At 40.5% G+C, this 72,089-nt stretch overlaps 4 protein-coding genes and 1 pseudogene across 5 annotated transcripts in view; 3 read left to right on the forward strand and 2 right to left on the reverse strand.

Annotated features, from left to right (window-relative positions):
* The first annotated feature begins 4,582 nt into the window (after window positions 1–4,582).
* LOC111581544 (hyaluronidase-4) lies at window positions 4,583–29,212 on the forward strand. Of its 2 annotated transcripts, XM_023289755.3 has the most exons (4): window positions 4,583–4,720; window positions 16,639–17,628; window positions 21,511–21,600; window positions 24,662–29,212. In XM_023289755.3, exons 2-4 carry the CDS (start codon window positions 16,672–16,674, stop codon window positions 25,160–25,162), a joined length of 1,548 nt encoding a protein of 515 aa, XP_023145523.1. In that variant the 5' UTR covers window positions 4,583–4,720; window positions 16,639–16,671; the 3' UTR covers window positions 25,163–29,212. The 2 variants fall into 2 exon arrangements, with proteins under 2 accessions (XP_023145523.1, XP_035812929.1); XM_035957036.2 differs by lacking the exon at window positions 21,511–21,600.
* A 4,655-nt stretch (window positions 29,213–33,867) lies between these two features.
* Window positions 33,868–40,143, forward strand: LOC111581541 (hyaluronidase-1-like). Its single transcript, XM_023289754.3, has 4 exons — window positions 33,868–33,912; window positions 36,096–37,038; window positions 37,638–37,727; window positions 39,621–40,143. The coding sequence occupies exons 2-4, from the start codon at window positions 36,124–36,126 to the stop codon at window positions 39,948–39,950; spliced, it is 1,335 nt and encodes a 444-aa protein (XP_023145522.2). The 5' UTR covers window positions 33,868–33,912; window positions 36,096–36,123; the 3' UTR covers window positions 39,951–40,143.
* Window positions 40,144–44,439: 4,296 nt separating this feature from the next.
* On the forward strand, window positions 44,440–49,186 carry LOC111581547 (hyaluronidase-5-like). Its single transcript, XM_035957038.2, has 4 exons — window positions 44,440–44,543; window positions 46,913–47,876; window positions 48,366–48,455; window positions 48,538–49,186. Exons 1-4 carry the CDS (start codon window positions 44,524–44,526, stop codon window positions 48,946–48,948), a joined length of 1,485 nt encoding a protein of 494 aa, XP_035812931.2. The 5' UTR covers window positions 44,440–44,523; the 3' UTR covers window positions 48,949–49,186.
* Window positions 49,187–50,731: 1,545 nt separating this feature from the next.
* Window positions 50,732–56,351, reverse strand: LOC129348246 (uncharacterized; annotated as a pseudogene).
* A 13,464-nt stretch (window positions 56,352–69,815) lies between these two features.
* The window catches only part of gpr37a (G protein-coupled receptor 37a), a 9,245-nt gene continuing 6,971 nt past the window's right edge, over window positions 69,816–72,089 (reverse strand). The window contains exon 2 of the mRNA XM_023289756.3: window positions 69,816–71,504. Within this exon, the coding sequence (XP_023145524.2) occupies window positions 70,671–71,504 (834 nt within the window). The 3' untranslated portion in view covers window positions 69,816–70,670. The remainder of the gene's footprint in view (window positions 71,505–72,089) is intronic.

Below are 72,089 nucleotides of genomic sequence, written 5' to 3' on the forward strand. Positions count from 1 at the left end.
TATCCTGGAAATACAATTAAGCTTAAGCATGTCAAATAGGACATAAAGTATTATGTATTCATTGCATTCTTCAGATAATGTACGTTTAGTGGTACCAGACATTGAAATGAACAAGAAATTGATGGTGGTCAAATATTTTTTTCCATGACTGTAGGAGTAGTTTTTATGGTCAAAAAGCACATTGAAGATCATCAGGCTCATTGCTTTCTGTATAATAATTGTGTTAAATCTGTAAACCTCTATTAAGTCTTTATACACTGCAGGAACTTGCAGGCTGTTTCAGGGCAGCCCAAACCTTAGACTGTGCTCCAACCCAAGAAATCTAACCAATAGGATTTCTTTTTCATTGCTGGTTTCAGGGAAGAATTAAGTACCTATTGCAGGCTCGGTGTTACTGCTGTGCAGGGCTCACTGCTGATTGGTAAACTCTTGGTGCCCTCATTGAGTAGCAGGCTTCTCTTCCAAAACAGCAGTCAGCAATATAGAATTCACCATGCAGGCTAAATTGACAAACGCTCCATTGTTCTATTTCTTACATAGAGCTGGACTTGTGTTAAGTAGCTGCTATTTCTTATTGTTTGGTGCACTCTGAGGTAATGCCACTGTTGAAACTCTTGCATCTTACAACACAATTGAAACAGTAAAGCCTGTTTTATGTTTACCGCGTTCGCGAGGTCCGTGCGGCTCCGTGCGGAAAAATTACGTCATTTTTGCACCCACGCCCCCTCCAGCGGCCTTTCCGTGCGGAAAATTTCCGCTCCGCGCACCTCCACATTTTTCTAACCAACGCGGACGGAGCTGCACGGAAAAACATGGCGGAGGGCCAGGACCTACTCGTAGCTGAAGTCTAGAAATACGTGAACTTATACGATTCATCACACAGAGATCACCGTGGTAACCGAGTTATGAACTATTCATGGTGTGAAATTAAAACTAACTGCTGAAATGCTTTTATTCGGTAAAATGCCATGTTGTAAGTGGTGTATACCATGGCAAACTTCTTCTTCTCTAGTTTAGTACCAGAGTAGACCAGGTAGACGTGTGCTTGAGCTACACTGCCCCCTGCAGTTTGGAAGCAGACTTCCTCTTCTCTAGTTTATTAATAGAGTAGACCAGGTAGACGTGTGTTTGGGATACACTGCCCCCTGCAGTTTGGGAGCAGATGCGCACGGAGTATAAAGCTTGTTTTATGCTTACCGCGTCCGCGAGGTCCGTGCGGCTCCATGCAGAAAAATTACGTCATTTTCGCACCCACGCCACCTCCAGCGGCCTTTCCATGTGGAAAATTTCCGCTCCGCGCACCTCCACATTTTTCTAACCAACGCGGACGGAGCCGCACGGAAAAACATGGCGGAGGGCCAGGACCTACTCGTAGCTGAAGTCTAGAAATACGTGAACTTATATGATTCATCACACAGAGATCACCGTGGTAACCGGGTTATGAAGTATTCATGGTGTGAAATAAAACTAACTGCTAAAATGCTTTTATTTGGTTTTTACCAAATGTGGTGTTGTAAGTGGTGTAAACCATGGCAAACTTCTTCTTCTCTAGTTTAGTACCAGAGTAGACCAGGTAGACGTGTGTTTGAGCCACACTGCCCCCTGCAGTTTGGAAGCAGACTTCTTCTTCTCTAGTTTATTACTAGAGTAGACCAGGTAGACGTGTGTTTGAGATGCACTGCCCCCTGCAGTTTGGGAGCAGACGCGCACGGAGTATAATGCACACACGTTCTCTCGCACGGATTTCCGTGCGGCTGATTTCCGCGCGGCTTGTTCGTGCGGAAAGTATATTCCAGCCTTAAAGGCTGTAAACAATGGCAGCCTTAAAGGCTGGAATATACTTTCCCCACGAACGAGCCGAACGAGCATTTCAGCAGTTAGTTTTATTTCACACCATGAATAGTTCATAACCCGGTTACCACGGTGATCTCTGTGTGATGAATAGTATAAGTGCACGTATTTCTAGACTTCAGCTATGAGTAGGTCCTGGCCCTCCGCCATATTTTCCCGTGCGGCTCCGTCTGCGTTGGTTAGAAAAATGTGGAGGTGCGCGGAGCGGAAATTTTCCGCACGGAAAGGCCGCTGGAGGGGGCGTGGGTGCGAAAATGATGTAATTTTTCCGCACGGAGCCGCACGGACCTCACGGATGCGGTAAGCATAAAACAAGCTTAAGGCTTAAAGGCTCTATTACAAGGCCATTCTTGTAACAATGCCACCTAGCGCTTCCCCCAAGTTACTGCAGTGGAAAACCACCTTTTGTTTCCATTAACAATTATCAGCTTGCACTCATCTTCTTTCTTGATTTTTGCTGGGCAATAAAACATGTCTTGGCATGTTGGTACCACTTCCAGACAAACACAATGATCTGAAACAGACAGGAATGTGCATTGCGCCACAGTGGAGGACATAAAACGTCTACACCAAACATGACTCAGTGAAAACCTACCCAAACATGATGAGCATATGTTAATTTTAAAACAGATTTAAACAGATAAGGCCATAATAATAGACCTCATCTAAAGTGTGACCAACCGCAAGAGACATGAACAGAGAAAGAGGACACAAGCACCGACAGCAGCACATCCATCCATTAATTTGATCAGTTACCAAAAAGTCACACTGATTTTTGCTAGTGGTGGGACGTAATAAAAAAAATCAAATTAATTTGAGGCGTTGTAATTAATTAATCACAATTAATCACATTTTTGTCAAATAGCAATATTTGACACAATAAGCAAAGTTTATCAATTCAAATAAACTTTGGTTGACAACTAAATCAATAAACAGACATATGCATGAACTAAAACAACAAAAATGTTCGTTTCATTTATATTTATCTGTGCATTTTTCATCTGTCTACTACATTCACAGATTACTGCAAACTCAAAGTGCAATTATAGTGATATTCAACATTTTAAGACTTTTTGTTAACTCAAGCACTTTCAGTGTCTTGAAAAGTGGTCTATTATGGCATGGCTTACTGGCGTACCAGGACTGTCCTGTGTCCACAGGAGGTCAGTTTCTCACATCCCATTCCCTATGTCAAACATACCGCATCGCATGCTGGTTGCATTGCGCCGTGTTTCAAGTTGCATTCCGGTTTGTCGCCCCATGTTGGTCCACCAGACCATTAAGCTCAATGCGGTCTCGTCTTACTGTTTACTAAACTTTCTTGTGCGCTGACATCATGTCCTGTGCATCTTCTTCACAGCTGGACAACAGACTTTAAGTGCATTACCGCTACCTACTGGGCTGAAGTGTGCATCAATGTTACCGGTGTGCCAGAAATGAGGGAACTGAGAAAGGTGTGATTAAATGCGTTATTTGTTTAAGGTGTTATTTTTTCTGTAATGAATTAATCAAAATTATCACATTAAATTCCCGGCCATAATTTTTGCATAATCCATTAAAGAGTGTGCCATCAAGTCAGACTGAAAATAAACAGAAATTATCCACCTGGAAGGGCCATTTTTCTCCACCAAAACACTTCTCATGATGCTATTTTGCAGGGGAACCATTGCTGCAACCTGGGCTTAACACATCTCAAGATGACTGATGGAGATAAAATAATTAGTTCAGGAGCAAGGCCAGACCTCAAGACACTCCCTCCCTGTCATATGTCCATAAATGTTAGCCTGTTCTGCACACCCATTTGTTTTTGTTTGCTGTGCCCCTCCCTCAGTCTTCTTCTGCCTCTCTTAGGTAGGGACTCTCAACTCAAGAGCCACCACTGATCCTCAATAAAGCCTTCCCCACACAGCCTTCCTCACATCTAATCAACATTCCACTTATTCTCAGTTCGTAGACAACTGTGTACATCTCATTGATGGTGTGATCCTTGCTAGTAAATAATTTGTTTAAAGAGATAGAAAAAAGCACATTTTTCTCTGTAGCAGAATGATAGTGAGGTTGCAGCTGGACTACTCTCAAGCACCGAGACAGTGCTGTGGAAATAGGTTGACCTAATCCTTTAACGTACACTTTAGGAGTTTTAAGGTTCTTAAAATCATCTTGTCAGCTGACAGACTTGAGTTTGTTAATTAAGCTATATAATGACAGCAAATTAGATTTTTTTTTTTTTTTGCTGCACAGCATACTGTACAGTTGGAATCACAGACATCAATTCAAGTTCATGAAATAAAAAGTTACAGTGCACATGGATACATCTGTCATATGTCCAGTGGTGTGCAAACTGATTGAATTGTAGATCTAGAGATCTGTAAAATTGCACTTCATTATACATTCAGTTCATGGTTGGTTAAAATGTACATTGAATATCTATTTTTAATTTAAAAATACTTACACATGCACACGCACACACACAAACACATACACACTATGTTCACAGAGGCAGTTGTCGAGGTCTGTGTGCGTACGTCTGTGTATAAGAATGATTGAAGTGGATGAGCCCAGACTTTTCTTCCAGAGAGGATCAGACCTCAGAGGAGCTCAGAAAACTCACAGGGATTTAAAACCTCTCTCTCTCTCTTTACTTTGTTTCTATGCCTCTCATCCCCCCTCCCTCTCTTTTGCTCTCTAATCGCTGTGTTGTGGTGGTGACGCTTTCTCCTCCCTCTCCTCTCCCCTCTGGTCTATATATAAGAGTGGATGGCTGCCTTGTGTTTCACACTGACAGAGGGAATGAATGCAGGTTGTACCATGCACAGGGCCACCATGACCCCTGCTGTGATCCCCAAAGAAGAGACCCCAGCATCTACAGGTGAGCTCTTAAACTGTGGCACCAGCCAACTATTTTTATCAAGCTGTAAGATCAGGTCCAACTTTCCTGCAGCTTTTGTTTTGCTGCACAAAGCGGAAGATGAAGTGTATTTTTAACCGAGGGAGGCAGCAACCCTGGTGTTAAAGCATGGCTTGAGTGTTTTGGGTGATACAGGAAGGAGGAGGAGGAAGGGGTGCCCTGCCATGCAAGGAATGTTGGCTCACAAACCTCGCAATGGAGAAACTTTTCTCATTTAGAAATCAAATGTACAGCAATGGATTTTTGAAGGTGTTTTTACCCACCAGGGAAATCTGTGCATCGGTTGTAACGGGGACATTAAAGGTCCAATTTAGGTGGTGTTTCAGTCATTTAGCAGATGACTCTGACTCATAACCACTTACAATAAATAGTCAGAAAAGCTGACAACATGGGAGGTCACGGTTTTTGAGGAATGTCCGTGTGAACAGCTGGATTTAAGTTCATCACAGCCGCCTATAAAAAGTTCTTTTCTGTTTATGGGAGCATGTTGTTTTTCAGTCTGCCCTTCACAGAGAGACAGGGGCTCAAAGTGTCTGGGGTTAAAGATCAAAAGCTCGAGCTGGGAGTCTTGATCGGGTAACAGGATTTCAGGATTTTGTGCATTAAGCTGTGCAGAGAAACAAGATTATTAAAGATTGTCATGTGCAGACAACTCTGACTTCAGGTTTTCACTGAGGAATTCTGGTGGCTGAGGATAACCAGAGAGACAGCTTCCACTAAAAAAATCCATTTATTGTTATAATTATATACAGTTTATTGACATTTTATGAAATGCATTGCTATAAAAAATCACATGCCAGGTTATATAGAAGATCACTGCGTTGCATGAAAGGAGAAGACAGACTGGGATGCAGGTTGTTTAAGTTGCATTTTGCTCATCTTGCAAGTTACAGTAGCAGAAGCAATATTAGACTTTTTTTATATATATGATGTATAAAGTACTTTAAGTTTTTTCTTTGGGGTCGGGAGTGGGGATGGGGGGTTGGGGGGAGGAGAGGACTTTTGTGTATTTCAGAGAAATCCAAACTGTATTAGTGGTAATAAATAAAAAAGAAACATATCGTGATTGTCGGGAGTTATTAGTAAATACGTGCACTGTACATTGTGTAGGTTTAGTTCCTTAATGGGTACATTAACATCAGCAAGGCCATTAAAATTGAATTGAATTGAAAAACACCTGGGAGGGTATGCAAAGCTAAAATCTATAGTATAATAATAAATGGCAATATATAAATCAGTCCAATGTTTATTATTTAATAACCAAAATAACATGCCACTACAACTATGAAATAAATATGTGGAGTTTAAAAATGCCATATTTCCCACTGAAACAGAGTAATCTGTTGATTACATAGTCAGCACATGGAAATGCCAAATAATAATAATACTTCAGAACTGACCTTAAGTATAATATTTGAGAATAAGCACATACATTCCATTACTTTTTGCTGCATGTATGTTGCCCAATTTGTAACAAGCTATTAGAAACGATACCAACTGTATATCACCAATGGCTAATCAATACATGTGTTCTTTTAGAAATTTATTGAAAACAACTGTGTCTATGCAAGAGAACATGCTATTTTACATAATTTCTAGCTTGAAGGTATTGATATTGTTATCTGACAGTATCGCTCTGGTTCTAATTTAACGCTGGATGTACTGCATGTGTTACCTACAGTAGGTATGTGCCAAAATGAAAATTTACTGGCTAAAATTTTTATAAAGCCTTTCCACCCTGGAAGTCCCTGTGGTGGGACAAGGCCATATTTGGCAATGCATCCCACTGCCATTTTTAGAAGACTGCCAAGTATGGCATATTCACACCTGAAGACACTTCCTAGTGCTACAAGGTCTAAATGGACGTAGCATTTGTGTGTTGTGTGTTGCATCAAATCTGGTAGCGCTGCAGTTGAGAATCTTTTTAGAACAAATGTAAACAAACATCACTACTCTGATAAGACTGCTATTTACTTTCTCATTTGTAGTTTTGTTTAGTTGAAAGTAGAATGGCAGTTTTTGATAAAGTTTCATTAAGGCTTCACAATTGTGATGCTGTTACTGACTAAATTTAGTGCTCTTTAGTCAGATGGAAATTAAAAAATAACAAAAACAAATTAAACCTGCAGTGTGGATTTTCTGTCTCCCCCTTGAGGCAGCGAGAGTAATCACCCAAACACAGTGGATATCTGCTGATGACATGTACCTTACTGTCATCTGCTTTCTTTTCGGACTGTAGCCCTTCAAAATAAAACTTCTGTGTTGTATGGAGGATTTTGAACTTTTCTTGCTAGGTATTTCCACTCTCCTCCTAGCTCCTGTAGCCAACTCTATCTTTATGGTTACTCTAGCTCTAGCAAACCAATCTTTGCTGGTAAATGTAAAAAGCAATATTACAGGTGCCCCAAATGTGAATGTCGCGACAGGAAGCATATTTAAATCTCTGGTAGACTGCAACTCACAGAGAGATTTACCTGGTGCTGATAGGCATTGTGTGAACTTGTTGGGTTGTATGTAACACATGTTCATTTAGATGTAAAAGTTCTGCACTCCAGCTTGAATATTATTGGTATTTTGAAGCCAGCTCATCCTATATATTAATGTGTGCCTGAACATTCATTAAAATGCTCCAATAAAAACATATTTTGTTAAAAAAAAAAAAAACAGAAAAGGTTTTTACAATCTTTTACTTTCAGCCAACAGTAAGTTGCGATGAATCTATAGAGATCTCATACTGAGACAGATAGAAAAGAATTTTCCTGCCTCCCGTTCTCTATTTTCATCTCCATTTTTTCACTAAATGTTTTGGTCCTTTCATTTCCTCTGAGATCATCCATCTGTTTTTACCATCTGACAAATCAACCCCAAACCCAAGCTTACCAAGTGTCTTCGTCTTGGAAGAGTGATTTCTGGAGTGTCAGTGCTTACCAGTCGCTCTGATTAGTTTTGGCTCTATTATGTGGAAAGTGTGCAGTCTTGGTGGTTCCTGTTCTCCGGCTTTTGTTTTCAGACTTTCATGAGAAATATGAATCATGACCCCACCAGGAACATTTGGTAAAATGCTTTACCCTGTGCTCTGGTTAACATGGTTCAACCGGCTTCTTGTGTGACTCATGGAAAGTCCTGATGCAGAGTCACGTTACAGAGTGTTACAAGTTACAGTTCATTTTGGAGAGTTTTCATGATTCATTTTCAGTTTGACTCCTTTGCGTGTTGCGGCAAAATGAATCAGCTGGACAAACATTTTACAGTGAAACACCATCATTAGGGTGAAGACAAAGCTCTTTCTAAAAAGTCAAATCGTAGCTAGCTAGGCTGTTTTCATTGTATGAAGATGGAGAGCTGCAGCTCAGGCAGCCATTATCTGACTAAGTTTCCACTGAAGCAACATTTATATGAAAAAATCCCATTTTTGTGAATGTTTCTTTCAATTCTGATAAAGGTATGTCAGCCAGTTTGTTCAGTCAACACAGGGGAAACATATCAGTGCATATGCTGGCCATACTTAGATTAAATTTTAAATGAATGCTTTTGGTGTCCAAAGGATGTATTGTAATGATTTTTATGATCATTTGACCTTCCAGTGTGACAGATATCTGCTATGTTGAGTAGTAATATATGTCATTATTTAATACCCATACCAAAAAATGTATCTATGAAATGTATCAATTTGATATATGTTGCGGCGTTGCCTGTAAGCACTGCCATAGAACAAACTTAAAAGGAGAAGATTAAATACAGGCGGTTGATGTTCGTTGTGGGCTCCATGAACTCAGGACTCAGGACAGGACAAGGAATTCAGACATTAGAATGCAGCTGAGCACCAGCAGAGGTGGTTCAGCTATCTGACCTGGATGACACTTGGAGACCTTCTGAGTGAGGTATTCAGGGCATGCACTCCCTGGAGAAGACCATGAGGGAGACCCACATTAGGCACATTAGACCCACATATCCCTTCTGGTCTGGGAACACTTTTTGAATCCCTCAAAATAAGCAGGAGGAAGTGGCTAGGGATACCTTGGTTACTGATACTGGTTCTTTGGTGACAGATAATGACCTGAGATTTCCTCTAAGCAAGAAAAGTCTAAGTCTTTTGGTATGTTTGTAAATGTCCTCAACTCTATGAAAAGCAAAATCATCAGTATGTTGTTTGTTATGTCCAGAATGTCTGTATTGCAGCTGTAGAAATCTCTTCAACTTTTAGGGGACATTGGCTGGACTTTAGACTGTTAATGGACACCACAGATTGTATACAAAGATGGATGAAAGCTGACGTCACCTGTAGGTGAAGCTCAGCCTGTTGGCTCCAGTTGTAGCAGTTGTTGGCAGTACCTTCCCTCCTCCTAACCCTCAGCTAATCCAAACAGACAAACAAACAAACAAACAAACAAACAAACAAACAAAAAAAAAACAAAGAGGAGGAGCATGAGTGGAACTGAGGGAGGACATGCAAATGTCTCTGGACCATGGACTGTTCTGTGACAGCACACACCTGTCAATCAAAGTAGTCACACCCTTAATTTTCAGAATTTAAGTCAAATTCACCAAAATCGTTTTTATGCTATTCTGTATACATATTTATTTTTGCTATAAGTTGGACATTTTAACATGGGGGTCTATGGGAATTGACTCATTTTGAAGCCAGAAGGTTTCTGCTTGATGGAAAGGCGCAACAGTTGAATTTGCTGAACAGTGATTTCCAACCTTTTTTGGCAAGTCAGCCCTTGAAACGTGTCTATGAGTTGTAAGAAGTTCAGTTCCATCTCAAACTATTTTATTGAAATATTTTGTAGGTACCTCAATAGATACATTTTGATGACCAAAAAGCCTTGGTGCTGTGACACAGTGGTTAGCACTGTCACCTCATAGCTAGAAGGTCCTGGGTTTGAAGCTATTGGTTGGCTGGCGTTCTTTGTTGTGGAGTTTCCTCTCACAGTCCAAAGACATGCATAGTGTGTAAACTGGTGATTCTAAATTGGCTGTAGGAGTGAGAGGGAGTGTGCTTGGTTGTCTGTGTAACCCTGTGATGGACTAATGACCTGTGCAGGATGTCGCCTACCTTTTGCCCAATATTAGCTGAGATCAGCACCAGCCCCCTGTGACCCCCTATAGGATGAAAAAGGTACAGCTGGATGGATGATGGATAGATAAAGCCTTGGTTAGAACATTTCTTAAAAATCTTTAATTTAAAGCAGAAGAAGTAAATATTTCAACGTTCATATCGAGTTAATGATCTTGTGACTCCTCAGACTTAACTTAGGAAACACAGTGTTCAAACAACTCTATCACATCAGGCTGGCTGCACCTTGACTACTTCTTCTATTTATGATGTGTACTACTGACATCATTTGACTTGATTTTTTTAAAACTATTTTTATTGCTGTAAACTGAATTGCTTGTCAGACAAAACAAGACAATTGAAAACATTACCATGATTCTGGGCCCTTGTGATGAACCTTTGTCACTGTTTTCTGACATTTATGGACTAATCAATGAGCCAGTTGGTTGAAAATGAATCTGCAGACCTGCTTTCTAGATAATTACGTGCAGTGGTAGATCTTTTACCTATCATGTGTTATACATGCTCTATATGAACGCTAAGGGCAGCTTGTTTAACATGCATGCACTGGCCTGAGTCCGTTTGCTTTATGCAATAATGTAGGCGAAGAGTGCTTTCTTTAGGCAACAAATTAATTGGACATACATTCAAAAACAGCTGAGTTCTGCTATCAGCTGCAGCTATAACAAACAGCTTAAGTAAAGCATGACTTGTCAAATCCCCTCTGAATGCAACTCTGAATAGCATTGTGACTTGGTGATGTCCAGTCGGTGTTGGGACATATTTATATGACAGATGGCATATGTGAGGGAATCTGTTATTCTGGCTTCCATCCCTCTGCCCGTCATCAGGGGTTCGGCTCGAGTCCCACATTTCAAACCCAGGACATCCTTCTCCCTCTCCTGGCATATCTGAGTGTTCTGAGTGTTCTCCTCTTTTCATTCTCTTGAAAAACCTCCATCAAACTGTCAGTTGCATTTATTCCAAAGGACAGAGGACAGAATGCTTTCTTTGGGTTTGATATCCCCCTATGCTCCAGGAGTAACTGGCATAAAATGAACTCCTTCAAGATTGCTGAGGCTTGTTCAAGTTGTACAGCAACCCTTTGAGCCAAACACCAAAGACAAAAATGGGATTTCCTCCAACCTTTGTGAACATGCAGAGATCTTAAAATGATCTGTTACCAACTGTGCAGACTTCCAGAGGACTGCATGGTGGTAGGCAAACATTCTTGCCATTGAACCCCCTCAACTTCAGACGCTGGCAACTGTCCTTCAAATTCACCCCAATTTTCCAACAGAGACACGGAAAATTAGATGGTTTCTCTCATTCTTGTATTTGTTGAAAGAATGGACCCAATCCACAAGAACCACAGACATCAACAAACTCTTATCTAAATCAATGCCAGACCAACCCACGGCTCCAAGCTACTTTGGATAAATAATTCATGTTGACACGAAGAGCCAAACTTTAATATGAACACTGTGTTTAATCTGAGGCTGCTCTTTCCTTCTTTTATTGTGACAAGAACAACTGAATCAAGCTCATGAAGGCTCAGGCTTCATGATTTAATCAAACTTATAATGAAAATGATCATGTCCAATGAATGTGGCAAGATTAACCTTGTAGTCAAAGTAGAATAACTAGAAAGAGCAAAACATGGGATTTTTGACCTCTTCTTTTAGCCTAGCAATAGTTTAACCACAACGTATACATTTTGCCAGTCATAACCAGTTAGTTGTAGTCAGTAGTGGAATAAGTAAGAAACATGACACTGTTAAAATATTTCACTACAAGCAAAAGCCCTGCATTCAAACCTTACTTAAGTAAATATGTGTGTATGCATTATAAGCAAAATGTGCTTGAAGTATCAAAAGTAAAAAAAAAACTTACTCTGCAGAAAAGTGGCGCCTGTCGATGTTTACTATTAAACCTGAAATTTTGAAGTTAATATTGCTGCAACACAAAGTGTATGTTGCATTTTACTGCTACATATGTTGAACTTTGAGTTAATCTTATTTACTTTACACTACCGTTTAGAAGTTGTCACCCAGACGATTTCATTTTTTCCATGAAAACTCACACTTTTATTCATGTGCTAACATAACTGCATAAAGGTTTTCTAATCATCAATTAGCCTTTCAACACCATTAGCTAACACGATGTACCATTAGAACACAGGAGTGATGGTTGCTGGAAATGTTCCTCTGTACCCCTATGTAGATATTCCATTAAAAATCAGTCGTTTCCAGCTAGAATAGTCATTTACCACATTAGACTGTATTTCTGATCAATGTAATGTTATCTTCATTGAAAAAAATGTATTTTTAAAAAAAAAAAAAATAAGGACATTTCTGAGTGACCCCAAATTTTTAATGGCAGTACATATACTGATGTGTAGTTTAATCTACAGCAGTACATCATATTCTGTAAGAACATCATGTGTTTGTTGCATCACTGTCCTGTGAGAACCATGCATCTCTAGAAGTTCAGTTTGTTGTGAGCTCTGGAAAACAGCCTTGATTTCAGTCTTGTGACAATACATTTTTCAGGTAATCCAAGGTAAGATTAAAAAGAGTTCATATGTCTGATCATAGGAAGTTTTCTCAACCCATGGTACTCTAAAAAATTCTAATTTGGTCACCAGATTTAGAGATGTGTGGTTTCCACTGGATGGAAAGTGTATGAAAATTGTGATCTGAAAGTACCCAAAGCTGTCAGTGAGACCATGCAGCAGAGTAGAGAGTACAAGATTTGCCTGATCTAGTCAGGTAGAGGTGTAAACTAAGAGCTGTATCCGTCATATGAGTGGTTTGATGAGACACTGACAAGCAAGTTCACAAAAAGGCAACCTCATTAACACCTATATGAATCAGTTTTATCAGTAACCTAAAAACTTTCTGCTTGTTGAATTCTGGCCAGAGCTGAGAACTTGGAGAAACATGCAGTCACTCTTTTCAGATTCTTGGCAATGCAGCTCAGAGAGCTTTATTTCCAACAGGAAGCCTACAAAGAGAAAAATCACATTCTTCTGGTCAGATCATGTCTGCTCTGCTCCCTACCAGGCTTCACATGGAAGTGATTTCAGCCTTAAACTGAAATTCAGCCATATATTTACTGTAATGCTGCAGTACAGTCTGCTTTGAAAAATGATCTGCTCTCACTAAGTGCAGCAGGAATATTAATTGCAAACATACAAGGAGAGACTGGCAAGAACACAAAGAAAGGAAAATACTTTCACTCCAAACCGACATCGCTCAGACAGAAAAAAACACACAGGCCATAAAACTATAAGAACAAAATGAAGTGGTTTATTCCTAGTATTCAAGAACCTTACTTGTCAATATCATGTTTAAATGAACAGGGAAATGTGGCTTTCTGAATAATAAATGTCACATTTTTATTTAATTACAGATCATACCACAACTATTTTCACATTGCATGTTTAACATAAGATATGATGAACACAATATGGTCTATGCTGACTTGGTTTAAGCAGAAGACTGTTACTAGGTGAGTTCTGTTACTTTTTAAAATGGTTCAATTTTAAATTAGCATCAGTCTACAGTCTACATAATAACTGTAACTGACAAAAAGATTTTGTCTGCAGGCCACACTAACATCTCTGGGCCATGGACTGTCCTGTTACAGCACCCAATGGTCACAAAAATAGCCACGCCTTTATTTATGCATAACTTAACCTTCATATATGGTTGAGTTATATCCAAATTCACCTCCTGTATAGTTGTCATGAATGGGGAAATTAGCTGTAAAGACTAAAATCATTTCTTACACCAGGATGTTAATGTTTACTTTTGCAATGTTGTAATGTTGGGCATATTACTATGAGGGTCTATGGGGATTGAGTTGGTTTTTCAACAAGCTTTAAGTGAGTACTGATCAGAAATGTCAGACGTACAGAATTGAGACATGTGATTGCAGTTGTTGTCTGCACCCTGACTGGTTGTTTGCTTCAAAAAGCTGTATGTGGGAGCAGAGACACTGCAAACAGTTATCTGCCCTGAGATATTTGGCAATGAGGCCTGTCATTATGGCCTAAGGCTTCAGCTCTGATCAGAGGACGAGATGTGGGCAGGAAAGCTGTGGTCTGTCCAGCTCAAGTCCTCGTTCCAATCCCTGGGTGTCAACTGACTTCCTTTCAGTGACCTCTGACCCTTGGGTGCCATGGAAATTAACCACGAACTATTTATGTCTTAGAGGACACAAATGATCAGGATGAGATAAAAATCTAATGTTTGAACTCATGGAAGTTACAATGTAAAAGTTTAATGAGACTTTTTTATGAAAAGAACAAGGATAAGTAAGTAAAAAACACAGTGGCAGAAATTATACATTAAAATCTGATAAGTACTGGTTGATTAACTGATTGGTCAATCAAAAGAGAACAAGCTGCCAATTATGCAGTGTCACCTTGCAGCTACAGGTCTGCGTCGCGGCCTTCCGGGGATCTTTCTGCATGGAGTTTCCATGTTCTCCCTATGCGTACGTGGGTTTTTGCCCTGGTACTCCGGCTTCCTCCCCCAGTCCAAAAAAATGCTGAGGTTAATTGATAATTCTGAATTGGCCATAGGTGTGAATGTGATTGTTTACCTCTATATGTAGCCCTGTGATAGAATTAATCATTCAACAAATCATTTTAGCTCTGCAAATGTCATGAATGCTGCTAGAAGGTATGATGACCCTTTACCTGAAGTAGTACAATTTCACAGTCAAATATTCACATTCACTGAATGGAAATTGTCTGCTTAAACAGACAGATTTACCCAAAATTTAGCATTGTATCTATTGTATTGCCATCTATTGACTCTTAGAAATCCCTGGGGGTTTTACATAAAACTGAAACAGCTGCAGAATAAATGATGATTTTGTTTTTCATAATAAGTGCTTGAGCAGAATGTCAGCATTGAATACATCTATGATGCTTTCACAGATTCATAGATGGGCTCAAAAAATCATGTATAAAATGAAATGCTGGGGGGGTGTCCGGGTGTGCCAGCGCCTCATGGCCTGCAAATCCTCCCTGTGTGGATGGCCCCAGTGGTGGCATTTTCCACAATCTTCAGTGCCATGCATGTCTACCTGCTGTCAGTGGTGAGAGTGTGTGTGCATGTGTGTGTGTGCATATGGAGGGAGGGAGGGATGGGTCTTCTTGCTTTTAATGTTTTTAAATGTTGTAAAGCACTTTGTGTTGCATTTTAATTGTATGAAAAGTGCTATGAAAATAAAGTTTGATTTATTGATTGATTGAAGGGTTTTCTAATCATCCATTAACCTTTCAACACCATTAGTTAACACAATGTACCATTAGAACACAAGAATGATGGTTGCTGGAAATGTTCCTCTGTACCCCTATGTAGATATTCCATTAAAAATCAGCCGTTTCCAGCCAGAATAGTCATTTACCAAATTAACAATGGCTAGACTGTATTTCTGATTCATTTAATGTCATCTTCATTGAGAAAACAAATTTTCTTTCAAAAATAAGGACATTTCTAAGTTACCCCAAACTTTTGAATGGTAATGTATATGGATGACTTCTGGGAAGAATTCTCCATATACACTTGCATATTGCATTTTTGTTCTGAGGCCACCTAAATGGGAGCTTTAACCCTTGCCTGAATTTATTTAGAATTAAATAAAAAACTTTTTTGGATGTTTTTGCTTTTCAGCTGATGCTAAAATAAGTGGAGATTGTTAATTTATCTATTACATATAGAACAGATATATAACAATAATAATAACAGATATATAATAATTAGGTCCCACTTCGACCGGTCCTACGAGAAACCAGTGCTTGCAAGAGGTTCCAAAGTACGTATTGAATATGCACAAACCGGCATTGGGGGAATGGATGCACTATCTCGGCCGCAGTCTGAATGAAATATTGCGAATTCGCGACAATAGGTGTCAAGATGTTAAATCCACAACAAAATATCACAATTTTTAACATTACAAAAGTTGGAATTCTGAAAAAGCTATTGAAATAGATTTTTGAAATATCCCCCAGTGTTATTAAGGGTAAGGGTAATGTCATATTTGTGTGATCAACTTCCTAAAAACATCAAAATTGTAGGAATCAACAAGTCATACTTTCATGTTAAAGTACAATAGAAAAATTACCTTGTATTTTTTATTTGTCACTCAGTCAAATCCTCTTGACACCTTCTGAGAAAGCCAAGAAAGAAACAATTTTTACTCTTTATTTTTCCAATGAAGACATCCTTGGGTTGGATTATCCTCAAGTTCGACCCGGTATAGGCATATCGATTTACTTTGCCACAGTATTCAGATTTTTTTTGGTTTATTTTTGAGGTAAACAGGAAAGTAGGGGAGAAGAATGGGGGGAAGACCTGCAGCAAAGGGTCGTGAACTGGAATGTAACCCAGGCCGCTGCATTGGGGACTGTAGCCCCTGTTTATGGGTCACCTGCTCAACCAGTTGAGCTATCTGGGCATCCACAGTATTTGGATTTTTTCTTTTATCAATTATAGAAATTTGTTTAAAATATGTGCAACATGTCAACTGCAAATTCTGTGATGCACACCTGGACCAAATCTGGGTGCATTTGATATTAAGTATATAATTTTGGATATTATACGCAAAAGTGTGTTGCTTGCACGGCTCATCTGAATGATCCAAAACGCATTTCTGATCCTAATCCAAATTTTTCATGCAACATTTTAGCAAATGCTTCCTATGGTTCAATAAATTACAGATCAGGAGAGATAGAAAGCTTTGATTTTGAGAATCTTGAAATGTACAAATTTTTTCTTCTCTGTCACTCTCCCTTGCTGTTCAGGATGATTGACAGCTGGTCCTCCTGAACCCCAGAATGCCTGCGGTGCCAGTGGGTGGGGCATCCTCCTCCCACCCCGTTGTACCTGTTGCCCTCACCTGCTCCTGGCTGCTCCTGCTCTTCCATGCTGCCTTCGGTCAGAAACCTGCCAAGCTGCCTCTGATTGGCCGGAAGCCCTTTATCGCTGCCTGGAATGCCCCACTGGATGTGTGCACTATCAAGTACAACATTACCGCCAACCTTGAACGCCTCTTCCATATCCATGGGAGCCCACGTGCTGATTGGACAGGGCAGAATGTCACAATCTTCTACGCCAATCGGCTAGGATACTACCCCTACTACACTGCACAGGGCAGTGCCATGCACGGTGGTCTGCCACAGAACTGCAGCCTGGACCTACACCTGCTCAAAGCTTACCAGGACATCAACCACTTCATCCCTGCAGAGGATTTCCGGGGCCTCGCCGTCATCGACTGGGAGTTCTGGCGGCCTCAGTGGAGCCGTAACTGGCACAAGAAAGATATCTACCGTCGTAAGTCAAGGGAGCTGACCATGAAGGCATACATTAATGTGACTGCAGCACAGGTGGAGGAGCTGGCACGGCGGCGGTTTGAGAAGAGTGCCAAGGCATTCATGCAGAGGACTATCCAGCTGGGGACACGCCTTCGCCCCAGTGCCCTCTGGGGTTTCTACCTCTACCCCGACTGCCACAACTACAACCTGCATGAGCAGAACTACACAGGCTTTTGCCCCCTGCTGGAGAGGCTGAGGAATGATGAGCTGATGTGGCTTTGGAACAGCAGCACAGCACTATTTCCGTCTGTGGCCATCAGGAAAAGTCACACCGACAGCATCAGCAACCTCCACTTCTCCCAGCACAGGATTCGAGAGTCACTCCGCATCGCCTCGCTGACCTCAAAGGAATATGACCTTCCCACCTATGTGTACTTGAGGCTGGGCTACCGAGACGAGGCCCTGGCCTTCCTCACCACAGTAAGAACAAAGTTCATCACAACAGTGTAGTTATTTTACTGTGAGTTCACTATGAAGCACATCATTTCTGTACTTTATCCTGTACTATAGGCACAAAATGAAATAGTTAATCTACCCTGTCATTCCACATTTTATTCAGATATGCACTACCATTCAAAAGTTTGGGGTCACTCAGGCAATTTCATGCTTTCCATGAAAACTCACACTTTTATTCATGTGCTGACATTATTGCAGAAGGATTTTTTTTTTCAAAAATAAGGACATTTCTATGTGACCCCAAACTTTTGAACGGTAGTGTAAAGCTTGTCACATACTCGATAATACTTTAACTTCCACTTGGTGTGACTTGAAATGTTGTTTCAGCTGTCTGCACAAAGACAAAAAGGAAGGAAATAAATACTTGGACTGACCAGAATTCTGTGGGAATGCAAAACTGTGGTTCCCATTTGTACCCAGATTTGACAGTTTACATGAAATCTTTGTTAGTAGTGCAAGGAAGTTAGAATGTTGTGAATGTTATAGAATGTGGGGTCAGTTCCTTTTTTGACTTCACGCAGTCGATTAATCAGTGGGTGTGAATGTAGGATCATCATTCTGAATGTGCATGAAGAGTATTGAAGAGCCCAAGCTGAAGATATTTATCAGCATTTGAGCTGCAGTTTGGCATGTATGGAAAAGACTGCAAACAGCAAGCACGAGCATAAACTACTATCAGCAAGTTGAGGCTGAGACAAGCATACAGGTCTGCTGAACAGTACTGGCAGCTAGAGCAGCAAAGCAAAAGGAAGTCTGAAGGAAAACACGTCAGTCAGTCACAGAGCAATTACCTAAACGACAATTTAAGGCTGTGATGTTTTATATTCAATCACTTGCAGTTAGTTTGCGGATTTGCTGATAAGTCCAGTTCTGGTCCGTACCAGACTTGAAGTATCAAGTGAAAAGTGTGGCTGTGACTCAGGTGTTGGAGCCGGTTGTCCACTAATTGCAAGTTTGCTGATTCAATCCCCCTCAGCATGTTGAGGCATTCTGGAACACTGAATCCAAAATTGCTCCCAATGGCAAGCATCACCTTACAGGGCAGCTCTACGGTGTGTGAATGCGCATGTGAATGGGTGAATGAATAAGATGTGTAAAGCTTTTTGAGTACCAATAAGGTAGATAAAGGTAGCACAAAGTGCAAATCATTTCCCAAAAGACTTGTTTGCTCACTGCCAGCAATGACGAGCTGAAGTCTTTGTACGGAGTGCTGGAGAAAGCTGTGGGCAGATTTGCTGGAAACGGCTGCAACAGTCCAGAATGAAGCTCCAACTGGACAGGAGAAATCAGAGTCCACAGAGAGTGTCCTGGTTCTCTCTCACCAGTTAGGACTAAATCAACCAGAAGCTCAGGTTTTAAGGTGATATTCATTTTAGCTGAAAGACACTAACATTTACAACTTTTTCTTCTCAACAATGCTCATGTTTCATTTACTGAATGCCAGGATGGTCAGATTTTACTTGCCTATGCCATCTAGTGGACATCCACAAAAAATCAAATGCAGTAGATGATGAGCTAATTCACTAAGAATTTATTACAGTTTTTCTCAGTCGCTTTGGTACATTTCTTGGATCATCCTCGATATTTGCAAAACAGTAAATGCATTTCTCAAAACAATTTGTACAAATAGCAAAACACCATGGATTACCTGCAAAAGCCAGTCTCTTGCTCAAAATCCTTAGTTCATCTCTCCAAAGCAGATATCTGTGTCAATGAACATGTCAGGGCCATCAGAATGACAAGTCCTTGTGTCATTGTGTGTGGATAAGACAGTCAAATTGCTTGGTCATGTTGGCATTATAACAGTGTACTCTGGAGGGATGTTCTGATGTAAACTATGGCTAAAGTTTGGATGACAGTTATTGTAAATTGTAGGTTACACCTTAGTGTATGTGGGAGATTGATTGCAAGAGACTGGACAAGATCAGCATTTATGCTTTTACTGTTTGTATTGTAATTTGTTGACAGATCACGTCATTGTGATACAGAAAGGAAAACAGTGCTGCATAGCACAAAGAAAAACAAAAAAACAAAAGTAGAAATGTGAACATAGGACAATCTCCTTAGGAAAAACTTTACATGCAGTGTTGTAGGAATTACAGTGCAGTCTTCCTACACCTCCTGATGTTCCTGTCTGTTGGGACACAAATTCTCATCCACAGGAATATCTGCGAACTACAGTTTTTCTCTTAATTTAAATCCATCTTTTCATTTTGTGTTTTTGTTTTTATTATTACAAAGCTTTTATATATATTTTGTATTTTGCACTGTATGGCCTGCACCTTACCTTTCATTGCACTTGTTGCAATGACAATAAAGTGAATCTGAATCTGAATCTGAATCTGCTCTTGCACCTTTGAGCGATTCAGAAAACCTTAACCCTTCGCACATTTCCCTTTGTTAAAGAAAGTCAAGATTCACCTGGGAGCAATTTACCAATTCAGAACAGATTTAGAAAAAAAGAAGTCTAATGGAAATGTATAGAAATATCCTTGACATGTTATGCCAACTTTTTCAACCATTTTGCTTGTAAAGACTTATGCAATGAACTGATGCCTAAATGTTCTGGGGGATGAGACTATTCAGCAGAGACCCATTACAGTACATTTTGATCACCATGATGTAAGCAAGGCTGCACAGTGGGGAAGTGGTTAGCACTTTCGCCTTGCTGCCAGAAGATCCCCGGTTCACGTCCTGGCCTTCACACAATCTTTCTGTATGGAGTTTGCATGTTCTCCCTTTGGTTTTCTCCGGGTACTCCGGCTTCCTCCCACAGTCCAAAAGCATGCAAGGGTTAACTGATGATTCTACATTGCCCGTAGGTGAGTGTGATTGTTTGTCTGTATATGTAGCCCTGTGACAGACTGGCGAAATGTCCATGGTATCCCCTGTATAGATAATGGATGGATGGATGACATAAGCAATTGATAATGCAGGAAACAGCAGAGAATTGTACGTAATCACTTGCATGGATGTACCAAAGTATTTGCAATTTGTTCAAGAGAAACTGCTTTTTGGATGTGCCCAAGTGACACAATGGTGTGAAGACTGAACAAGTAGTAGAGAATTTCAATTCTGATCTGAGAAGTGTATGAAAGCAACTGAGAAATACTGTAAAAAATAGCTTTGAAATGTCAGTTTAGATGTGTTTTAAGTAGCCAAGTGCAAGATGCAAAAATAAGACAGACACACAAAAAGTATCAGTTTCCCCTTAAATTATAAAAACAGGTTTGCTCATCTTGTGGCTCTTTCTTGCACACAATTATTGTCTATGGTCACCCATCCATCCATTATCTATACACCGCTTAATCCTCACTAGGGTCGCGGGGGGAGCTGGAGTCTATCCCAGCTGACTCGGGCGAAGGCAGGGGACACCCTGGACAGGTCGCCAGTCTGTCGCAGGGCTACATACAGAGACAAACAATCACTCTCACATTCACACCTACGGGAAATTTAGAATGATCAATTAACCTCAGCATATTTTTGGACTGTGGGAGGAAGCCGGAGTACCCGGAGAAAACCCACGCATGCACAGGGAGAACATGCAAACTCCATGCAGAAAGATCCCGGGAAAGCCGGGACGCGAACCAGGGATCTTCTCGCTGCAAGGCGAAAGTGCTAACCACTACACCACTGTGCAGCCCCCGTCTATGGTCACATAAAATACATTTTTGTTTGTCTGTCTGTAAAGAGGTAAGAAGTTATATCTTTAAAAATTAATTATTAACACAAACTGCTAAAATCCTAAATGATCCTACCCTTTAGAAATGTTTGAGCACTGTATATGTTTGATGTTATTTGTGTGTTAGTTGTGATGTGAGGACTTGGCTTGTCTGTTTCCTGCAGAAAGACTTGATTCACACCATTGGGGAGAGCGCTGCTCTGGGAGCTGCAGGATTTGTCATCTGGGGGGACCTGAATCTGACCTCGTCAAGGGTAGGAGCTCTTTGCCCTCAGACTCTCACTGTGAGATCACAAATACACTGAATATTTACCTACTGGCCATGGTATGTGTTCATGTGGGGGAAGATTTACTGTCAGACTTCCACTTCTGTCTGGCATTCACATTCTCTGCTTGAGCTGCTTGATTTGTATTGGACTCCAGACAAACCACAGCTGTAAATAGTAGTCAGACAATAGAGGGTTGACACTTTGTGGTTGCCGTGTGTTATGAAACCAGTCTGACATTTTCAGAAGTATAATAGCACTTCTAACACTCAGAACCACGAATTGTTTTGAGAAATGCACTTACTGTTTTGCAAATATCGAAGATGATTCGAGAAATGTACCAAAGCAACTGAGAAAAACTGTAATATAACAATGTGAGATTTTAAAAAAACAAAAAAATCAGGAACACATTTTCTCTAACAGCATTTATTTTTAACATCTTAATAATAACACACAAAGAGTCAATAAAAGTCAGAGTTTTAATAACAGCCTATCACTGTAAATCCCAAATTATTGCAAGTGTTGAAACGTAGAAGTAACTCGTGGTTTGTACAAAATGCTAATACAGCCTATTGCCTGATTTAGTTCCATCAAATCACTTTGTGTTGACAAAGTAAATCAGGAACAGCTTTTAGATGTCTCAATAAAATTAGAGGAAAAGGCCCTAAACATGACTCTGATGTTGACTCTGACCTTTCTTCTTCATGATCATGATCTGTCTCCTCATCCTCCTTAGATGCTTTTTTTAACTGAGGAGAGCAGAGCTGCTTCCCTGGGTGGCCTGCTGTAGCTCTCTTTCTGTCTCTCTTAGCCTTTCCCTTCTAGGCATGCTGCGACTGGTAAATTAAAAGAGATCGACAATATCAAAACTGATTCCTGACATTAGGCTCCAACAAGGCAGAAAGCTATTTTTTCTTTTTGTCATTTAGCAAATAAGTCACAGCAAGTGTTGCCTCTGCCTAATGTAGGCTAATAATAAACCTACACAAACTAAACATTCAGTTATAGTATACTGATCATATGCTGTACCAATTCACCAAATAACAATGGTTGTGTGGTCATCGTCGTCACGTTATGTCGATTAATTGATTATTATTATGGGTAGTCGAGCTTGTTAAGCAGGCGGGCAGTTGGCTAATTTAGTCACAGTTGTTTAGCGCTGCATGAGACAGGCTACTTCACAGCAGAGACAAATAAATGGACCATGTGGATTGGCAACTGAGGCTTATGAACAATACACTTGATTAATTTACGTGTTACAGGGTTGGTGGCTACAGTCTATATGGGTTGTGCAGCTGCTGCTGCGCCTGTCCACTCCTCATGTTCATGTTACGAGATGGGCGGGGCGAGTCGCGGCACGGCACGGCACGGCATGACAGGACACGGCATGGCATGGGTCATGTGTGCGTGTGGGTGTAGGTGTGTGTGCATCTGTGTGTACATTTAATGTCTACATTTTTTTTTTAAAGTTGAGATGCAGAGAGCACCTGATTGATACTGAGGGCAAGGGGCAGGTGCTCTAGCACCACCTGATGTCTATCTGTGCACACCACTGGTTCAGGAAACAGAATTTGTGCACTTAAACAAATATTTCAACGTGAATCTACAAGGAGCAGATTGTGTAGTAAACAGTGTGGACAGATTTGGAGGCCAAGCACACGGGTTGACAAACATGCAGTACAGTGTGTATGTACAGTAGGTTACTTTAGAGATGTCACAACTGACAGATTATGTTTTGTTCTTTACATTTTTGGCTATGCTCAAATTGTAGTTGAATCTTTGAGATTGGTTTGCTTAGGACAAATGTCACCCGAACATGACCAAATAGCTTCAGCTGTGACATGAACTCTGACTGTGGCAAAACAATGACAAATAGTAGTTACTGAACGTAACTTAAATTTTTCTTGAGCAGGAAGGAAACAATAAGACAATGGAAGTGGGTTATGTAAGCCTATATGATGACATTGACAGGGAAGAAAAGATATCTTCTCTGAATTTTGCCAGTCAGAGTTGTCTTCTCTAAGTTTATTCAAAGTCAAACCCCACACAACAGTTACAAAGGACCACTCAGAAGTACCTACTCTGGAATAGTATTTCGTTTGCCCCTGAAAAATGATCCTAATGAGATTCGACAGGGGCACTTCTTGTGGGCTGAAATGGAGAAGGGTTCATGCTGCCATAAAAAAGCCCGGAAGTTCTTGCAGTGAAGAACGGCCCAATGAGTTAATTATATTTAACAGTAAAATGCAATAAATAGTTAGAAGAGAATTAAAAACAGAGCTACAAGGTAAGTAATTTTAGATTTCTATTCTTCAGGTGGACTCACGCACAATTTAATGGAATAGTCTTGTCACTCTCTGTTGTTGGATGTGGAAATAAGCACCTGTTTGTTAACCGTTATGTCACAAGGTGGTAATATGTTGTAAGATGCTCTTCTGCATTCTTCACATGGCCAAAAATCAATGAATATAGCTTTATTCAAAATATCAAAACACTCCAACCCCCAAACACTTGATCACTGCTTCGTTGCTTGGCAAACTTATCAATCAAAGGTTGAAGACATCCATCCCACCATCCATCCATCCATCCATCCATCCATCCATCCATCCATCCATCCATCCATTATCGATACACCACTTAATCCTCATTAGGGTCATGGGAGGGCTTGAGTCTATCCCAGCTGACTTAAAGCAAAGGCTGGGGATGCCCTGGACAGGTCACCAGTCTATCACAGGGCTACCTATGCAGGCAAACAATTACAATCACACTCACATTCACACCCAAAGACAATTTAGGGTTACCATTTAACCTCAGCATGTTTTGGACTGTGGGAGGAAGATGGAGTACCTGGAGAAAACTCACGCATGCACAGGGGGAACATGCAAGCTCTATGCAGAAAGCACGTGAACCAGGGATCTTCTAGCTGCAAGGCGAAAGTGCTAACCACCAAGCCACTGTGCAGCTCAGGTTGAAGACATCACTTGAAAATATTGATGATGTATCATACAACCTGTCACATGATTTTTATTGTGTTGTACTGTTTCCACAGCATAACTGCACTACAGTGAAGTCTTTCCTGAGCCACCGCCTGGGTCAGTACATCACCAACGTGACTCGTGCTGCAGAGGTCTGCAGTGACTTCCTGTGCCAAGGGAATGGCCGCTGTGTCCGCCGAGATCCCCGTGCCCCCCATTACCTCCACCTGAGTGCTGACACCTACCACATCCATCCATCTGGTGAGGGAGACTTTACAGTCACTGGGTGGCACTCGCAGCATGAACTACAACTGCTGACTGAGAGGTTTCGCTGCCACTGCTATGAAGGCCACGAGGGCGAAAGCTGCGACAGCATCAACAAAGTGAGGGAGGACGAACGGCCATGGAAGGAGGAGAAGGACGAGCAAGAGAGGAAGAGGACAGCGTGGGAGGACGAGCAGGGGGAGATGTGCGAAGGAACGGAGAATGTGGCGCCCGCAACTGTCTGCAGACACCACCTGTTGTTGCTGATGCTCCTGTTGAACTTATCGCTGGTAAAGATGGTTGTACGATAAGCACTTAAAAATTAGCCAATTTAAACAAATCTACAAAAAAGGAACTTTACTTTTCAACACATGGTCAGTATGTTTTATTTCAAAGAGGTCTCTGACTCAATTTGAACACAGGACACAGCTGCTGTGTAACTTTATTATGCCTACAATATTGAACCTGTGCTGTATAACATTTGTCTCCCCCTACTGGCAGTTATTCTACAGTTGCTGTTGCTATATGCTAATGATGTTTGTCATCACTGATGAACGCTTTCTTTTAATCCCGCCAACAATATGTTGAGTTTCTTTTAGATTTGCATCATCAGGATCTTTTCATGTTCACTTGAAAAGTTTTGCTGTTGTTGTTGTTTTTTTGTTTGTTTGTTTTTTGCCATTGCAGGAATGTTGCCACAGACACTACATTTGAAACTCTGGTATACTGTGAAATATAGAGAGCTTTACCTGACAAACAGGCTTAATTAGCATTGTGTGAACTTGTCTGGTTTAAATGTAACGGCGTTCACTTATATGTTAAAGTCAAGCACTCCAGCTTTAAGATAACTATTACAGCTACAGCTAGTATGAACAAAATATCAAAATGAATAGTGAAAAAAGCCATATTAGTGTGAATATCAAATGTAATCATTTAATATTAAGGTGTCCAATAACACCAAATGTTCATGTTTAGTTGTTCATATAATTCTATAAACAGCGTATTTATTACAAGTCCAAAAACTCAAAGAGATTCACTTTGCACTGACAAGTCTTAAACCACACTGCATTAGTTTAAAAAAAGTTATTAATCAATCTAGAAGCAGGAACATTGGAATTTGTAGGCCCAGATATAGTTTGGGAAATAAGCCCACTGCATGAGAGCAAATTATTGCTTTGGCACTTAATTATTTGCATATAAAGTCAACAAACACAACACAAAATATTCATTAACAAGCTCTCCAACTGCTGATTAGTAGACTGTTTTATTTGTGGACAGAGGCAGATTTTTTATTTTCCCGTTATCTCAAGTCTTCGTGCTAAGCTAAGCTAACCAGCTGCTTGCAGTAACTTGCTGTTTGAGCATCTTTTCCTGTAACTCACATCAGTACCACAAATAGTTCTATTTGCCAAACTGTTCTTTTAACATCCAGCAGAGGTCACTGCTGATTGGAAGACAGAAGTCTTTAAAATGAAAAGTGTTGTGTGAATTACAAACTAATTGTTTTTCTCTGACAGCTGCTGTGTTGAAAAATAACGTGGGAAAAAAGAAAAGAAGACACTTCCTTTTCTTTTTAACGGGTGTAATGGCACTTTACATGACAACATGACAACAATCTGTGCGCCTCTTAGGCCAACAACTGTATCAATTCCTCCATGTGAATGTTTTTTTTTTTTTTTTTTTTTTTTTTAACAAATGGTTGATACTGTTTGTTGAATGTGGACTGAATAACCTTCAGCAAAGACAAATTCTGACATGATGATGGAAGGACCAGATCAGAGGAATCGTGTTTTTGTTGAACTTTTAAAGGCTTCATGGGTCAGTAAAATGTGGCTCGCAGCAGGGCGATCCTCCAGTTTGTTTTATTGCTAAGTTTCTTAATGAGAACCAAAGGGTGCTAACTCTACCAGTCATATGTAGAAAAACACTCACTAAGCTCTAATGCTTGGTCTGTGGTGTTTTTAGATATTCTTTTAAATATGTAGTTTATTTTTAATGGCATTTAAGCCTTGTTGATTTTCTCAACAATAAGGTGTAATTTCACTTGACAATATATATAAAATATATATATTTTTTGTACTGTTGTTTGTATTATACTCTTAATGTTAAGCTTCACAAACGTCACATAATTGAGCCTACTGGGGCATGGCAAAAATGCCATGACAAAGACAAAATGTATCTGTTTTTGTTGAAGTTTTTTTTATTGTAGGAACAGATGATCAGGACGGTTTTGTTCAGAACCAGAAGGAACCTGTTTGTATTTTTGACCTGCAAATGTCATTGTAAAGGCTGATGTTACCATATCTTAATTTGGAGGGATCTAATGAGCAGATTGGGTTTAGTTGTTGATTATAGTTCATCTCAATGTGGCTGACAAATGTTTTTCTCTAGACTTTTGTACAGTACTGTAGCTATGACAAAACACTGAACAGGATGTAGCAGATGACACATACTGTATCTGACTCAGATAGACTCCGTGGTACTGTGGCGCTCCGAGGCCTACTTCTTTTCAAAGTTTGGGGATTCATCTTCAGAAAAAATCTGACTGGAAGTTGGAAGCTGACTTATGAGTGAATACACGGCAGAGGTATTTGTGTCAACATGGAATGAACAAAGGCAGTTTTTAAAAACCGGACATGAATACAAACCTGAACAGATCTAAGTCTGGAATAACTGCCACAATGCCTCAGACTAGATTGAAATTCTTTGGCCTGTTTTGTTGTCCATCTTAATTGTCTTTACCTGGACAATCCAAGCTTAATCCTATGAAGCATCTAACTGGGAGGCCAAAGTTGACAGAACAATCTCCTGTCAATGTCTGTTTGCCTCAGTGTTCATCAGCAGATAATGTTTGCTCATTTCTCATAAAACTGGATTTTTTTAAACTATATAGACATAGATTAATCCAAGTACTTCTGGGACTTCACTGATGCTTCCAACCACATCAGCATTGAAACAATCAAAATGTTAATTTTCTGACAGGTTGTCTTTGTCCTTAATGGCTTTCTCTGCCATTCTATAGATCTTATACTTACAAAACTCTGGGAATTCAGATATGCACAGAATAAACTTGCCACCATTTTAAGTAAAATTGGTGGATGCCCCTGTTGCTCAACAGGTTGAGTGGACGACCCACAAACAAGGGTTATAGTCCCAATACAGCGGTCATGGGTTCAGGTCTGACCCAAGGTCATTTACTGCATGGCTGTAACATTCCTTCTAACAGTCAAAGTTCATTTTATTTTTACCAAGACTGCAAGTTTAGCTAAACTGAACTTATCTATGTTTAAGTGATTGCAGAGCCGACAATAAATGCTTCTGATCTAATTTTGCAAATGTTTCAAGATGAAATAATTTTGACTAGCACACATCTTCAGCTCATTTTATGCCTCTCAGAGCAAGTCTTTTTCCACTTGTGTCTTTTTGTTAATTTTCTGGCCATCCATCCATCCATCCATCCATCCATCCATCCATCCATCCATCCATCCATCCTCACTATTGTGATAGCAGGTTAGACAAGTTATCCCAGACAAGCTCCTCTTGTGGGATCCCAGAGGCATTCCTAGATCAAATGTTTAATCTCTCTCTCTCTCTGCATTCTGTGTCTGCCCTTGGATCTCCCATGATGTCTGCATGAAAGGTGCCCACCATGGAGGGACCCTGACTACATGCTCAGACCACATCAACTGGCTCCTTCTGGTGCAAAGGAGCAGCAGCTCTACTCTGAGCTAGCCCTAACCCTTTTACTTCCCCTACATACAAATGTGTCACTTCTAAATTTAATTTTGCATTTAGACTGAATAACATTTAGATTCTTAGATGTCATTAGACAGATTTTTTTGTAGCAAACTGCACATAAAGAGGTCATTAAAAAGGCCCGTAGTGAAACTGACTGGATCAGGCCAGCTTGGGATAAATTTGTACATTCAAGTCAGTATTTATGCTGCAGTTTGATCAGTCGACTAAAATGCAATCTGCATTGCTTGTGTAATCTAACTGTGGACCACATACTGAAAAGATGTTATGTGAAACCAAATGCAGCTCAGACTTGGAATTTAAACGTGGTTTGAGTCAGGCCTTCCCAAAGATGTCTAATAATTTGATTTAAATAATAAGATTTGTAATGTTGCATCTGTCATGACTCTCAAACCAGTGTTCAGGCGAAGTTCAGTATAAGGAATTTCACTTTACTGCCTATGATGCAGTATTTGTTTCCTGTACTTACTGTTGTGTGTGTTTGTGTGTGTGTGTTTTTTTTAATCTTAAGATTGTAAGCAACATATGCATCAAGGACTATGCAACACATGAAAAATGTTACCTGAATGTAAATGCACTACTAATAAAGACCTGTCTTTGGTCCACTGTGTGTCATTTTTTTTTTCTCATAAAGAGAAGATGAGTTCAGAGGAACTGTGGCTGCCAAACTGGAACATCAGAGAAACAGCTTCCCCTTTGTGATTACCACATTTGATGAGCACTGCAGCTTTGTAAGGGCATTAGTGTGGCTACACATTTTTGGTTGTCTTCATAAAGTACATCCCAAGATGAAAACAGAATTGAACCTTAAACAAACATCAAAGTCACTCTAATCTTTCCACATCCAAAACAACAGCAATCCGCCATCTGGTTTCTGTCTAAATACTAAGAGAATGAAAAGAGGAAGAGATGTGACCAGGGAGATTATAGTCTTTGCTTTCTCAGAGGCAGTGACACGTGAAAAGTATGACACAATCAAAAACCCAAGAATGTTTCTTCAGAGGAAACAAGTGAAATACAGATACTCTTTAATAGTTTTGGAAGAAAATTAGTTCCTAAACTGTTTAAAAATGCCACAAATCTGATCAAATCATTCAATTATTGATACTGACTGGGCAAGACAATATGTAATTTATATTTCTCTGTCATTTTGAAATATGTCTTGCACAAACTGAATTCAGTTTGTCAAAGGTTTGTCTGATTAAAACTGTTCAGCACATTTTTGGGGTCAGATGTTAAAACCTGAAAAGCTGGTGAGCTGGTGTTTTCATTTGCACAACTGACTTCCCCTCTTGACGTCCCTTTAGTTTGCCCCTAGTTATGTTGCTATAGGCCTAGGCTGCTGGGGAACCTCTCTTGATGCACTGAGCCCTTCTCTAACTACCTATGTATTTACTATATATACCATTATTGCATTACATTCACTCTGTTTCTTTCTGTGTCCTTTCTCCGAGTGTCCCTGGTCCCAGAGCTGGATGCTTCAGATGTGTGGCTGTGTTTTATGGTGCTTGTGTCCCACCTCCCACCTCTCTATCTCTACCTCTACCCCTCTATCTCTACCTCTCTACCTCTTCTGTCCCTCTCAACCCGCCCGGCCAGCAGGCAGATGGGTCCCCCCACATTAGAGCCGGGTTCTGCTCGAGGTTTTTTTCCCTGTTAAAAGGGTGTTTTCCTTGCCACTGTCGCCTTTTGGCTTGCTCTGGGGGTCAGGCATATGGGTTCTGTAAAGCGTCTCGAGACAATTTGACTGTAATTGGCGCTATATAAAAAAAATTGAATTGAATTGAATTGAATTGAAAAGCCTCAGACAAAAGGGGGATGCTAAGTTAAGTCAACAGTGTGAATCTATAACACTGACAGCAATATTGTGATATGAGGCACTGCTGGTGTAGCACCAAGTCTCAGCAGGTGTGAAAAACAAGTAAGAAATTATTTTTAATGTGGAAAACTGTAATAAAAGAAAAAAAAGAGAAACATTTGAGAGAAATGTGGAGTTTTTTTTACAATGAGGCTTTGCACTTATTCAGCTGTTTCTGTTAACAGAACAGATGACTAAATGAAAATTGGGGCGTTCTAAAACTACTGGTCAAACATTTTACAATGCTCCAATTTTTCCAATTTTTGGTTGAAATTCAAATAGTTCAAGTATAATGAATAGCTTGAAATGGTACAAAGGTAAGTGGTGAACTACCAAAGGTTAAAAAAAGGTAAGGTTGCCCAAAACGAAAAAATAATGCAAATTTCAGAATTATACAAAAAGGCCTTTTTCAGGGAACAAGAAATGAGTTAACAACTTAAAGCTGGTCTGCAGCAACGGAGGTTGATCAAGCTTTGAAAGTTGGTACAAAATCCTACACGTGTCCCAACTTTTCTTGATTACTTACAACCCTCTCTGTCTGCATAAAAGTAGTGTTGGAACACACCATGGCACCTTATCCTCCAGAGCATTATTTGAGCATTATTGTACTGCAGAAAGTAGTGTTTTGCTATTAAAATGGAGAGGAAAAGGGAATTAACAATAAAAGAGAGACAGACCATCATAACACTTAAAAATGTAAGTCTTTCCTACAGAGAAATTGAGATGAAAGTCGAGGTGTCAGTGAGTACAGTTTTCTTCACCATCAAAAGGCATTCAGAAACTGGAGGAAACTCTGACAGGAAGAGGTCTGGAAGACCCAAAGCCACAACAGAATCAGAAGAAAGATTTCTGAGAGTCAGTATCTTGGTGATGGGCAGCTCACAGGACAACAGCTTGAAGCTCAGCTTAATAGTGGTTGTAGTAAGCAAGTCTCAGTTTCAACTGTGAAGAGAAGACTTGGAGTTGCAGGTTTGACCGGTGGAGCTGCAGCAAGAAAGCCATTGCTAAGATGTCATAATAAGAAAAAGAGGCTTGCCTGGGTGTGAAACACCTCCAATGGACTACTGAAGACTGATGGACTGATGAATCAAAAATTGAAATCTTTGGTTCATCACGCAGGATTTTGTATGGAGTCAAGTATATGAAAAGATGGTTCCTCAGTGTGTGACATCAAGTGTCAAACATGGAGGAAGAATTGTGATGGTTTGGGGCTGTTTTGCTGGATCCAGTGTCGGTGACTTGTACAGAGTGAGAAGTACTCTGAACCAACATGGCTACCACAACATTTTGCAGCGCCATGCAGTAACCTCTGGTATAAGCCTATAGTGGTCAGGGGTTCATCCGACAGCAAGATAATGACCCAAAACATAAGTCCAAGCTCTGCCAGAACTACTTTAGGAAAAAACAACAAGATGGTAATCTTGAAAACATGGAGTGACCAGCACAGTCTCTGGACTTAAACCCCATGGAGCTGGTTTGGGATGAACCGGACAGAAGAGTGAAAACAAAGCAACGTACAAGTGCCACACATTTATGGGAACTTCTACAACACAGCTGGGAAAAACTTTCTGAAGAATGTGTGATTTCCATTGTGGAAAGAATACCACGAGTGTGTTTAGCTGTTATATCTGCCAAAGGTGGATACTTCAATGAGTCAAAAGTTTAGAATACATTTTGGTTTTGGAAAAGTTGTGTTTTTTGTTTTTTTTTTTTACTTCATTTGTTTATTTGTTCTATGCTTTCATTTCAGAGTACAATGAGCCATTAAAATGCATAATTTCCAAATAAAACTGAAAAAAATTGGGGTATTCAAAAAATTGTGAACGGTAGTGTATATCACATTATCACAACTCAGAATTTTACATCTGGAAATGAAACTAAAGTAACTCAAACTTGCAGCTAAGACAATGAGTTTATGTTTAACAAAAGTATATCTTTTGTTTGAAGCTACACCCCTCATGAGAGCTTTTGCTATACTGCTGCAGCCACGTGATGCCCAGATATGTGTTTCTTCAATATGGCCACTATGACTCAGGAAAGAGAACTGCCTGACTCCTCTGACATGAGCTGCATATATAAAACACCTTTAATTGTGTTTTCATACATGCAAAAAAGACAAAAAAAACTTCTGGTGATCTTTAACCTGAATGCAACCAAAGCTAAAGAGTATGTGTGAACAAGTAAATTATGTTTTAAAGTAACTTAATTTGATGAGCTAATCTAGTCTGCTAAACTTGTTATTTCAAAGTGATAAACTCAACCCAGTGGACAGAAGAGGACTCCACCAGATCAAACAAAATCTAAATGATAGCTGCATTCTATTTACCTCATACTTCAGTGCTACGGCAATGAAAAAGAGATGAATTAGGTAAAGGGCAAAAATAATGTGACTGTCAAAGATAGAAGCCACTGTTTCCCTGTATATCCCATTTCTAATACAGCAGCAGGCACCCACTGTTTGAAGATGATGAAATTTATTGTACAATACACCTGTGAACTGGACGACTCAGCAACCCAAAATATGGACATATTTTATTTTATTACACTGTTCTGTTGTACATTGTTGTAGTTCACTGCAACTAAAGATGAAATACATGTGTTTTTCTGTCTGTAAGCATGTGGATGTAAACAAATATTTGCTACAATATACACTACCATTCAAAAATTTGGAGTCACCAAGGCAACTTCATGTTTTTCATGAAAACTCACATTTTTATTCATTTGCTAACATAATTGCATAAGGGTTTTCTAATCATCAATTAGCCTTTCAACATGATTAACAAAATGTAGCATTAGAACACAGGAGTGATGGTTTCTGGAAATGTTCCTCTGTACCCCTATGTAGATATTCCATTAAAAATCTGTCGTTTCCAGCTACAGTAGTCATTTACCACATGAACAATGTCTACACTGCATTTCTGGTTCATTTAATGTTATCTTCTTTGAAAAAAAATGCTTTTCTTTAAAAAATAAGGGCATTACTAAGTGACCCCAAACTTTTGAATGGTAGTGTAGTTTTTAGGTACTGATGCACTTAGAATGCATATGTCAACCCATCTATCCATGTCTGTACCTAAGCTTGCATAAATACATTTAAAAAATTATGTGTACCTCATTTTATTAACAAATTTTCATATTGTTTTGGTCGCTTCATCTAAACACTCTCGGATTAGTTTCACAAGGTTTTCTTATGTTTCTTTGCTGCTTTGAATTTTAAAAGTAAATGTCAATATAACGAAACTTAAACTATTAACTGACCACTGAACCGTCAACACAGCTGCTTCAAAATGTGGAGACGTGGATTACTAGCATTAGCACATTAGTCAGATAAAGATCGATCAGAGTGAAGAAACTGTTTCCTCCAACGCATGAAGCAGCAAAAACCCAGAGGCTGACAAGTTTCAAAACAGTGATCAGTTCTTCACAGGCCACTGAAGAGCACAACAGGTAGGAGATGATGGTTTGTCATCAAAATATATAGAAACTGGAAAATTATTTTAAATTTGTATCGGCATTATCAAGTCAGACAAATTAGATTGTTTGACATATTCATATAATGTGGAATCATTCATCTGAACATCTTTCAGATTAATGCAAAACTTTATGGAAATGTATGATCGGAAATCTTTTCATTGCCAGGCTGTGTGTCTCCACAAAATATTAAGTCTATGGGAAATAATGTCATATTTATGAAATCCTTACCAACAAACTTTTTCTTCTTTCTGTGGAATAAAGTCCAAACTTGTGAGGTGGCACACTGGACTGTATTATATTTAAGTGTGTTCCTCATGTTTCACCCTCCAAGTATTACTATACATTATATATTATTGGGGTAGACAAAATTATTATTAGATTAGATTATTATTTTAAAAAAGTGTTGTTCAGTAGATCCACTATGGCATCAATGATAGAGTAAAAATGTCTTCGTTCTGACAATGTGAAAAATGCTGACAATGTAGAAAGTTTGTAAAAGTAGAATTTATGTCTTATTGGATTTTGCAGATTAACCAAATACTGTGGCCAGTTAATGTACACATACAAAAATATGTGCCTGTTTTATTTTTTTAATGCAATTTGGGAATTTTGTCACAAAAGTTTTCCAAAAAACTAAATGGGTCAGCCTGTAAGAGACTGGATATGTTGTTCTTAAAGTATGTTTGAAATACATTCTATAAATCATTTAATCCTGCAAAAGAAATAAAAACTGACCTGGGTGAAACATTTTTCACAAATACTTTTTTCTTGGCATCTTAAATAATGGGTGGCTGTGAATATTTTAAGGTCAAGCAGAGGAATGACATGCAGGAAAGCCCATCAGGATTTTAGCCAGAGGGTCATTGCTGACAACTTTGGTACCTATACTCCCCCCTCCAAAAGTATCCAAACAGCGAGACCAATTCCTTTATTTTTGCTGTAGACTGAAAACATTTGGGTTTGACATCAAACAATGGATATGAGACAAGAGACCAACATTTCAGCTTTTATTTCCATGATCTGATACACAACTTAGAAGATAGCATTATTTGTAATGGAACACCAAATATTTAGGTAAGCAGTATTGGAGTATTGGAATAGATAGACTTAAAATAGATTAAAGTGAATAAGACATCATATTTAGTTGCAAAAACTGCATCAAGCCTGTGACCCACTGACATCACCAAACGTTTGCATTCTACTTTTGTAATGCTTTTCCAGGCTTTCATCACACCCTCTTTCAGTTGTTTGTTTTGGAGGGTTACTCCCTTCAGTCTCCTCTTTAGCAGGTGAAATGCAGCTCTTTAGGATTGAAATCTGGAGATTTACTTGGCCAGTCTAAAACCTTCCATGTCTTGCCCCTGATGAACTCCTTTGTTGTTTTGGCAGTGTGTTTTGGGTCATTATCTTGTAGCATGATGAAGGATCTCCCAATTAGTTTGACTGCATCTTTCTTTAAATTAGCAGACAAAAAGTTTCTGTAGACTTCTGAGTTCATTTTGCTGCTGCCATCATGTGTTACATCATCATTGGAGATTAATGAGGCCATCCCAGAAGAAGCTTTGCAAGCCCAAGCCATGACATTACCTCCACTGTGTTTTCACAGATGAGCTTGTATGTTTGGGATCATAAGCAGATCCTTTCTTTTTCCAAACTTTAGCCTTTCCATCACTTTGGTAAAGGTTCATCTTTGTCTCATCAGTTCATAAAACTGTGTTCAGGAATTTTTGAGGCTCATCTCGGTACTTTCTGACAAATTCTAGACTGGCCTTCCTATTCTTGCTAATGAGTGGTTTGGTACGCGCCTTCACCACTTTTTGAAATTTATTTCATTGCTAGTGTGTAAACCTTTTGGAATCAGTAACTACATTACTACGAAGGAAATTTGGCTTGTTCAGCTGTCTCATAGGTTTATTTTTATTAATCACTGTCAAACTTTTAAATGTTTTTTAATCCATGCCTACATCATTATGTACCTGCTGTGTGGTGTATTGTCCACACAGCAGGTCCATAATGATACACTAACAAGTTTAGGATAGTACTTGATATAGTGAAGCCTCAATGTGGTGATGGAGACGGTGTAGTTGGAGTAGATGTCAGGGATTACATTTAAAATAAACTGAAGCTAACTTCTTTTTGCTGGTGTTTATTTGTAGTTGACCCTCTTTGTCCAGAGTCCTCACGATGGCGTCACCCTTCCTGTCCTGTGTCGCCCTCTGTGTCATCATATCTGTCACCTTAGTCCTTGGTCTACCACCTACTGAGCCTCCACTGATCCATGACCACCCCTTTGTGGCTATATGGAACGCCCCCACTGACCAGTGTCAACAACTTCACATCCCACTGGACACGGTAGCCTTCCAGGCAGTGACCACACCTGCAGCTGTTTCAGGTCAGTTTCTCACCATCTTCTACGAGGATCGCCTTGGCCTTTACCCTAAAGTTGATACCATCAAGCGTAAGCGCTACAGAGGAGGAGTCCCCCAAAATGGCAACCTGACGGAACATCTGGCCAAGGCCCAGAATCAAATAGATCACTATATCTCCCAGGATTCCTCTCCTGGGCTGGCCGTGATTGACTGGGAGTCCTGGCGTCCACTGTGGGATCAGAACTGGGGTTCAAAACGTATTTATCAGAAGTTGTCCATCGCTCATGCTCTGCAGATGGCCCCATTTCTATCAACAAAGCAAATTTCTGAACTGGCAAAGAGCCAGTTCCAGCATGCTAGCCGCCGTTTCATGGAGAAAACCATCAGCCTTGGCATCGGTGAGCGTCCAAGTCGTCGCTGGGGTTTCTACCTGTTTCCCGACTGCTACAACTATGGATGGGAGAAGTCCGGCTACACAGGGAAGTGCTCCATGAGGACCCAGAAGCAAAACAACCAGATGCTGTGGCTGTGGGAACACAGCACCGCTCTATTTCCCTCCATCTACCTTCATCTGACTCTGAGGAACTCCGCCCGTGCTGCCCTCTACGTCCGCAACCGTGTCCAGGAGGCGCTGAGGGTGGCAGCACTGCCTAAACGTCCCTACACGGTCCCCATCTACGTCTACTCCAGGCCGCTGTACAGGGATCAGACCCAGACATTTCAGAGCCAGGTGAGGGTTTGGGTTTATTTAGCTTAATTGTTAGTGAAGGATTTGCTGTGTAGGAGGATTCTTAACACTGCCAGTGACAGACTACACAAAACTTTAACACTGGTAGAGGACCTTCATCATAATGGTCAGAATATGAATTCTCATGGTTGAGGTAATAAAATGGTAATAGTTAAATGATGCAATGTTTATGTTGCTTGAAAGTGGGAAATGAACAGCAGCCTCCCATATTTCAATCCAATGGTTTATTGACCCAACCATCTACCTCAAACTCCTCCCTTTGTGAAATTTGTAGCTTTCCAGCAAGCCTGACTGGTTCCCTTATTCCCATCATATTTACTACATTTATTTTGTCACTTGACTGTTAATATACAGTATTTTGTTTTTGGGCTTTTTATGAAATGACTGATGCAGTCAAACACAACACTAAGAGGTCACTTAACAGTAAAACCAAATTATTAACATATGACATTAAGCAAACTGACTAAAGTTGATTGAATGAACAATACCTCAAGGAGTGAAACAAATGGCCTAAACTGAAGAAATTAGTCTGAAAATGTATTTGGTTAAAAAGGGGTTTTGTGTGGTTCTTGTTCTTTCAGGCAGATCTAGTCAGCACTGTTGGAGAGTCTGCAGCTTTGGGAGCTTCTGGGGTTGTCATGTGGGGAGGCACCAAAGACTACAACAACAAGGTAAACATACTTGACAAACTAGTCAGTAAATGCTACCACAATATTCACCTGCCAGCATATACATTGAAAAATAGGCTGTAATCACCTCCTCCGTTTGCATACTGGCCACAAAATTATCCCCCACATCATCATCGTCCCAAAGATGGAAATGCTTGCATAAACTAGACGTGTCACTGAAAGTTTCTGTGCTTGTCTTCAGCCATGATACCAGACTGTACTGAAAACAGGAACACAGATGACCAGGCCTTAAGCAGCAAATCATTGATCTACCTTTGTTTCCTCTTTTAGGAGGAACTAACACTCTTGACAGTACAGTGTGTGTGTCTGTGTGTGTGTTATCTCTGCTGACAGATGTGTGACAGAACTGTTGCAGTTTCATTTGAGCTTTCTGCTTTTCTATGTCCTAGGCTCTTGTTTTGGAACATTATCCTTCTAAAATGTCAGTTCTGCAGCTTGAATAATTTGGCTTCTTTCTTAAAATTAGTTTGCAAAATTCCTCTGTACAATTTAGTTTATGATTTCATTATTAAATATGGCTTCTTCAGCTCCCTCTGATGCTCGCACCTCCATGATTTAAAATATCCTCGCTGTTAGTCTGGTTGGAATTCTCTCTCTGGCTTTCTCCACTCATACATTCTGCCATCAGATTAATGTCATGCTTCAGTGCATGTTCGTCTCTATATTTAATCCTACCTGTCTTATGTTTAAGCTTGGAAATAGTTTTTACTGTATTTCCTTTCCTTTGTACTCCTTTGTCAAATATTGTTAATTACGTTGTATCTGGCAATTCTCATTGATCTTTGAGCTGTTTTTTCTGGCATTTTTTTTCTTACTAATCTACACCTACAGCAACAAGCCCTCCATCTGTTTACTGGACAACAACTGTGGAGAATGGAAGAATTAACAGAACAGCTGTATTGTGAAAGCAAATGTAAAATTGTACAAGATATATGAAATAGCTATGAACTAACCAGTTCCAATGTAATGTTTACGGAATTACAGAATCAGTTATCCTTAAATTCACATAAGTGCCATTAATAAATGGTTTCCATTAAGTCTGATTAGCAGAACTTATCCAAATACTTTTTGTTGCTATTTAGACAGGTATGTTAATGCTTTCCCAAGTGACTCAGACCATTTTTAGGAGACAGTATTTGCTTAGAGTTATGCTTTGTTTATCTTTTGACTAAATACTGGCTAATCTTATATTGGAGTGCATTCGCTCACAAACCCTATGGAACTGTGTCTGTAGTTTACAGCTACTTACACATGTACACGTTAATGTTTTTGCTCAACATAAAAGGCTGGTTGTATGCAACCGTTTGCATCACTCTTTTTGAGTTATGACATCCATCCATTACCCCGCTTAATCCTCATTAGGGTCATGGGGGCTGGAGTCTATCCGAGCTGACTGAGGGGGAAAGCAGGGGACACCCTGGACAGGTCACCAGTCTATCACACTGCTACACACGGAGACAAACAATCCCACTCACATTCACACCTTCAGATAATTTAGAATCACCGATTAACCTCGTCATGTTTTTGGACTGTGGGAGGAGCCCAGAGAACCTGAAGAAAACTCATGTATGCACAGGAAGAACATGAAAACTCCACGCAGAAAGATCCCAGGAAGGCCAGGACACAAACCAAGGGTCTTCTAGCTGCAAGGCGAAAGTGCTAACCACCAAGCCACTGTGTTGCCCGCTGAGTTATGACAACTGCCAATAAAACTATATTCATCTAACAAAGAGAAATTAGCTTTTCTATTGCAATCAGTGAAGTTTTTAATTACCACTTATTTAAGGAGTGTTGGCATAAATATAAAACCTTTTTTGTCACAACAAGTAGGTGTATACCTGAGTCTTACCTGTAAGCCTCTCTCTGTCACGGCAGGCTTCCTGTCAGTCTCTGTCTGAGTATCTGACATCCACCTTCAACCCGTACATTGCCAACGTGACAGCAGCTGTCATGCTGTGCAGTGAGACCTTGTGCCAGGGGAAGGGCCGCTGTGTGAGGAAGAACTACGACTCCGATCACTACCTGCACCTAAACCCTACCTACTTCAAAATCCTGCGAGCTGACAAGAAGTACGTGGCTGTTGGTCTCCCTTCTGCTGCAGACCTTGACGCCTGGGCTGAAAACTTCATCTGCCAGTGCTACGCCAAGTCCAGCTGTTATCCCAAACTGGTGCATCCAACCTCAATCAAACTCATCTGGGTTTAATCTGGGAGGAGAATATAATGTTTCCAGAAGGGTGTCCTCTGAAGATCTGATCTGAAATTATCTACATTACATTAAAAAAGCTTTGTTTCTATTCAAAATATTCAAAAAATGTATGTGGAAAATCAGATATCAGACAAATTCATGATTTATTTGAACTGCAAACCCAAAGGCTCCGAAATAAATGCTTTCCTGAAAAGAAGTATTTGCTGGATTTTTTTCTTCTCATCCTGGCTTCACTGACAAATCGTTGGACTAAAAGCTGTACTAAACAGCAAGAAGTGACGAGCAAGTTAACCATCATTCTGGCAACTATTGCATGAAATTCGCTCACAAATATAAAATAACTAGATAATATAAAATAACTAGTCTTCGATCAATATTTTTGAAGTGAAATATGCATGGCCCTTTTACACAGAAATTGGTCATAAAGTGTGATTATGATTAGGATTAATATCAACTACTAGCATACACAAAATAACCATTTTGTCTCAAACAGAGCATCCACCTTGGAGTCTTGATCACTCTGTGGGGATTTTTTTTGCCATGACCAGCAAATTAACTTAACTAAGTAATTTTCCCCCTTACAGAGTCTACTGTAGTCTGTAAATGTTATTTTATCAATATGACCAATCTCAGTGAAAAACCTTAACTTTCATAATGCTGTGCTGGATCAAACAACTGAAGACAGACACTATTGTTCAAAATTTTGGGGTCATTTAGAAATGTCCTTACTGTTTTTCAATGAAGATAACATTAAATGTATCCGAAATACAGTCTAGATCATGTGCATGTGGTAAATGACTATTCTAGCTGGAAACGGCTGATTTTCAATGGAATATCTACATAGGGGTACAGAGGAACATTTCCAGCAACCATCACTCCTGTGTTCTAATGCTACATTGTGTTAGCTAATGGTGTTGAAAGACTAATTGATGATTAGGAAACCTTTGTGCAGTTATGTTAGCACATGAATAAAAATGTGAGTTTTCATGGAAAAAATGAAGCTGTGTGGGTGACCCCAAACTTTTGAATGGTAGTCCTAAAACAAAAGACTCCATGAATTTGTCTGCATAACTTACATGTTCAAAGAAAAACAGGATGATATACACTCTTTGGACCTTCTGCTTAATTTCCCAAATCAGATATTTGTGTCAGGTCCAGGCCCCACTTCACAGGAAAGTGTTGAACGTTTTAGCCACCGAGCTTCATAGATAATAAAAGTCTGTTCTGAGAGCTACAAAAAGCCATTACAGAATAGCTGGAGTTCATTTAAACAAAGAGGGGGTCAATATGCTTACTGCCAGCTCGCCCTGTGACCTCCCACACTTCACTAATATTTGGAAAGATTTTCTGTTCAGGACAATGAGGGAAACTTCATAGATCATTCCTAGCCCACACCTCCCTCCTCGCTCCCACAGATCTCTCACATAAACTAAGGTGACAGATAAAAAGGGCCTGACAGCATGCCATACTGTGGCATCAAAAGTTCCAGCTTATCTGTACAAAACAAAACAATCCACTGGCAATCAGCATTACAGGGTCTGCTGACATCTAGGGTGAGCTGGACGTCTCCTGTCAGCACAAATCTCGCTCTGCTCAGCAGGCTGCTGATACAGCACAGATAGTGAGGAACATTTCCAAACTCTGATGTTTCTGTTGTGATCAGTGTCAGGAGGAATATCATGTTCAAGTATTTAATGTAATTCACAGATGCTTTATCTTATCTAATTGTGTGGCAACCACAAATGTGTCAGACAATGTCTTTAACTCACTGAGCTGTTTTAAATACCAGGTCTCTGACTTGCAAGGTCCTATTAAATCATGATTTTATTGTCCAGAGAAACCTTGCTTTTTCATTTTTACTGAAACTTGGTTAAATGATAGAGTGGCAGTCCTTATGAAATCAGCTCCCTCAGTCAGATGATGCAGGAAAGAAAGCATAGTACTTTATTTGAAGTTCATTGCCAGTGCAAACAGTTGTCATGCAGGAAATCAGATTCTTTTGTCTATATTGCTTAAGTTGACATTCTCTTGTATAGCCATATTAGGGACTATTTATAGACCCCCAAACTTAGTGGGCACACTGATGATTTTTATTGAATTACTGTCTATCACGAGCTGATTTCATTTGTGTTTTTATAGTATTCATATAATCACAAATATGGCAGTGCTAAAGATTTTTCTACAATGCTGTACCAGTAGGTCACAGACTCTACACATACTGGAACTAGAAAAGCACTCAGCAAGTGCAGTACTCTGCCAAGGCTGTTAATTCCCCAATATGGCATTGTCAGAAATGCAGTATTTAAAAAAAATAAATACAGCAGTTTTTTTATTAGCTATTGATGATCACAAATCCCGACAATATAGAGTATGGCCATTTAATTAGATATAAAAACACAAACAATATGACATTGTGGTGAGCACAGGTGTGTGTTACGCATGTGTACATTTTGTACGGATACCGAATTGCATGACCTAAATATGTAGTGGGCGGCGGGAATTCTCAGAAACACCCCCACAATTTAATCAATTGTTCCTTGTGTCATTTCCAACCAATAAGTCCCAATAAATTAGCAGTGGTGGATTTGTAGTAGGATCGCAATCATGTGATCCTCAGCAGACAGCTGACGCGGTGTTCACTTGTAGTCATGGTTAAAGTGACGCTGTGCCACTGCCACGTCTTATTACTCCGCCACGTTCCTTGGCAGAGTAATAAAGTGAAGATTACTTCATAAATGCTCAAGTACAGCAAGTGGATAAATGGATGGATAGATGGATGGATGGATTACTGCATTGACTAAATGAGTTGAGTTAATTTTTTTTATTAGTAGTACTTAAAAATGTTCCTTCCTTAATAAGGGACATATTTGCAATCTTTTTTTTCTCACGGAGGCCTTTGTATTTCTGAGGTTATGATTACTGATGGTGGCCTAACTGATCTTTAGTGTTTTCTTTTAAAATGACTGCCTCCATATAGAGCAACAGAATTAAAACAGAGTTAATCAAAACACCTGTATGGTTTTCAACCTGGCTTTTACACATGAACCCACTGACTAACACAACAGCAACTAGAAAAGCACTCAGAGAGCGCAGAACTCCACCAAGGCTGCTCACTCGTTGTATGATTTCTGATGGATGAAATCTTTACAAAGTTTGTGGTCCGCAACAGATTTGTACTAGGATTGCAATCATGTGATCGTCAGCAGGCAGCAGACGTAGTGTTCACTTGTTAGTCCATGTTTGAGTAATGTTGCCAATGGACAAACAGACAAACCAATGCCGATCATCACATAACTCCTTCACAGAGTAATAATTAGGGCATGTTAACTCCTTAAGTCACTACAGCTGCTTCCTGTGGGTCAAAGAAGAGATTTGAAAATCTTATTATAAGTTCATAAAGCACTAGATGTTTTACGTCTAAACATGCCTCTGAATTACTATATGTTGCAAAGTATCCAGACCCCTCAGGTCACGTTTGTTACACTTCATAAAAGAGATTTCTGAGTTGCCTCCATTAGCCATGGCTGGGATGTTTCCATAGAGGTACAGGACTTTCTATTTCAGTGAAAAAAGAGCCCACAGTGAAAATAAAAATGCAATAGGACATAAAAATGTTTGGAAATTGCTTGGAGTTCAGAGGGTAACAAGTTTAAGTAAGTAAATGTTTAAGCGCATGCGCAAACAGTTATGATACCATCTCATCAGTAGATATTTTACTGACTTGCATTATTTACTGAAGAATTACCCTAACCAACCACTTGCCTCAATCTTGGTTTAACCCAGTCCTTATGTTAAAATTTATTGATTTACAAGGCACTTGCTTTTTGCTGCAAGAATGTAGGCAGGTCTCCACAATGTGCCTGTGAAATCTGATTTATGTCTTCACAACTTGCACAGATTGCACTCATTCATGTGAATGTTATGTGCTTTCCTTTCAAACAATTTGAGCAGAAGCAAAATAAAAACTCCCTATTTGTATCAGAGTTGGTGATTTTAAAGAACTCTCCCACAGACTGTTATTGATTCTCTTGGCAAACTTAGATGTAACATCTTCCCTTTGTTACATGAAGATTAAACCGGAAATGAGCCAATACCAAGACAAACTTGAACTTGAGCTCTGGAAAAGAACCAGCTGAGCTGCTTCATGTGGCTCATCATCAGTGATGAAACCAGTGGATTTCTGTACACATTTTTTCAGTACATTTCCAACCACAGATGACCAGTTTCAAACTCCCACTTGGTGTATCGCATGTCTGGACAGAAGCCTCAGACGTGAGTGACAGAGTGTCCACACATTGTCCTCATGCTGGAGCTTCCTCAGATATCCTCCTCCGGGCGGGAAGGAGGGAGGCTGAAAAAACATCAGGGTGACCCAATAAAAACACAGAACACCTCAAGGCTGCAGATCACGCAACTCTGACAAGTCGCCACAAGTGTCCCGCCCGTAATTCAAGCTTGTGCAATTTAAAGAGGAGCTATTCAGACTCCCAGAGGAGAACCAAGTTATAGTATTTATGTCTAAAAGGTAAAAATTCTCAGGACTCATCGAGCGTGCTGTGTGGATGGCAGGATGAAGGACTCCCAGAGCAGGTTGGTGCTTAGTTAATGACATCTCATTAACCTGCCTCATTTCAGTTCAAAGGTTTATTGACAGCTTAACCTGAATATTGCTGCGGTCATGTTTACCATCAGCTCAGACTCATTTTCTACCCTAAATCTGACCTGACAGAGGTGTAATTTAACTGTCGAATTACAGAAGTCATAAAACTGTTAGACTGAGCACTCTCCTGGGAGCTGCCTGGAGACAGAAGGACTGTCTCTAGGTGATCCTGTGACCTTGAGAAGATACTGACACTGTACACAGTGTGTAAAACTACAGTGAGCACTGTATTACAAGTTGATGCTGGTCTGGCAGAAATCATTCATTGCATACAGTTTAAGTTTAGCTTGAAAAAATTGTCAAAAGTGCAGAAAAGAAATGTTTTGGTAAGACATTAAAAATATGACTGTGTGAGACACCTATCTATAAAAAGAAGCAAATGCATTTGTTGAGGTTGTTAGGTTTTGATTGGTCTTTGTGTTTGGAGTGTTGACATACAATACAATACAATAACTTTACTAATCCCCGAAGGGAAATTCAATTGTCTGGGTTCTCATCTGTTTACTTTAGAATTAAATAGTCTAATTGCTGATGGTAAGAAAGATTTTCTGAATCTTTCTGTCCTGCAGCACAGGGATAGGAGCCGTCCACCACTGATGTTTCGTTGTCCACTGAGGCAGATATGAAGTGGATGTCTATCGTTTGTGTGTGACATTGTCACACATGAACAAGAAACATCCCACAGATGCATCAGCATCAGTGTAGATTTTGCCTGATGGGCGGATATTATGTAGACATAAATTTAAAAAAAAATACATCATTTTAAAATAAATTATTATTTGTCTAATACATTTTTAAAACTTTTTCGTTTTAAATTTGTTCTACAGAAAAACTGGTTGAATGACATTTGTAGAGGCCATGTAAATATATACTAAAATTACAAATATATTACTTGTAGAATTTATGTGATAAATTACGGTGGCTGAGAGGTGCAAACCAAATTTACATAATGCAAAACACTTTTACAAGTCCAAAAACACTTTTACAAATCCAAATGTAACCGGAAGGGGAATGTCCCAACTCCGGGGTTGAACCGGAAGTGACAACGAGGAGCGGCTAATGCAACTTTTGGTTGTTGTTGATGGTGAACCAAGGTGGACAGCGAGCGGGTGATGTTTTGCCCGTTTTGTGGGGAACATATGAACCGATTGACGCGGTTTTGTTTTTCGTGTGGTCGATCTTTAGAGTGTTTAAATGGCGCAGATCAGACCAACAGAGTGCATTCTCCTGAAGCAATTTAATTCAGGTAAATCACTTACATTACACAAAAGTAAAATAATTAACTTATACAAACTAAAATGATGTAACATATTGTTACCTTCCTAAAATAATGACCTAAGTCATGTGGGGACTTTTTTTTTTGTCTAAATCATCTCCTTATGACTCTGGCCACCTCTGGAAACATCAGATACATTCTCAGTTGAACAGGTCATGCGATTGTACCCCTGTAGTATAATGGCCTTGGTCAAGGTTCTGCGTGGTGTGGTTCAGTTTTTTGCGTTTTCTGAAAACCCCCCAAAAATTACTCGGGCCATTATTTTAAGAGGATGTCGATATTACAACAATCAGATATTGGTTTATTTATCTGAGCAGACCCAATGTCATTTAATTTTCATAAAATAAAAAATAAATTTAATATTGTATTATGTATTTATCTTTAAATACATTTATGGTCATAATAGAACAAATTGTCTGCACATCATTAAATCACAATTATTCATGTCATTTATTTTGTGGATATGTGATTTAAAGTATTTTTAATGTATTTAAGTCAGACAAACTAAAGACTTCTAAGCAGCATTAGCTACCTAATTTTGTTAGCGTTGGCTTTGAACTCTTGCTACTGTAGAAACTTCGTACAGTAATACTGAAACACTATGCGGTACAGTATAAGGATTAGTTCAATAAGTCACCAAACACAACCTCTGGGCACCAGTGTTATAGCGATATATCCAATTATAGAGATATTCAATTTCTTGAGTGATGGAGAAACAACCAGACATTGCCATTCAAGAAATTTGAAGGGTTAAAAGTAGCTAAATAATGCTTTACATTTGTGAAAAGGACACTATGATATGTAAGACAGAATGTTAACTTAGCTGCTGTCTGTAACCTCTTGGATCTGTAAAATATCAAAAGCAATATTTGTGTGACCACCAAAAGATACATATTCACTTGTTTTATTTTTGTCCTGTTTTGAAGAGATTATTTTTAATTGAAAAGATGATATATTTACATAAGAGCTGCTGTAACTCATTTTTAACCTCCATATTTGATTGACATTTCTTTTTCTTCACAGATCTAATTGGTACTCCAAAATGTGCCGAGTCAAGCTGTTCCATGACAAGCACCATCTCTTTTCCATCTTCGTCACAGTGCTGGCCCTGCTGTGCCTCAGCAGAGCCTTACCAAGTACAGAACCTCCCATACTACGTGGCCGCCACTTTACGTTTATGTGGAACGCCCCAACCGAGCTGTGTGACATCCGCTTCAGTATGCCCCTTGACCTGTCCTACTTTGACTTTGTCAGCAGCACGCTGAAAACGGCAACCAATCAAACCATCTCCATTTTCTACACTGACCGCTTTGGCCTCTTCCCCTACGTGGATGAAGACACTGGAGAGATGTATGACGAAGGCTTGCCTCAGCTGATAGACTTGCAGGAGCACCGCGAGCTGGCTGAAGACGACATCGAGTACTACATCCCTGGCAACCGGCGCGGCCTCGCTGTGCTTGACTTTGAGGAATGGAGACCACAGTGGATTCGAAATTGGGGCAGCAAAGACATCTATCGACAGATTTCCATTGAAACGGTAAAGAAGAGGAATGCATCACTGTCTGATGATGAGGCGGAAGAACGGGCGAAGATTATGTTTGAACGTGCAGCCAGGAAGTACTTTCTCCGATCCATCCGAATTGGGAAGACAATGAGGCCAAACAGACTTTGGGGCTACTATTTGTACCCCGACTGCTATAACTATGACTACAACCAGGACATGGTTGGCTTCACCGGAGAGTGTCCTGCCATTGAAAAGGAGAGGAATGACAATCTGCTGTGGCTCTGGAAAGAGTCCACGGCGCTCTATCCGTCCATCTACCTGGAGTTTGTGCTCAAAGACTCTATGCAGGCCCGGATGTATGTCCGCCATCGCATCCAGGAGGCCATGAGGGTGTCAACTCTCCCCAACAACTCCCACTCCATCCCCATCTATGCATACATAAGGCCTGTGTACAAGGACAGTGTTGATGACTACATGTCAGAGGTAAAACACTTCAAAGAGACAGAGCTTTTCATTAACTTTAGGCACAATGTATTTCCTATGTACTGTATGTATATATGCAAAATGCTAATCTTGAGTTGGTGGCTGTGTTGGCCATTTTTATTTAAAACGTAAGGTGCATTAGACCTTTAGTAGTAATAATAGTTTAAATTTCCTATGTCAATGCAAACTGTAACCACCCCAGAGCAACATGAGGTGTATGTTAAGTACCACAGCAGTCTGCACACACTCACTCTTAAGTACTGTTGTGACAAGCGCACATAAAAATTAGATTTTCTGGAAAGCTCTTTTTTGCTAATTGAACCATTATTGCTTAAAACCATTTCTTTTTTGTGAAATAATAGACAAAATGAGTTGTCACGGCTTATTTTAGCCATGAATGTCAGTGATGAGTTTTGCTTAACAATTGAAATAATATGGAAGCATAATTTCCTGCTCTTCTCTAATTGGCTGACTGTCTTGTTTTTGTAGTTTGACCTAGTTAACACCATAGGAGAAGCTGCTGCTCTTGGTGCTGCTGGTGTCGTTTCCTGGGGAGACATGAATGTCACTGATACAGAGGTAGAACATGACACCGCTTTGTAACTTTTAGGTAAAGTCCTTTTATTCATGACCTCACTAACACAATCCCCCAATCCTTTAGGACTCCTGCTTTGATGCTCGCCATCATTTGGACCATATCATGAACCCATACATCCTCAATGTATCCACAGCAGCACAGCTCTGTAGTGTAGCACTCTGCCAGGGCCAAGGTCGCTGTGTCAGGAAGCACTGGGATGATGATGTCTACCTTCATCTTGACCCACGTCGCTACCACATTCTGCAGCAATGTCGTAGTGGCCCACTGACTGTGACTGGTGGCCTCTCGCAGGACGACATCAACTGGTTCAACCATAGCTTTGACTGCATATGCTATGACACTAAACCATGTCGATCAGTGCTGATGCTCAACAACATCCAGGAGGCATTTGTCACAGGGAATGGACTTGCTGACAGGGTGCATCCCCTCCTGCTAGTGGTCATACTAATCTGTCTGAACTACACTGTGATGTGAATATACATGAAAGCACAAACACCTGTGACACGGAACATGTGGCTGCCAGCAGTGAAGAGATAATTCCACCGTTATTTAAGCAGGTTGTTCATTTCTTTTATTATTTCTGACTATGTTTCCTGCATCACCATCAAAGAATATTTATTTCATTTGTTTTGATTTCGCGGGGCATTTTTTGAGATTGTTGCAGCCTAAAATGCCTGAATTCGTGACAGCTTTTCTAAAAAAAAATTTGCAATCTAAGTTGCAATGTTTTAAGCATATTTGTTGTGATGAAATTGCAGGAGACAGTGACAATTGCTAAAAAGTTGCATTTTTTCAGCTTTTAGAACATGTTTCAACATTCTAATTGACAACATTTATTCCACTACTAATTCTTTAACACACTCCAACCCGATCGGAGTAATTGATCTAGCTTACGTTCATTCTTTCCATGGAAAGCATTGGTTGGTTTCTTGTGGACAGAGTAAAGAAGTATGGATGGAATCAGATGGAGTCAGTGATTTTAACTTTTGTATGCTCTGAAGAGCAGTGTGGCTCCATTACAAGCTTGCTTCTGGAATGTGTCTCCTTCCCCAGCATATAAAAATGAAAGATGGCTGCCAAACAGAATCACATTTGGTTCCAGTTTATTTTATGCAAACATTGACACCCTCTCTTTGTTACTAGCTTCATGATGGAAACAAGAACCCACAAATCTAAGTAAATTTTTTTCTTGAAATGCTAAAATTAACTGTGCATTGTACAGCACAAAAATTCAAATGATGGCAGCTCTACTTTTCCTCGCAGTAGGTAGGTTACTGTAGGACTCACTACTGGAATTGCACTGAAGGATAACAGGGTTTAAATGTAGAACTGAATGTATGTGTCCTACTCCTGCAGCAGCTAAATGGCATGTGGACGGCAGAGCTGGACAGATGACAGCAGATGGCAGATCACTGACAGTGAGAAAGTAAAGCTGGAAGTGAAACCAGACGTGTTTTCACAGGTATTTCTTGGGACAAAGTTCCCTCTTGGTGTTACCTGTCCTTCTAGTGCAGCAGAGCAGGCAAACACTCACTGGAAGCACAAAGAGGCAGTAACTCTGAAACATCCCAGGCTAGATCTGTACAACCTCCCGCCAGTGTTCACTAGCTGCCAGAGAGGATCTGTTGACTGCTGACTAATGTCTAGCTTTGTGACTGGAGTCTCTGATGGTTCTTTTCTCTCCTCTGAAGATGTGAAATACAGAGATTTAATCTCAGCTCACAAATTTTGCCTGTGAACCATCAACTATTTTCTGGCTGCTGGCGGAAGTTAATTAAGTAGTCTGAAACTGGTTTACACACGTTTGGTTTGGGTCAAATAATACTAGAGGTATTACGGTAGAAATATTATATGCTAATGTATGGAGAGTTATGCATGTGATTTTTGTTGCACTCTGCTGTGCCTGACATCTGCAAATGCGTGTGTGGCAATCTGAAATAGTTTAGGGTTTCCTTTATCCCGAGCACAGGTTCACAGGATCAATTGGGTGCCAGAGCTGAGCTGGAAATGAAGAATTCTTTAAAAAAAAAAAAAAAAAAAAAAAAAAAATTATTATTATAAGTTTTCCAACTCCAGAAGCTAAATACTTACAGCTTTCATTCACAGTAAATTATTTTACAGATACAAATAGAAACAGTATTTGGATTTGCAGGTTTGTGGACACATAAAAAGTTTAATACACACCCTCAAGTACACTTGCCAATCAGAATACACGCGTGCAGATTCCTCCACACATTCTTTAATCTCAGTGCAAACATGCAAATAATACAGCCAAAAAACAGAAAAATATACTTTTGTAAATTTTAGATATTTATATAATCAGATTTTTAAAATATGGGTGGATTCCAGTAAAGTATTGGCAGTACAGTTCATAGTGCAGTGCAAATGATCACAGACCAACATGTGGGGATGTGAGGATTAAATTAAAATAGAGTTGGAATCCAAGCCCACACAAGTCCAAACTATTTCAGATCCCATGAGAAATAACCACAGCTGTATGATATCTGTCACGGTACAAACAAAAAGTCAGTGTTGGCATTCTGATATCTGACACTCACCAGCCATGAACATGAATAGTAATTTTGATGAGACGCATGGACATCACTGGTGGGATACTGTCCAATACGTCTGATTCCAAGGAAGTCTGAGGAAATACACTGTTGGGGTGAAAACACCTTTGATTTTACAGCAGAGTTGTCCCTGCTGTAAAATCATTTAGGCAGTTTAGGCCAGAAATATGTCGACGGTTGGCTTGCAAGTGATGTGTGCAAAGTTGAGTGTTAGATAGCAAACTTGCGCAATGCTACAACAACGTAACTTTTCTAGTATTTAAAAATAAAGTTTGAAAACCAAAGAAATTTGCTAAAGTTATGGTTTTTAAAATGTCCATCCATCCATCCATCCATCCATCCATCCATCCATCATCTTAACACCACTTGATCCTCATTAGGGTTGCGGGGGTGTTGGAGTCTATCCCAGCTGACTTAAGGTGAAGCAGAGGACACCCTGGACAGGTCACCAGTCTATCACAGGGCTTCACAGAGACAAACATTCACTCCTACAGACAATTTAGAGTTACCAATTAACCTGAGGATGTTTTTGAACTGTGGGAGGAAGCTGGAGTACCCGGACAAAACCCACACATGCACAGGGAGAACATGCAAACTTCATGCAGAAAGATCCCAGGAACACCAGGATGCAAACCAGGGATCATGTAGTTGCAAAGTGATAGTGCCAACCACCAAGCCCTTTATTTATGAAGTTCATATGATAATTACAAAAACATTAAATTACGTAAGTACACATAAAATTATTATGGAAAAAGTGTCCTTGTTTTGCTCTGGACACCCACACAGTTGAGACGTCACACTGTGTTCATCCATCCTTTTGTTTCCTTCTTTTGGCTGCAGGTTCTGGGTCCATGTTGCGTTATTCTGCAGCTTATAGCACTTGATTTCAGAGTTCTTCAAAGGCTTTCATTTCTACAGTCTCTAGAGTCTTCACAAGAGCTTAGCTAAATAAGACCTAGATTATTTAATTACACATAAAAAAGCATGCCTTTTTATACTGTCTATAGACTTCCCAATGACTATTATACAAAATCAGTACAGCCATATTCTGGCTGATCAGAACTATTTGGTTGTATGTGGCTAACTGGGGGATGACTGCACTGTTAAAATGTATCTGTGTGGGAACAACAGCTGTATAAAATGGTAGTAAAACAATATGTTGGTGGATGTAATTGATACTGTGTTTCCTCTAGTGGGCTCTACTACTGGTTGTCTCTGGTGGCCAGGATGAAGCTTAGCCCTGGATTGCGAGGGAATTATCGTATATAATGTTAATCATGTTGCTACAACTTAGAGGTTAATCACAGGATGCAGACTATCCTCATTACTTCACTGGAAAATGAGTGGTTTTAAAATGATGATTTTTTTTTTTTTTGAATTGGAATTCTGGAATTTGAGCCTGTTGGTCCACATGGAAAATCTAGTAGAGCAGTTGGATTATTGTATTTCATAGATATGTAAAGAGAGACAACAGGAATTCAGGCAGCTCTGGCAAATGAAGTTTAGGACACGCATTCTTTAGTCAACTCAACTGACATGGAGGCTAAGTCATATGCTCTAAAGCTGAACAGCTGTCACAGGAATAAATCAGGCACATCTTTAGATGTAGTCCTGTTCTCCTTAACACATCTCTGGAAGTGACCTGCCTCTACCCCAAAACATTAATGGGAAGTACAGAGCCCTCCTCACATCAATAAGGTTAGCATGAAAGAATAAGTTCAGCATTCATAGAAATGTTGGAATAAAAAAGTAAAGCTGGCATAAAAAAGAAGTAGTAGCATAAGTTAGCATAGCAGTATTTACTGCTTTCTGTAGCCTGTTCCATTGCAGTAACTAATCAGTCTTGTTCTGTCATCATGTTGTCCTTGTGTGTGGTTGTAAGAACTAATTAAAAGAGTGGAGACAGATGAGCGGGAGGCTGGATCACCTGATGTCAATTACAACCTTCCGATAGAAAGGAATCAGATCAAGGCCACTTTGCCAGAAAGTAGACTCATTTATTGGTCAGTCTAGCTCCTCTGCTAATTCTGCAATGTTGCCATTGTTGTGCTGCCAGTTCTCTGACCTTCCTCCTGTCTTCCACTTGAACTAGCAGTCTCACTTCAGCTTAAGCAGTCTACACCAGAAAGTGCTCACATGCTTTCCAGAATACCTCCGTGCTCCTGCCACATTTTACACCTTAGACCTGTACTTTAAAGCAGGTTAACAACCGCATTCTGGCTACATAGTCTCACTACACTGGTTACCAAATCCTTTAGTCGACCAAGGTTCTCCCAGTCTAGCTATGAGCACGTTCACATAAATGGGAGGGTGTGTTGCATGGGGAAAAATATATGAATATATGAATCTGAATATCTGCTCAAATGGATTTTGAATACTTTGTGCAATATTATTACACAATCTAACTGATATTCGACCAGCAAAAAAAACCATTGTAGATTGTCACTGAAGGCATCAAAGCTATAATTGGAAATATATAGAATTATGTAGTAAACAAAAAATGCGAAATAAGTCAAAACATTTTATATTTTAGATTCTTCAAACTAGCCACCCTTTGCTTTGATTACTGCTTTGCACACTCTTAGCATTCTCTCGAGGAGCTTCATGAGGTAGTCATGCTAACTGCCAGCAATTTATTGAGCGTAGGCCTAAAGGTCAACCAGCCAACACGTTGGGTGCTATATTTTGGTTCAAAGATAACCATGTCAAGTCACTGCAACACACACAACCCTTCCTTCTAGTTGCTGTTACCTCCATAATAAACTAATGTGTCACAGCAAGAATTAAAACAACTAAGACACACATATTGCTACATCCAACAATCACAGCAACAGACTCAAACGATGCCAGCAAAAACACCCCCTCACAGCAAAGTAGGGCATCAGATATCCTCACTGTCAGGGTCAAGAGTTAAAGTTTATCATCTGTCACTCATCTGAAGCTCCTCTACCTTACCTTTTTAACTGCAATATTGTAGGATGCTGATACTCACAACCAACAGCACCGTCTTACACAAAGATAATACCATATTAAAACACAGTTTAGCTTTTCTCTGTGGATCAGAGAAATTCGACTTTATTTCTTAAACAAGATCCTGTCATGACCCTTCGTAGGTTCACATTTTAGTATATTCCAACAAGCTTTGCATAAAAAATAACTGAAAGAAACCATTGCAGCTGAAACGTTCATCCAGTATGCAGTCTAGCTCTATATGAAAAGCATTAGTGTGGGATTATTTATGGGTTCACAAAAGGTATCTTCAGAACACTGAATATTATTGAGTGTGAGGGAAAGCTTAGGCATTTTATACATCCCACAATCCCACGAGTACTTCTCCCAGGAAACAGAAGCAAGAATTCAAGGCTCAGTATTCTAGCCTAACTTGAATATGGGATAGGATTAGAAAGAATACATTACCATTCATAATAGGTGGGTGTGTTAGAGGATGTGACAGTTGTGGCCAATCACATGCTACTTTCATTTGCTGTTATGGCATGTGGACAGTTTATAAATCTGCTGGAGAAGACAACGTCAGCACAGGAAGTTTTTAAATAAACTTTTAAATTTGTTACCCTGCAAGGATGTGGTGCAATGACAGTGACAATGTGTTAAGCTGTAACTGGAGGTTAGAGGACTGACCAGCTCTCCTCTGACAGTCTGAGCTGCACTGCAGGTTTCTGTCCAGCAGGGGGAGGCAGAGCTCTGTTCCTGATCACACTTCAGCCTGTCTGGATCTATGAAGATGTATTCACTAAACCACAGACACATTTCACATGGAAGAATCCGTGTTTCCGCTTAATCGTAGTTTTGTGGGTTTCAGGCCCTCAGGTATGTGCACGATAGACAACCAATTGATTGTTGGTTGATAAAATACATCTCTTGGATGCTCCTGAACTCCTCATGCTCATCAGTGATGTAACCTGGGGTCCTCGAGTGTTTCGGGTCTTTCAACATCAGACATCCTCGCCTAGGCAACCCAGCCATCATTTATCAGACTCGGCTTGCATTCCGGTGGCATTTGCTACCCCCATGGATCTCCTCTCCTAATCCAGAGCCATCTCGAGGCATTCTCTGCTTCCTTTGTGATGTTCTTGACGGCTCTTCTCCTCTCCACTCCGGTGAAGCCCAGTACACTCAAGGTTTTGCAGAGTGATTGCCCCACAAACCCTCTGCAGCCAACCTCAAAATGCAAGCACTTAGTCTTCCAGCCCAGCTTGTGGCAGTCGATGACCAGCTCTTCATATTTGGTCCTCTTTCTCTTGTGGACCTTGTCCAGACGGTCCACCCACAGCACTATCAGCTCCATCAGGATGATGTTCCTTGTCTCCTCTGAAACTAGGAGGATGTTTGGCCTCAGAGTGGTTGCAAGAATGTGCTGGGGGAACTTAAGCTGTTTCTCCAGGTTGACAGACAGCTGCTAGTCCTGTGCAGTTGCCAGGAGTCCTGGTGGATTCCTGACTCCTGCGGTTCTATGCAGCTGTTCTCCAGCCTTCACGAAGGCGATCACCTGGGTGGTGGTACGGGACTGTCTGCTGCTGTTGCTGCTGATTCCCACGCTGATGGCTTCTGCGAGGGGTTTCAGAACCTAGTTGTGGTACCAGGTGTTCCTGGGCTACTGGACTGCAGCTCAGGATGTGCTCCAATGTGCCCCTGCCTGGGCATTGCGGGCAATTAGGAGACTGTTTTGCCCCAGATGGAGATGTTTGATGGGCTGGGCAGAATGTTGTACACTGCCTGGACAAGGAACTTTATGTGCTGTGGTTCTGCCTGCCAGAGACCAGTCCATGTCCATGTGACTTTTCGGTCGATGGCCTGCTTCCGCGTCATCCAGGCACCCTGCTCCCTTAGGCCAACAGCTCTGCTGTTCTTCCGCTCCTCCACCTCTGCCCTCATTTCCTCCTGGAAATGAGGGCAGATGAACTTTATAGATGAGCAAAGGCCAATGTATCCTAGGCAGGATACCGTGTTGGTAGATCCAAGCCTTGAACTTTCCGGGAAGCCCTGACCAGTCCACTGCTCCCAACCAGCTCTCTAGCTCCTGGCAGGTTTCCTGGCAGGTTTGCTGAATCCTTCAGGCTGCTGTTGAACACATTGCCAAGGCTCTTCATTGGCTCTTGAGAGACAGTTGGGATTGGTGTCCCTCTGATGCTAAAGCTGAACCTGTCTACGACTTTGTCCTTTTTCGGCACCAGTGATCTTGATTTTGCATCCTTGCCCATCCAGTCAGTTCCTCCAGCCCTTACAGAATCCACCTGCTCCCTGGTACTGACTCATTGGTAACAATCAGGTCTTCCATGAAGGCCCTGATTGGTGGTTGATGCATTCCTGATCTGGTCTTTGAGCCCCAACACTGAGTTGTGATGATCCCGACCTCAACTCTGGCCACTCTAATGTTGTTGGCTCTGATGAGACTCTCATGTTGAACTGGTTGTAATAGTCCATGATAAATTCCACCACTTGGCCTGGCACATGATGTTTTCTCTAAGGTTGTTTGGACCAGATTGTGTGGGATGGAGCAAATAGGCATTAGCCAGGTAATGCCAGAGCACTGCCGGGTCTCCCTTGTTCTCCCATGCTTCCCTGATGAGCTGGGTCACCACTCCTGTATGCTCCAGGCAACCTGACACTCCAGATATGCCCACCTTTTGCACTGAGGTGTCGATGTAGTTGTTGCCAGAGATAAAGTCAGTCAACCATCTTGCTACTATGCTGAAGAAAATCTTCCCTTTGACACTCAGCAAGGAGATGATCCCAAACTCGTTGATGTTCTTGGAATCTTCTTCCTTTGGGATCCAGACTACTTCAGCAAATTGCCAATGTTGCACCACTGGAAAGGATATTTGGTATTCCAAAGATAGGCAAATCTGGCCTTATTTACAAGTTCAGTGGGTTCATTTTATTTGTCATACTTCAGAAATGAAATGAACAATGTAAAAAATTGGCATCAGTAAACAGCAGTCAAAGATGGATGATTAGACCGAAGAAGGTATTCAGCGAAGCTTTAACAAAACATAGAGCAGATGTGGTAGTTGTTAGCATTACATACAGCTTTACTGCTCTGCAACTAAATGAAAACACGAGTAGTACAGTACATTACCCCTGGACTGGCTCATACAATAGTAAATAATACAAACACTGACTGTCTGGATCTCTGCTGGCTTCATAATTCATGTACACTCAGCTCTGTGGATGAGATTATACTGATGTGCTCAGAAAAGATATTTTAAAAAAAGTCACAAACACCAACACTCCAAAACAGGGACTGGCACAGTAATTATATTCTCTGGATGACAGCAAAAGACTGTCATACTCATTACTTTATTCTAAAGGTTTAAGCATCCAGCAATGCTTTCGGCATTCTTTTGAGTTTAGTCTAGAAGAATCTTTTTTAAAGAGCTGCTCAAATTTCAACATGTTTATAACTATTTGGAAAGTACATTTATTCACTGTCTTGCCAGATGCTCTTTAGTTTAGATTAACATAAAGACTGGAAATATGGAGAAACAGCTGTCCAGTAAATAGGGTTTGTTATGAAGTGCAACACATTCCGTCATGTTGTGGAATGTGTTAAAACACACACTTATTGTTTGAATGACTGAATTCCAGTGCACAGTAAGATTTTATGTCAGAACACATGTTTGGCTTCTTTTAATGTCCTCTCATCCATATTCAGGACTCAGCATTCAGAGGAACCCAGAATCTGAGTGACGTAGCTCCAGTGCTGAACAGCTGGTCTGTTGTGTGCTCTATGAATATTTCATGTCTGGGATTTCTTCCTGGGTTCTGCTGTGACCTTCAGGACTGACAGAACTCTCAGCAATATACAGCGTTCATTGCTGATTGGGGCTAGTAGTTATAATGACAAAAGTGTATAGTGATGAATATAAGCAAGTATATTCACTCACCTGGATGAAGGTGGAGAGAACCAGGTGATGGACCAATTAGACAGGTCAGGAGGAGGGGAGAAGGACTGCAGGTCTGGAACTCCAGGCTAATCAGCTGAGATGACTGGCAGCTGGAGTTCTAGAGCAGGCTCTGCAGCTCAGCTGTAGCTGAGTTTATACAGACCATCTCCCCGCACAACGGCTATGAAGGTCCACCACAGGAGCAAGACACCGGGGCCTGAAACACTAACACTTAAATATCCATCCATTATCTATACACCATTTAAACCTCAATAGGGTCGTGGGTGGCTGGAGTCTATCCCAGCTGACTTAGGATGAAGGCAGAGGGCACCCTGGACAGGTCACCAGTCTATCAAAGGGCTACGTATAGAAACAAACAATCATACTCACATTCAGACTACAGACAATTAACCCCAGCATGTTTCTGGACTGTGGAAGGAAGACAGAGTGCCCGGAGAAAACCTACGCATGCACAGGGAGAACATGCAAACTCCATGCAGAAAGATCCTGGGAAGGCCAGGATGTGACCCGGGGATCTTCTAGCTGCAAGGCGAAAGTGCTAACCACCGAGCCACTGTGCAGTCCTAACTCTTCAACCCATATTTCTTTATGCTTGCATGTAAGAAGAATGTCATGCCTCCCTTTATAAACTATTGGCAGGTAAATTCAATGTGTTGGTGGACCTTCTAAAACTTTTCCTTTTGGAATTTATCTTCTGATTGAATAGACGTTGGCTGGTGCTACAAATATTTCAGTTGCTAAATGATTTACTGGCTGACGCATTTCCTCTGTTTAAATGGTGCAATGAAATATAATAAATCAGAAATGCAAAATAGGCTGTTATAGTTGGAGATTTACAAATTCCTAGTACACCAGTGGTGTAGAAAGATTTGGTGTCATGGTGGCTGGATTGGTGACCTGTCCAGGGTGTTGCCTGCCTTCACCCAGCAGGGACAGACTCCTGCCCCACCGCAACCCTACAGAGGATAAGGCAGTGTATAGATAATGTATGGATGGATAGAATGGTGGCATTACATTCAGGCATTACTTTAGAGTCAGAGTAGGAGGGGTGGGGCTGGGTACAAGAAGGGTTACAAGGTTCACCAAAGTCATCACTCTTTGGGAGGGGTCAGTATCTCCATCAGGAGGCCAGTCTGAAAACACCCCAACTACTGATAGAACTACAGTCTCGTCCTGGTGGAGCCGTCGCCCTCTGTGTTCTGGCAGCCTGGCCCGGCCAGGCCCAGCTTGGCTTGGCTTGGCTGTACCGTCCTGCTGCCTGTATAATCTGCTCTGTCAGATGGATGCTGTCGTCCGGGGGAATAAGAGCTTTATTGTCCTGATTCTTCTCCTTTGTTAGGGATTGCAGCAACATTTCTAGGTCACTGGCAGTGAGTGAACATCCTGCTGCCCAAGCCAATGCTTCACTGAGGGAATTCACCCCCTTGCTTTACCCGCCCCACTCCACCCTCCCCATATTTCACCCAGCATTGTTGGGGGAACACAATTAGAAAATCCACTCCCAGCAACAACAGCCTGCCTGAGATCTGTCAAACGATCCCAGCTTCTGTTTTCTGTCAGAGCAGATATATTATGGATGCTGACACAAACTGTTTGTCAAATGGCTCTTTCATGGTGATAATTGGGCGAACAGGCCCTCGGATCCTTTCCCCATTCACATTTTCTCCTCATTAATATCTTTAACCTTTCATCCTGATCTCTCAGAGGGGTTAAACACACAATGTTCTCACCATTAGTTTGGCCGCCTCGATCATGTCTTAGTGAAACATTAATGATGTTAAGAACACTTACAGTCATTTAGCATAGAAACATGTCAGGGACTGTATGATCATCTATATCCAGACTAATGTAGATACATTTCAAAATTGGATTGTTTTGAGCCAAAATTAGCAAAATGTTCATCTTATCGTATCGCTCAAGTCTACTATTAAACATCTTTGATATTGTTTGCTGAATCCATACAAAAACCAAAATATAAAAATCACAACTTTGTGGTTTCATGTTGTGATAGTGCTTGCCTATGTTTTGATTCTGATAATTACCACATCACCTTTTGTTTCTAGTCATGGTTGATGCTTTTCTGTCATCATGTTAACAGTGAAGTCACTAACATCACCATCTTTGCAGCAGAATTGGGTCATATTAAGGTTAATGCTGCTTATTTGCATACCCACTCTGCATGTATTGTAGGCTATCATCTTCTTGGTGGTTAGCTTCCTATTGACTTTCCAGACTGCCTCTTCTGACAATAGTTCTACAGCTATGACTATGCTGAATCAAGTAAATCCATAAATGAAATATCTTCTTTGGAGAAGCCAATGTTTAACATGTTTCTAATAGTCTCTGGACACTGAGAAATAGCATAGAGTTTCATTTCTTTGTTTTGCCTGTTGTGAAACTCAGCAGCAGACTGTGCGAGGAGGTGACACTTGAACCTGCAGTCATTTAAGTGAAGAAACAGATTAACTGTAAAGATGGAAGGAGCTGCAGCAGATATCTAAAGAGACTCCTCAGAGTGAATCAGATCACTGCCGGCCTCTGACAGCAGTCACAGCCGGCAGTCCATGAAGACTCTACACCCAAAGGCTCAAAGGGTTGCTGCAGTCAGAGCGACTTAGCAGTAGGGACTCACACTGCAGGAGACAGAGGAAAAAGTGTGTCTACAGTCAGAAATTAACACAGAATTCAACTTAATAACACATACAGATGAGGAAATATAGAGGGAAGGCTATTAAAGACTTTCTTTGAGTTACTCATTAGTTATTACTTAGGAATCAAACTTATAATTTCACACATTTGTAGGTGATAAGTTGCCGATAAGACCTAAGTTTGAGTTAATCTGTTTCACATGTAAACACCAGGAAGTGAAGCAGAAAACAGGACAGGGCATATTTCCACTAAATGAAATATATTATTCTTCTCCTCTACTGCTAGTTACTGCAGTGGTTTCACTGTTGCTGACTGTGAAGTCTCTTAAGGTACCTTTGTGGGCTCTGTATTTACTTGAATATACATCAATGTCATCTACACTACCATTCAGAAGTTTGGGGTCACTTAGAAATGGCGTTATTTTTGAAAGAAAAGCATTTTTCAATGAAGGTGAAGGGTCCCTGTACCCCTGTGTAGATATTTCATCAAAAATCTGTCGTTTCCAGCTAATATAGACATCTACCACATTAACAATGTCTAGATTGTATTTCTGATTCATTTATTGTTATCTTCATGAAAAAAATCATTTATTTCAAAAATAAGGACATTTCCAAGTGACCCCAAACTTTTGATGGTAGTGTATGTACTACACTGGAGTTCCATTTGGCAGGTAGTTTAGTAAAGTTGTAGTCAGAATCATTATATTGTCTTGTTTTTCTATTAAATTAGTAAATGTTGATGGGGTTTCTATCCATCCATTTTCTTACGCTTATCCAGAGGCAGGCTGCAGTAACAGCAGGATGCGCCACAGCAAGGTCTTCCTGTTTCCTGTGAGGGATCCCGAGATGTTTCCAGGCCAGGTGTGATTTACCTATCTATCACCTACCCTGGGTTCACCTATAAATTGAAGCACCTGGAAGACCTCTAATGATAAGCACCCAAGAGGCATTCTGATCAGCTGCCCTAACCTCAACTGAAACCTCTTACAGTGGAGTTTAAAACTCCAAGCAGTGTGAGTGTTTGGCTTCCTTTCCCCGCCTGTAACGGTGAACCTTGTCACTCTACAGATTAAACTCTTTTTAAGCCCAGTCTTCTGTGCTGACATGCAATTAGTGTTTGATTTGTGAGGTACACCAGGCTAAACTAGTGCAGTCTAATACAACAGTTCCGCTATAAAAACAAGTATGTGAATTCAACTGTATAATGATTTTGTAATGATTTGTGGTGCTGTTGAGCTATGGTGAATCCTACTCTCAAGTGTTTCTGTGTATAGTCTAGTTCTAGCCCAGTCTAACTGATATAAATTGCTTAGAGAAAATAAAAAAAAACATGTCACTGGATAAACACATCTCTGGAACATTCAAACCTTCTTAAAGATGTGGTTTATTGTAGGACTATGGTATAACACTGTATTAGTTTTAGCCTACCTAATGAAATGAGTGTAATCAGGAAAGGGTCTCTCTGAAAGTCAAAATCAGTGTGACAGTAATGTCTTAGGTAACTGTTGGCAGTCATCAAGTGTAAAATCCAGAATTTGTCCCACCACCAACAGAAACACATACAAAATATTTGGCATCAAACTCTATTTTGCAATGACTCTTTGAATGAACTTTTTCTCTTAATGATTTTTTAAAAAATTGTTGCATGGCAATTTTGATTTAGGTAAAAAAATGTATCAGAACGTGCTCCACCCATGACAAGTGACTTAGTTTCTGTGGAAACCTGGCTGTTCTCCACCCATCAGGACCAACAAACCCAGCCCTCCCAAGATGTCTGTCTCATCCCAGAAAAGTGTCCTGGGAGTAACTGGGAGAAGGTCAGTGAGCAGCTTGTTCAGCATCAAAACCTCAGTGTACCCATAGCTCCTTTGTTTCCCAATGAATGGGAATGTCTAATTACTGGAGCAGCAACAGGGTCTGCCAGATTCATTTACAAAAGGCTCAGACATGCAAGACTGGTGCCAGAGAGCAAATCAAAGCCACATCGGTGATTAGAGGAGAATGTGGTTTACATACAAAGAGTTCCTTCAGGGTGATTCTTGAATACAATTAGACAAGAATGTTAGGTAATTACCCAGTGCCATGAAAGCTATAAATACAAATGAAATCTTAAGCCATATTATCTGAAATGATGAAAGGGAAAGGAAAAGTTAGATTTTTTTAAGAAAAGGTCAACAATACATTTGTAGCACACAATTGAAGAACCAGCTGGAACTGAAGTGAAATGTTTCTTCAGCTCCACCATCTGGTCAAAATTTCTACTAATCCACAACATCAGTTCATGACAATAGACTAAACCTGTAAGATGACTATATACCATTCAGCATCAGTTGCACTAACTAGACATTGATAACTAGTTAAGTGCACTGACGTGGAATTAATTTTTCTATTAGTACTATTTAAAAATGTAGGAATTGCTGTTTTTGATATCAATTCAATATTTTTGGTAAGGACATTTTTTTTCATTCTTGAATCTATATATTTAAAAAAATTAAAGGGTCTCATTGAATTTGTATTTAGTCAGTACTAAATGTAGTTATTTATATTTAATAATATTGCTTCCCTTAATTTTTGTTGCCTTAATTTTAGGGTGTATTCCTCAATACCCATCTCAAATACCTATCATTTTAAAAAATAACACTAAAAAACTGACCAGTGGTCAGGAGGGGAATTATTGGGCTGCTAACGGTTGGGTAAACCATCTTACCCAGGTTTACCCAACCGTTAGCAGCTTACCATTTAGCATTACTTAAAAGGGAATATCTGACATTTTAGCATAGGAAAGACACTAATTGTATTTATAATGTTTTCTTTGTTAGATTGCTGCTGTGATACAAGCTGAGTTATAAGCATCTCTTTGATTTCCATTTAGTCAATCCATTCATCAATCCATCCATCCATCCATCCATCCATCCATCCATCCATCCATCCATCCATCCATCCACTTGCTATACTCGAGCATTATTGAAGTACTCTTCACTTTATTACTCCGCCAAGGAACATGGTGGAGTTATGTAACAATCGGCATTGGTTTGTCTGTTTGTCTGTCTGTTCACAACATTCCTCAAAAATGAACAAATGGATTTGGATGAAATTTTCAGGGAAGGTCAGAAATGACACAAGGACCAAGTGATTAGATTTGGGCAGTGATATAGCTTATATTCCAGATCCATGGATTTGTTAAAGATTTCTGTATCGTTGCAAGATAGCGGCATGGCATCACTGTAACTATCACTACAAGTGAACAATTTATCAGCTGCCTGCTGAGGATCACATGATTGCGATACTACTACAAATCCAATGCTGTGGACCATAAATTTTTTTAAAGATTTCATCCATCAGAAATCATACAATGACTGAGCAGCCTTGGCTGAGTACTGGGCTCTCTGAGTGCTTTTCTAGTTACTCCGCCAAGGAGGCAGAGCCTCGGTGGAGTTATGTGACGATCAGTGTTGGTTTGTCTGTATGTTAGCAACATTATTCAAAAATGGATTAACTTTGCAGGGAAGGTCAGAAATGACACAAGGACTAAATGATTAGATTTTGGCAGTGATGTGGCTTATAGTCTGGATCCACGACTTTTTAACGATTTCAGAAGTCGGAAATGATACAACAACTGAGCAACCTCGGAGTACTGCTCTGAGTACTTTTATAGTTTTAAATGTTACCGACATGATCTTATAATCCATGTATAGCAAAAACACATCTTTGGTGTTTCATGATAATAATATGGACAAGAACAGTTTTAGAAGCAAAGGCTGGAGTTCTACAAAATTGCTGACATCTTAATACTGCAAGTACCTCAAATGACAGAAAAGACACCTTAAAAACAGGTCAAAATGTTTGAAATGGAGCACTCATCTCCATCCATCCATCCATTATCTATACACCGCTTAATCCTCACTAGGGTCGCGGGGGGAGCTGGAGTCTATCCCAGCTGACTCGGGCGAAGGCAGGGGACACCCTAGACAGGTCGCCAGTCTGTCGCAGGGCTACATACATAGACAAACAAGCACTCACACATTCACACCTACGGGCAATTTAGAGTAATCAATTAACCTCAGCATATTTTTGGACTGTGGGAGGAAGCCGGAGTACCCGGAGAAAACCCACGCATGCACAGGGAGAACATGCAAACTCCATGCAGAAAGATCCCAGGAAAGCCGGGACGTGAACCAGGGATCTTCTCGCTGCAAGGCGAAAGTGCTAACCACTACACCACTGTGCAGCCCGCACTCATCTCTCCCTCAAACATATTGTGGCTATATAAATGGTTGCTGCATTCAAAAAGGCACTTAGAGTGGAAGTGCAATTTAAACCCTCAGGCCTCCATTTTCAAAAGTTGTACAGAAAATCTTAAGAACAAAAATGCCCTTGCCATAATTAATTATCTGTTTATCACAGCCAGGCAGGTGTCAGTGACTAACTAAAACATTGTGTCTTATGCATTATTAATTTTTGTGCACTGTCAGAAATAAAAAATACAAACTTTTACAAAGAGGACAAAAAGTTCAGGCAAAAATCTCTCCAGACATCCAATGTACTCTCTCTCTATTGCACACACACACACACATACACACACACACACACACACACACACACACACACACACACACACACACACACACACACACACACACACACACACACACACACACACACACAAACAAACCACAGTCTGACATCCGAGAACCAAAGCAGTAGTTTCATCTTAAAGTTATTTACAGAAAAGATTGAAAGGGGAAAGTTTCCCCAAAAATACACACCTTTGCCAAAATGTATGCAATATGCATTAACACAACCAAAAGATCAAATAATCAACTAGAAAAAGGACAAAAATGGCCCTCAGGTCACATGAAGGTCAAAGGCACATGTGCTTTATTTGAGCATTTGTGCTTTCCAATTTGGCTTCACAACAATTCAGAATCTAAAGATTTCATTTTTTAACTGCATTGCATTTGTTTGACAGATTTAGTGACTTCAGTCTTATTACGGTATGTTTAGATTTTACATATAAATATGACGAGCTGGTAAAATATGACGCACTTCTGATTACAATGATCAAGAGCAGATAAAATAGTAGCTTCATCTCAACAATGGGAATCCACTCAATAATTCCGTCTTTTTAACCAACTACTATAGTGCAGCACTCGAGGGGGAAATGTTCTGAATTAAAGACATAGTTCAAGTTCATTACTGACCTTTTCAGAGCATGTTTGTAGTTTGCTTACACTGCAGTGCCGATTGTTTCAGAATTGCAATACTTCCACCACTTACACAAAACACACTCTTATATCTGTCAGTGTATGTCATTATCTGACCTCAGTCAACAGTGTAAATGTTGCTAGACTTTTTTATTTTCTTTCAAGTGTCTTTCAAGTTTCACTAATGTGTTTTTTTCATACTCTTTCTGTGTGAGCTAAGGACAAGCAGAGTGACACTGAGTTTGTGATTCAGGCTATGATTACCCGAGACTTTCTGCAGTTTTACAGGTGTAATTAGTTGCCTTGGAGGAGCAACAGGCCTTTTAAGCTGAAATCAGGAAATAAAATTCAGATTAAACACTGCTGATTACATGGCTGGCTACAGCCTTCCTCTGGAACATGTGCACTGATTTGGATCAGAAGGTTTAATTAGGTAAGTATATGGTAAATCTCCCCGGGTGTGGGTAAACGCCCGATATCTGCTCCAATGTACAACTTCAGCTCGCTTTGTAAGTTATTATGTAAATCACAGGAATACTAACTTCAGGCATGATAACACCAGGTTAACACTAGTGAGCCACCAGTTTTTCAGGTTTACCGTGTCTGTCAAACAGTTTGGCTTCACAAGTCCACACTGGTAGCTCATACCATTCATATTCAGAATGTGAGCTGAAGATAGTTCCACCACTAACATGTATTTACTTGAACAGGAATACTTTGAACAGAAGAGGCAGCATCTCAGGTGTCAGTCCGCAGTGCACTCATCTCCTCAAACACCATCCTCAACACTGGCACCCCCCAAGGTTGTGGTCTCAGTCCACTCATGCTCACTTTTCACACACTCTCACTCATAACGCAAACTCGGAGGTAGGAGTTAGTTTGCAGATGACACAGCCGTGGTGGGGTTGTTTACCAAAAATGATGAGGCAGCCTACAGAGAGGAGGTCCAGGCCCTCACATCTTGGTGTCAGAACAATAACTTGCTCCTCAACACCAACAAGACAAAGGAGCTTGTCAGTGACTTCAGGAAACACAAGGACACACCACACACCACACGCAAGTCTGGTGATCACTGAAGAAGAGGTGGAACAGGTGGGGAATTTCAAGTACCTAGGTGTTCATCTCTAAAGGGATCTGACGTTGGGAGTGAACACCAGGAAGTAGTGAAGAAGGCCCAGCAAAGGCTCTTTTTCCTGCAGACCCTCAGAAAATATGGGCTCCCACAAGAACTCCTTATCAACTTCCACCAGTGCACCATAGCAAGTGTCCTGAGCTATGGATGCATGGTGTGGTTCTCCAGCTGCACCTCAGAAGAGAGGAAAAAAACCTGCAGCAGATCACCAAGACCGCATTTAAGATCATCGGTGCCCCTTCCCATCCATGGAAGAAATATACTCTGCCTGGCTGAGGAACAGAGCTGAAAAGATCAGGTCAGACAACATGCACCATGGACAATGTCTGACACCCTCCCCTCCGGCAGGCTCAGGTCATGAGGGACAGAAAGACTTAAAAACAGCATTTTCCCCAGGACTATAAAAGCCATGTTGTAAGCCTGAGCTGGACTTGCACTCTAAACCCTGCATTAAACTTTTATATGCTGCTGTGACAAAGTGAACTATCAAACAAAATTTTGTTGAACAAGAATATACAGTGGCAGTAAAGAATCTATCTACCTGTGAACATAGACATAGTGTAACTGCAGTAATCACTGTTCTGCTGACAGACCAGACTGCACTGGTTCAGACCAGAAACCATCAAGTGACAACTTGTCTCAGAATAAATGAGGCTTGATGTGCTGTTTGTGGCACTGTTCACTCTGGTGGCCAGCTGAGAGTCAGACTCCCTTGGTTGTCATGACAACAGAAGGCGAGGACAGTGGCATGCTGTGTCCTGCCTGGCTGGGAGGGATGATGATGACGAAACGATGGCGAGAGAAAAAACAGCTGAGGGCTGTGCTAGAATGACGCAGGAAATCAAATGCTATCAGAAGAGAAGTGGGGTTTTGTTATATGTCTGACATCTGGGCAAAAAAAAACAAAAAAAAAAAAACAAGCTTCCATAATAAATTATGTTACTGCATTGATTTTTCAGTCCTGGCATCTGTCCGTCCATGCCTGAAGGAGGTTCAGTTGTTTGTTGAACTGACTGTAACTGTGAGTGGATGAAGACATGTTGAGTCTGAATTGTACAAACAATAGTGCCTGTGTCCTCTGGGCAGGCAGCAGTGATGACTGTCACTCTGCTTCTTTTCTTTATTTGGATGTTTCTCACCCTTCTAACAGTAATCATGATTTTACTCAATCTGAACTGCCAAATTCACACATGAAGAGAGAATACGCAACAAGATTCTCTGTCATCCACAGGTTTAGAATTCATCATTTACAAAGTTTTAGTTAAAGCAGTTGCTGCTGGACTTTGGAGGAGCTTTGATTTGTACATGTTTTTAAATGACAGGGCCCAAATACAGTCAGGGTTCTTAATTTCTCCAGGAATCCTTTGGTATTTTCAGATACTATGTTTTGTACATCTCAGGAACAATCACTGGCATGGTGATGCAGTGTAACTGTAGCCAGCTTCTGTTGCAAATGCCATTAGAATCGAATTTTATGTTGTTGACGGTGAATTCATAGAGGAGAAAATGCCACTTGAGGACATCAAGAGGCCACTTTAAATCAAAATGGCATTTGTTGTCTTTTCCTCTCCAATCTGTATGTCTACTCAGTTGCAGTGCAGTTTTGGTGGGAGGTGTCTGGTGCCCTATGACTGGTGGTCAGCAGTGTCACTACTACATCAGGACATATCACACCTTGACATAACTTAGGACGTTAGTCTGATATGTGGTATTTAATGTCCTCTTGCCTCCTGTGTTGCTTTCAAGTCATCATGTGCTGTGCCAGAGGCCTCTTCCTTAAATTGTCAACATGCAAACTGAGATTTGGATTTGTAAAACTCTCAGATGTATGTGGTGAAACACTGTTTGAACTCCCTCAAATCAGCGAATGAGTCATGTATGAAAAGGTTGTGTGACTGGTTGTGCATGTTGGGGTTTGTTCAGTTAGGGTTCCTACCTGTGGGTAGATTATGAGGTTGAAGCTGGCCAGTAACTTTATTTGAAGGCTGCAAAGACTTGAAATGTAGTAGCTCATTAATGAAATGAAAGTTGATATAAACAGTGTATTGTTCATTGTAAACTGAATGCACTGTTTCACTTAGTGGAAATATTGGGCTTTTCTGGATGTAATTACCTGTTATAAAGGAGTAGAAGCCATTGTACCACCCGCCTGTAAACACTTCTGGGGTCTTTTTACTTCGCCAAGGAATGCGGCTGAGTTATGTGACGATCAGTGTACGCCTGTTTGTCTGTCTGTCTGTCTGTTCGCAACATTACTCAAAAATGGATTTGGATGAAATTTTCAGGGAAGGTCAGAAATGACACAAAGACCAAGTGATTCGATTTTGACAGTGATGTGGCTTTGTTCAAGATTTCTGTATCATTGTGAGATAGCAGCACAGCGTCACTGTTACTATGACAACAAGTGAACACTACGTCAGCTGCCTGCTGACAATCACATGACTGCAATCCTACTACAAATCGACCGCTGTGGACTTATATGACTGAGCAGCCTTAGTGGAGTACTGTGCTCTCTGAGTGCTTTTCTTGTTTCCAAATAGGACATTTTATTTTTTTAAAACGTAGAATATGATAAATGATATGAACAGTTTTTCCCACTTAGTCGGTCTGAATTACAGCATTTAAACATGGCATCATCATTCAGTAGTGGAAATTTCTGTCTCATATTTTGCCTAATTTCTGTCAGTGCTACCACAAAGTTAAGGATTATGCGGCGGGGGCTCCCAATTCCTATTTGCTTGAATGTGAGTCCACATCTGGTTTTTGCACTAGTCTTCTGAAAACACAATGAAGCAACTGTGAGGAAAATTGCTGCACAAATAAATCAGCTCTTTAAATGTCAACCAGCATTCAGAAAGATCTATTGTAAAATATTTTTTAATAAAAGTGACACCTTCTTGTGGCTAGAAAAATGAAACAAAAAAATCCCACAAATTTTATACCTTATCACATTACAGGCTGTACAGACATTTCTGCTGTCAAACTCAGAGTGACGAAAGAAATGCTCACACAGCCAATAGCGATTCATAACAAACACAACACAGTCAACAGCCATTTTGGACATTTCACAGACTCACTCACACAAAGAAAGAAGGAGGAACATCCAGAAGAATAAACCTGAATGTGACAGCAGCCATGGTTGGAGATAATTTTTTAAGTCATGATCTCAACACAACCATTTCAAGGAACACTTGACAAAAGTAAATAAAAAACTATGTTTTCGGTGCAAATGTAATAGTTTTTTTTAACGGAAACTGAGTAACGTCTACATATGCTCGATTTTCTCTTTTTTTAAGGGAATTTCTTACAAAATTACCACTCATAAAACAAAGTTTACCAAATTCTTCTATCACATTGTTTCATTATGTCAAATCATTAAAAAAATTTTTCAGCAACCATGTCTGCTCTCAGCTTCCATAACACACAATGACAACAAACAAAAAGTACAACCGAGTGCACATTCAATAAAAATAGTGGTGAGTTAGTTAAAAAGAAAAACTAAAATAATTGACAAAAACTAATACTGACTATGTTTTCTTTCAAATATAGAAACTCTGTAAACAGTGAATGGACGGACAGTAGCGTGCTCAGTCTACCCGCCAGCAAACACAACAGTTCAACAGTTTGGGTTGCTCAGGAAATAACACTATGTCCACTAAATATATTCCTGATCACACATCAGATGAAGCTCCACCTAACACGTTTGACCTTAGCCCTTAGCAGTGAATTCCCACAGCAGAGTAGGCGGCCGAGGTGGACGCTTCCCTACGGACGGTACTGAACGGTGACAGCTCCAGGTCAGTGGTGGTGCACTCGTTATTGATATCACTGGTGGCGGTGGTGGGGGAGTGAGCTGGGCTGCACTCATCACAGCAGCAGCAACAGCAGTCCAGAAAGGCTCTGGTGAATGGCTGGCACAGGCAGAACAGCAGCACAGGTGTCACGGCAGACTTACAGAAGAGCAGCAACTGGCTGACCAGATGGAGGATGTCCAGGGTTCTCCTGGAAATGCCGGGCGCCATGTACACGCTGACAATGTTGCAGATGTTTTCTGGGATGATGCAGAAGCCATAGAGGATGGCCAGCGCCACCACGGCACAGTTCATCTGGCTCTCCAGCTGGATCTGCGTCTTGCTTCCACGGACACAGGCCCGCTCTGCCCGGCGGATCTTGCGAGCGGTGACCAACGAGCTGCAGATGGTAAACAGTGTTGGTAGGCAGAAGTAGCAGCCGAAGTACCACCAGAGACGTGCGCCGTCGTAGGTGAGCCCCAGGACGTATAGTGTGTCTGGGAGCTCAGTGGAGATCCGGACCATGCAGCGCTCGCACGGCGTCACGTCTGGTGGGTCGCCATCCTCAGTGACCAGCTGTCGGATCAGCAGCTCAGGCAGTGCCAGCAGCAAAGCACCCACCCATATGACGGCCAGTTTTGCTGTGGTTGACATCCAGTTCTCGATCATCTCGTAGTACATCTGCATGTTGGTGGCTGCACGGAAACGATCAATGCACAGAGCACAAAGTGTGAAGGTCGTGACCCCAAGAGACGCCACCTGGGGGGAAAAGATCATTTTAGATTAAAAGTAATCCATCTTTACCTTATTCTGAAAAAATAAAGCAGAAGAGAAAAGTGCAACACCATAATCCTAACTAGAGAAGCACTCAGAGAGCGCAGTACTCTGCCAAGGCTGTTCATTACCATTATGTCCATTATGGCATTGTCAGAAATGCAACATTTTTTTTGTAGAAATGCAGCATTTGTTTATTAATTATTGATGATAAGAAATCCCGGCAACATAGAACGTGGTCATTTAATATAGATGTACACACAAACAAAATGACCTTGCACTGAGCACAGGCATGTGTTAGGCATGTGTACATTATGTACAGATACCGAATCGCGTGACCTAAATATGTAGTGGGTGGTGAGGAATGATGGGACTTGGAAACACCCCCACAATTTATTCAATTGTTCCTTGTATCATTTCTGATGGGTAAGTCCCGGTGGGTCCGCAGTGGTGGATTTGTAGTAGGATCGCAATCATGTGATTGTCAGCAAGGAGCTGACGCAGTGTTCACTTGTCATAGTTACAGTGACGCCATGCCGCTATCTCGCAATGATACAGAAATCTTTAACA

The sequence above is a fragment of the Amphiprion ocellaris genome, chromosome 3 (genome assembly GCF_022539595.1).
Source record: "Amphiprion ocellaris isolate individual 3 ecotype Okinawa chromosome 3, ASM2253959v1, whole genome shotgun sequence".
NCBI classification, from domain to species: domain Eukaryota; kingdom Metazoa; phylum Chordata; class Actinopteri; family Pomacentridae; genus Amphiprion; species Amphiprion ocellaris.

Coding starts and splice junctions, on each gene's coding strand:
- LOC111581547 (XM_035957038.2), top strand. CDS start 44,524: ATGAAGGACTCCCAGAGCAG. Junction 44,544..46,912: donor ATGAAGGACTCCCAGAGCAG/GTTGGTGCTTAG, acceptor TTTTCTTCACAG/ATCTAATTGGTACTCCAAAA. Junction 47,877..48,365: donor TTGATGACTACATGTCAGAG/GTAAAACACTTC, acceptor TTGTTTTTGTAG/TTTGACCTAGTTAACACCAT.
- LOC111581544 (XM_023289755.3), top strand. CDS start 16,672: ATGCCTGCGGTGCCAGTGGGTGGGGCATCCTCCTCCCACCCCGTTGTA. Junction 17,629..21,510: donor CCCTGGCCTTCCTCACCACA/GTAAGAACAAAG, acceptor TGTTTCCTGCAG/AAAGACTTGATTCACACCAT. Junction 21,601..24,661: donor TGAATCTGACCTCGTCAAGG/GTAGGAGCTCTT, acceptor CTGTTTCCACAG/CATAACTGCACTACAGTGAA.
- LOC111581541 (XM_023289754.3), top strand. CDS start 36,124: ATGGCGTCACCCTTCCTGTCCTGTGTCGCCCTCTGTGTCATCATATCT. Junction 37,039..37,637: donor CCCAGACATTTCAGAGCCAG/GTGAGGGTTTGG, acceptor TTGTTCTTTCAG/GCAGATCTAGTCAGCACTGT. Junction 37,728..39,620: donor CCAAAGACTACAACAACAAG/GTAAACATACTT, acceptor CTGTCACGGCAG/GCTTCCTGTCAGTCTCTGTC.